The 72,089-nt window shown below is 34.0% G+C and overlaps 1 pseudogene across 1 annotated transcript; it reads right to left on the minus strand.

The window, feature by feature from the left end:
• Positions 1-21,099: 21,099 nt before the first annotated feature.
• Positions 21,100-22,165, minus strand: LOC149547297 ((R)-mandelonitrile lyase-like; annotated as a pseudogene). The gene is made up of 2 exons (XR_016354394.1): positions 21,919-22,165; positions 21,100-21,789 (listed from the first exon to the last, which is right to left on the minus strand). The product of XR_016354394.1 is annotated as a (R)-mandelonitrile lyase-like (transcript).
• Positions 22,166-72,089: the final 49,924 nt, after the last annotated feature.

Raw genomic sequence — 72,089 nt, forward strand, 5'->3', positions numbered from 1 at the left:
TGAAGTGTCATTTTCAAACTATGGGAGTTGTTATCATATGATCAATTTGAATAGTTACAATCCTCTTATAGCTCGAAGCAAATGGATGATGGATGTTTTCCACAATCCATATAACCACACTGGACAATCCAAATTGTAGAAAGGTTTTTCTTGTCCAAATCTTCGCCAACCCATTGAACATGCTACAATTTTGAACTGGAAGTGGGCAGCGGGTGGTGGATAATTTTGCATTTTTTATCCAATGAAAATCAGTTAATGGAGAAGGATCTTGTTCATTGCCAATAATTGTTTGTGGACAAATTGTTTGTTTACAAAATAGCAAGGTGACTGTCACGTGCTTATGTTAGACAGTAATTTATTCAACACTGTTCTAATAAACTTTTACAATATATTTGTCTCCAATGTAAAAGAGACTTTTAACAAATCGTTGATATTCTTCAATCAACCTTAAATCTTACAAAACACCAACTTTACATGCCAAGAAACTTGTAAATACTTTGAAATCAAACAATAATGGACAACACTGTTATGACAGTCAAAAAAAAATACTGAAATGACAGAGATTTTATTTATTCTTTCTTTCAAACTACTTCCTCCTTGACCACCATTGTCTCTTACATTCAAAATGCATTCTTTTTAAAGACCTCTTGCCCTCTAACTACCCTAAAACTGACTCCTATCGACCAAACTCCCATATAACTGTCACATGACAATAAACAAGCATTTTTGATAACTTTTAAATGACAGTCATTACTTATTTGGTTTCCCTTTGCCACTTTCTTTTCTTAAGATCTTGGGAACATTTATTATTGTGCCTAAATCACTTTATGACACCTAAGTCGCCTAAAGACTCCACCTTTATCCTTAATTTCCTCTAAGGTGCCGCATTTGGCTTACATTGTCAATGTTAACAATTTTACCACATCTTGCACTTTGAGTGCATTTTACATCATTTAGAGGCTTTAATAGCCTATTACATTATTCATGACCTTGGACACATTTAATAACACCTAAATGACCCTTTATGACTCTTGGCTCCTTATTTATGCTAATTTGCCTATTCTTGCCAAGGCATTACATTTTGACAACTTTATTATATTTCTTACATTTAATGGCTTCAATAGCCATGATTCCTCATCAATTGACTTGATATGTCTTCATTAGGAATGGGTTTCCCTTGGTACCTTCATGGTCTCCTTCATTGATCTTGGTGTACCCTATAGTTTCCTGTGTGCTTGTTGGGTGCCTCTGCACCAAACTCCCTGACTTCAAATGTTTCCTAGTCTATGGGAAATTGTGTACCTACAAAATAAACATTAGAAAACATATCTTGATGTCTTTGCAATGTGTTCCTCTTCTTCATGCACTTGCATGTGTCCTCTTGTGTCCTAAAACTCTTCAAGACTGTCATTTCATTCTTCATATGCTGATTCATCTACTCCCACATCCCTTTGTGAGCTGTAACATGCCCATTCTTCTTGCCCCTTCTCTTCTTCTTTTTGGGCTTAGTAGTCATCAACCCAATAAGTAGAAACAAGAAGCAATAACAAGCTCCTTCTAGAACATAACTCTTACCAATTATTGCTATCTTCCCCACACTAGGAATATCCATCATATTCTCATATGCCTGCAACAAAATCAGAATAACAAACCAAAAATAACTCATATTTTCATACTTCTCCATGCTTGGAATATAATCACCTTGTTTAGCCTTCCCTTGGCTCTTCATCTCCATTGTCTTCTCATCCTTAGTCTTTTTGCACCTTGAGACCTCTACTGCTATCTGCAACATGTCTTCACACCCTTACCATTTGCCTTGGTATACCAACTCCTTGTTGGTGGCTGTTCTATCATATTCAGTCATCATTGTCTTTGTGAATTTTCTTTGTCCAACTTTCAATGGACACCATATAGAACCAATCAATATCATATTTGCTTCTCCAAGCCTTGTTTCTTTTCTATTTACGTCAGCATTTGCACTTTTCATCTTTGTTCCAATCATCTCCTTTAGCCCTTCAAGACCTAATCTTTTTCTGTCTTCATTAGCATCCCTTCTCTTTACCTCTACTACAACCTTTTGAACCTTTTTGGTGTTAGGTTCTCCTTTCTCTTCAACACTTGACTACTGCTCATTTGTTATTTGTCCTCCAAATGGACAACTTGTCTTCATATCATCCTTTTCTAGGTTCTTTTCCTCAACCTCATTCTCATTAGTTGTTTGCTTCAAAGCATCATCCTTCTTCATCAAAACATCTTCCATTGCTTCACCATGTTCATCTTTTCTTAGGAACATTTCCCTCTCAAAGATGTCAATGCTCGCTAACACCTTCCAAGTTGTCTTGTGCTCCTCCAATGGTGTTAATACCATCTTCTCTCCATGATATTAGTATCTTTAGTTCTACCATTTCGAGCATCAATGTCCCTTTTCTTTAGATTTCTACTAGCTTAGGTTCAGAAGGAGCTTTTCTAATCAGTGATCCTAGTTCTAGCTCATTATTGAATTTCATTAAGTTCCAAAGTCAGGAGCCAAATGAATCCAATACAAAAATTTCAGAAGATGAACTCCAAAGTTCAAGCACTTCTATATCTAATAGCACAAAAGAAATGTCTCCTCAAACTGTTGTTTGTTCCTCTCAAAATAAAAAAAGGGCTTCAGGTTGTACCGTTTCTAATAAATATGATTCCAACATTGATGATGACTCAATTATTATGCATAATCAGGATCCCACTGCCAATGGTCTGAATATAACTGAAAAGAAATCTGCATGGAAAATACTCCAAAAAGAACACGTGATTTTTTAGTAGAACATGCCAAGGTAACTCAGATTCTGCTTGAAGTTTTCATTGTTATAATTTTTGAATAAGTATAGTTGGCAAATTACAAAAATATCAAAGTAGAACCATTTTGTTCTGAAACAATGTCCTTCATTGTCATGGATTTTATCTTCGATTGTAATGTTTTTTCATTTTGTTTAAATCATTGTTTTCTAAATCAGGAGCTAGATGAGTATAATGCTACAATTCCAGAAGATGAACTTCAGGGTCATAGCACTTCCATGTCTAATGGTGAAATGGAAATGTCTCCTCAAACTGCGATTAGTTCTTCTCAAAATAAGGAAAGGGCTTCAAGTTGCACATTTCTAACAAAGATGATTCTGACATTAATGATGACTCAATTTCCATGCATAAATCAGATCCCACTACCAATTTTTTGAATAGAATTGAAGAGAAATCTTCATGGCACTCTAGATCTCCAAAACCTGCAACAGCAAACACTGCAAAAAGAACACATGAATTTCTACTAGAACCTCACAAGGTAATCCAGACTCTGGTTGGAGTTTTCACTTTTAAAAGTTGCGAATAAATATACTCGTCAAATTAAGAAAAGATCAAAGTAGACCCAATTTGTGTTTTCAAAAAAAGTCCTCCATTATCATGAATTTTATCTACAATCATAATGTTTTTATTTTATTTTAATCACTGCTTCTCTTAATAAGTATATCATTTTATCAGTTACTCTTCTCATATGAATATTTTACCAAGTTTTTGTTTATGTCTGAAATCCTTGAAGTGGCATGCTACAGAATATGCCAGATGCTAAATGTTATTTTACAATAGTGCTAAATTCTAATTGATAATGGTTCAAATAGAGCAGTTCAAATAATAAATTATTGTCATGTAATTCTTTCTCTCCTAGTTTTCATTTCTTTTTCTCAATTGTTTCTAGAGTAAATGTACAATAATATTGTTTGCCAAACTGGTAATGTCATTAATTTTATTCAAGGTGATTATCAGGAGTATTATTTGTTCAAAATATTCATGTCTTTGAATAGAGACAAGTGACTGTGATGATCTGGTGTACATCTTACCTGGACATTAGTCAAAAGTCACACTGGTGTATAAAGACTCATTTTGCTATTAGCCATTTAGATGTGAACAAAATTTGAGTAAGTAGACTTGACTTATTTTCCTTCTAGCTTGTGTGATCATGATATGCAAAAGTTTCTTCTGAGTTTATGTAACGAAGTATTTTTTTCATTATGGCATGTGGGAGAATGTGTAAGTTACTAAGACACTTATGATTTTGAAGTTTGGTTCAGTTTTCCTTTTCTCTAGCATTAATTGCTGAGTTTATTTTCCTTATTTCAAGATAGTTTATTTCTATTAGGCTCGTAGGCAGGATTAAAAAATTGAACCCAGCCACTCCATATCTTCCATCTCCTTGTCTACGTGTGCCCAAATTCTATGCTATTAAGCTTGAAAGCATTTTGAATAGAGGCAAGTTGAGTTCATTGTTTGTTGACAGATCCTCTGAGATCATCAATGAAAAGTGATAGTGGCATCCTGATAAGGCATGATGTTGCCCTTTCTCCTTCTTTCTAGCTGTTTGATCAGTACCAATATCTGTTTGGCATGAGGTTTTTGAATCTTAACATATGGTTGTTCAAATTCTGTATCTCCTAAATGATTTCCTTTTAGCGTATAACTTGTTGTGCATAGTTGCCAAGTTTTCTTATTATATCAGGCATATTAATGAAGAAGCATATTAGTTACTATTGGTGTTTACGACAGTTTGATTAGTTACTGTCGATCTTTTTCAAGCATTTTATAAAATAGTTCACATGCCTTGCATATGATATGACATTTTGCATGCATCCTGCACTCTCTCATCCTGCTGATGATGGATTACGGAGAGTGATCTGAAACGATGATGCTAAAAAACACACGCAATCAAATCCAAAACGAACTTGCATTACAAATGGATTGTGGAAATTTGATATTGTTAATTTTGCATGCATGTAGACATGCATGCAATTTCTACCTTTATTGGTCGAAATTTTCTACCTTCATTGGTCAAAATTTCGACCAATTCTTGGCAAAACTTGCACCAAGGCTATCGGAGTTTTTCGACCAACGTATTGGTCAAAATTTTGACCAACCTTTTGGTTGGTCGAAATTTCGACCGAAAATTTTTTGACCAATGGGTTGGTCAATTTTGGTCGAAGTTTGGTCGAAAATTGGGTCAAAATTTCAACCAATAATGGTCGAAAAATGGTCTCAAATGTACTAGTGTAGTCTTCATCAATGCAACTATCACAAAAACATGAGTATTCTCTTGTCTTCAATGTCCAATTGCAATTATCTGTACTCATGATTGAATGTAAGGAACATGTAAAATTGCATGCATGTTAATTTTGTTAAGTTGTGATTGTCCTGGTAGACATGCATGCAAAATTAACAATATCAAATTTCCACAATCCATTTGTAATGCAAGTTCGTTTTGGATTTGATTGCATGTGTTTTTTAGCATCATCATTTCAGATCACTCTCCGTAATCAATCATCAGCCAGATGAGAGAGTGTAGGATCCATGCAAAATGTCATATCATACGCAAGGCATGTGAACTATTTTATAGAATGCCTGAAAAAAAATTTACCCCAAGGCGTTGGTAGAAATTTCTACCTTCATTGGTCAAAATTTCTACCTTTATTGGTCAAATTTTTTGACCTTCATTGGTCAAAATTTCTACCTTCATTGGTCGAAATTTCTACCTTTATTGGTCAAAATCTTTGACCTTCATTGGTCAAAATTTCCACCTTCATTGGTCAAAATTTTCTACCTTCATTGGTCGAAATTTCTACCTTTATTGGTCAAATTTTTCTACATTCATTGGTCAAAATTTCTACCTTTATTGGTCGAAATTTTCTACCTTCATTGGTCAAAATTTCGACCAATTCTTGGCAAAACTTGCACCAAGGCTATCAGAGTTTTTCGACCAACGTATTGGTCAAAATTTTGACCAACCTTCTGGTTGGTCGAAATTTTGACCAAAAAAATTCTGACCAATGGGTTGGTCAATTTTGGTCGAAGTTTGGTCGAAAACTGGGTCAAATTTTTGACCAATAATGGTCGAAAAATGGTCTCAAATGTACTAGTGTAGTCTTCATCAATGCAACTATCACAAAAACATGAGTATTCTCTTGTCTTCAATGTCCAATTGCAATTATTTGTACTCATGATTGAATGTAAGGAACATGTCTTTTCTATCCTCTTGCAACTATGCATGTTTTTTCTATTAACACCTAAAATTTTGAATTAAATTGAAAATATAGACAAATTGAATTTAAACTCCAATGAATTGAAAAATAAAAATTAACAATAAAATTTTATAACTTAATTGCATAAAAGTTAAACAGACATACACATCCATACCTGTTATCTCCCAGAAGACTCTATATGGTACCTGTCGACTCATGGTTGATGATGTCCCAACCCCATCTAATGCAAAATGAGTCTTACACCATTCAACAACATCATGTGCATCATTTACACAAACTCCCTGATAATTCATTTGATACTTTCACAAAGTGCATTTGATGCAAGGTCCAGCACCATCATGTTCACCTTTTCCATGGCCACTCTCTAAGAAATTTCATATGTGTTTTATATTCTCATTGTGATGATATCTACACAATGCATAAAATGGTCTAGATGATTTAAACTGTGTGGCACATCCATCAGACCAAACATAATGTTTATCAACATTTATATTTCTTTCTTTCAAATAAGAAAAGAACATATTGAAGCAATGTTCTACATAGTGAATGTCATGTTCTTTATCATCACTTATATAAAAATGATATTCTTTTATAATTACTCGTGCTTGAACTATACTCTGAACACCATCCAAATCTAACTGTGCATGTCTATAACAAACATGTACCATAATAGTGACCTACTTATTAAAGTGATAATCTGATTGAATTTCTTTCTGATGAACAAAGGAATAGTTCTCTGCAAAATCAACAACTGATACAATTGTTCCAAGTGGGAAATTATCTCTCAAAGTTTGAAACTGTTGTGCTTGCAAATTTGCAAAAAATGCATGACAAATATAAGGTTGAATCAATTTCTTAAATATGTCCATAAATGTTAGAACAGGCAACTCCTCTTCAACATATTCCAACCTTTTTGTTTCTTTCCCCAACTTTGTTTCATTCTTGACATACTTGTAACTTTTGCAATTCAATATTTTTGTTACATCAATATTTTCAATTTTCAAAGGAAATAGAGCCAATTCACCACATGTTTCACATAATCCTTTGATGTAATTTATTTGACCAGCTGGATCATCTATGTTGTCACACAAAATGGATGATATAAACTCACTTCTCCTCCTAGGAGGAGCAGCATGAAAACCATATGTGTCTTCTACAAACTTTCGAAATACCTGATAGTGGAGATCAAACTCAATATGACGACGACAACAACATGTTTCAAACACTTTGTTTGACCTCACAAAGTATGGCTTCAATTTTTCAAACAATGTTTGCCCAACTTTTACATTAGGATGTTCACTGCAAAATGACACATATAACTCATGTTGTGTTGTGTCCAACCAATGTTTTGTATGATGTTCATATTGACCAAGTGAAATCCTATGTCTGATAACATCTCTACTATTTGATGAAGGACGAGTGTTATCAATCCAAAATGATATGACTAAATTTCTTAATAACTCTTCAATCCTATCAGAATGAAGTGCTCTACACATGATTGCCCAATTGCCCTCCATAGTACTGTTATCCACAATTAATCTTCTCTTAACATATTCTCTCATTGTTTTCCTACTAAAACCCATTTTAGATGAAATTGAAGATATTTGTCTATTTTGGGTCATATTCTTACTTACAACAAACATCAACATCACTTTTCTTGCCACAGACTTATCTTTAGTTCGAGAGTGTTTTCCTATGTTTCTCAAACGTTGGTTAACATTTTCAATCAGATCGGTTTGCATGTTAGAAAATCTTCTTTTTTGATGTTGTGTCTACACCTAACAATTTCAATGCCTCTTGAAACTTCTTTTGTGTAAGAAAATGTGAAAGTAACTGAGCTTGTTCAAGTGTTTTAGTGTTATCAAATTGAGTCATAATTTCTCTTATCTTCTTATTCATTGACCTTTTCTTAGACAAACTTAATGATTGAACACTAGCTGCAAGTTTTCTCAATTTATCCACATCCATTTTAAGTAAATGATCTAAATTCTTATGAGAAATACTATTCTTTATAGATTGGGCAGTTCCTACACCTGATGTCGACCCTTCTCTGACTTTTGTTACTAGAATTTCTACAGGGACTGATCTTGAGCCTTCTCCAACATTCATTATTTGAGATTCTGTAGGGAAAGATTCTAACCCTTCTCTGACGTTTGTTATTTGAACCTCTATAGGGAGTGATCTTGAGCCTTCTTCAACATTCATTGTTTGAGATTCTATAGGGAGTGTTCTTGACCTCTCTCCCATATGCACTGCTTCTACTTCCGTTGAGCCTTCTTCAACATTTCCTTCACCTTGTTTAATTTGATAATAATGTACCACAGTCTTCTAAATATTTCTTTGTTCTGCTTCATCAGATCTTTTCCTTGCATATTTTTTTTTCCTTCCTTTCTTGTTTCCCATTATAAAATCAAAAAAAACAAATTATCCCTTGCCTCAAGATAAATTTCCCACAATAACCAAATTAAAAAATCACTATACAGATTTGTTTGTTGTTGTCAGTACTTTTAAATTGTTTGACAGAAATCAATAGAGTGCAGTCGTCTGCAACAAGGCATAAATATTCTTCATTATATGACTAAAATCTATGAGTCACATTCTTTACAAGTGGCAAAGCACCAAATCCTTTTTAAGCCATCATTGAATCACAAACAAATAACATGACCTATGAATACTAGAATGTTTCTCCTAAAAAATAATTTTTTCTTTCTTATAAAATATATAATTGTTTTTTCTCTTTAATTTTTTTGTTCTTATTGTAGGACTAGAAAAATGGGTTAAATGCATAACATACTATGAGAAATCATAAAACTCAATCAACATACATTAGCACCCACTAGTCTACCATGAAAGCCAAACTAATCAAAAGAAGCAAACACAAGGTTAGAAACCCCCTCTTTCATTTGTAGCACCCATGTCCTTCTTTCTTCTCCAAATGATGTAGCTCCAAAGTTGCCTAAAATGCAAATTTTGAGTGTTTTGAGTGATTTAGAGTGTTTCCTAAGGTCTTGGGATGCAATGCAAGGTGTGGAAGTGCAGATTAGGGTTCTAGAACCTAGAATGAAACACCTAATTACCAAGTGCACCCTAAAACTACCAGTGCACCCTGAAACTACCAATTGCGCCCATGAAGTGTGCAGTTGGCAAAATAGGGTTACAGTTGGTAAAAGAGGTCAAAACTTGATAATTAAGATGTGGGTATGCAAGATATGAGTGTTTTTGGGATTTTTGAGTGTTTAGGGATGTTATGAAATTTGAGGAAATGCTAAATGACCTAGGGTTTTGATATGCAAAGTGAAAATGTCCTAGGGATGTTATGCAAGTGCAAATCCAAGGTGTCATTTTGAAGGTATGCAATATGAAGATTATGATATGTAAAACGAAGGTTAGGGTTATGTTTGGGAGTTGGTAAGGATGCTAAAGGTAGGTGTATGCAAAGTAGACTATGCAAGGGATGGTTTCTTAGGGTTGATAATGACGTTTAGGCTATGCAAAATGAGGATAGGTGATCAAGAAGACAAGTTGGTTGATGGACAATTTGATAGGGTTTGATAGTGAAAATGATGCTAGGGTTTGAACAATGCAATATGAGGGGGATATACCACTAGGGTAAGTCAAAAATGACATTTAGGAATATGATTATGCTAATGATAGCTCAGTATACATAAGGTTTTTTGAACTTAGGTGAAATCTTTACAAGGTATTAACCTAAGAGTTTAACGTTATGACAATAGACTTTGGATCTTGACCAAAAAAATGACAAAAAAAGATAAGATCAAAATGACAAAGCCAAATCTACCTTGATATAGGTAGCATTTGACCAAATAAAATCATAAAATGACCATGATCAAGATCCATCATCCGTTGACACAATGTAATACTCTAGATTTCATACTTTTGTTTAGATTTTTGACTAAGTTCAAAGGTTTCGGGGTTCAAAATGATGTTCAGGAAACTCAAAATGGTGATGATGCTAAGTAGATATGTGATATGCAAAGGTCCTAAGGTGAAAAATGATATTTTGGGTGCAAGATGTGGTTTTGGGTCAAGTGCAAAATGAGGAGGTGTAGAGGCTTCTAGATGCAGTTTTGGGGTCCTAAAGTGCAGTTTGGAGGCCCAAAATGGTAATGCAGGTGCCTAAATGTATTTTAGAAGTACCAAGTGCACTCCAATAGTACCAACTGTGCCCATGGTGCAATTGGGGCTCAGAAGGGCACAGTTGGTAGTTTTTGGGCGCAGTTGGGAAGCTAGGATGAACGTATGTTGATTCAAAATGGTATGGTTGCCAAGTTGATATGCCAGGAAACTAAGATGTTGGGGTTGATGTTATGATGGGTTGGGAGATGCAGAATAGAGCTTATGACCTAAGGAATGATTTCCTAAGTGAAGACAATGAAGACTAGGAGGTGCAGAATGCATATCAGGGCATGCTGATGCAAGGGGACCTATCTAGGTACCTAAGGACACTTTTGAAGCCTCAAAATGTTGTCTAGAAGCCCAAAATGGGTTCTCAAATTACCAAGTGCACTCAGATAGTACCAACTATGGCCATGGTGTAGTTAGGGCTCAGAAGGCCACAGTTGGTAGTTTCAGAGCGCAGTTGGGCTGAAACTAAGGCAATTCTAAGAGCTATGTTTTCCAGATTGATGCCACAGTGAGGTAAATAGTAGAGGACAATGCTGAGACCAGAATGAATGCTCAAAATGATGTGTAGGACATCCATAATGATGGTAAAAGTGGTCAAGATGAGGGTTGGGTATGCAAAGATGTAAGATGGAAGATGCAAAGTGATGATTTTGGAGGTGAAATACAAAGGATGCAAGCTTAAATGCTAATGATTGCAATGTGAATATGAGGGATACTAAAAAGGTGCAATATGAAGTCTATATGATGCAAGTATGGGGTTCAAACTATGGAGAATGCAATTGGATGCTATGCAAGAGTGAAATCTATGTTTTACCAAGCACGTTTAGGAGCACAAGTTGCCATGTTTTCCAAGGTCTGAATGTATTGAACCAAAGTTTGTGATGTTTTGACAAGGTTTTGACAATGTTTGATGTTTTGACAAGGTTTTGCAAGTTTTCAAGGTGTAAATTTCAATGTTGGCTTTTATCTTGATTATGTTTTACACACAAACAAGACACATTAAGACAAGGATAGTTGTTGTTAAAAGTGAACAATCACACCACAACCTAGGCTTTAGGACTGTATCCAATGAATTCCTACTTGAACCAAAGTTCAGCCGCGCTTATCCAGAGTAGACAACTTAGGACCTTGGCACCACAGGTTCCCCCTTACAATGCACTCACTTCTCGGGGCTACCAAGATCCGCTTCCCAAGGGGCATGACTTCCCAAGGGACTGTTGTCTCTACTAAGGACTGCGAGAATGTAGGATGTCTTCACGGGCATGGGTGACCCCTTGAGCCAGTGGATAGAAAGGATTTTGGCCACTAAAACATGGTTTTTAGTAAGGGCATTCCGTTCAGCAAGAGAGAGATAAAATTCCTCAAAAGGTCTCCCGGCCCCGAGAACCGGGGTTTGATGCACCATAAGGGTACTGGAGGAGAGCTATCACTCAGCAATACCACCAACACGACTTTCATCATAATCAAGTTTTATATAGCGGCTGGAACATTGACCTGGCTTTTGGCCTGTTATTGCTCTGAGGTCGTCCCCTACCATATCCAATATCAAGTATCTTGGTCCAAGGCAGGCCTCCTATAAAAGTTACATGGATTTCTCTTACACCTAATATCCACGAATGGCGAGGGGAGAGGATACGTCCAATGCAACTCCTAGGGATTTAAACACTGTAGACATGCCAGGTAGAAAATAAAAAGTTCATTTTAAGCACCAAAAAAAGTGTTATTTAATCTAATAAATCCACACACATGGTTTTGACAAACACACAATGGTCTTCGACAACGTCCTGCAAAGCAAGCATTAGTAGTTTGTTATGATCATGTCTTCATCCCATGATTGCGACATGCTGCAAGGAGACCATTAGTAACACAAAATCATCTAATCTATGTTCTAGAAGGAAATGAAAACCTTAGATGCAGATTATGTATTATGTATGTGCTCACTGTGAACCAGGTGTGCTCTGATAGAGCAGATTACACCCTAGAAGGCCAAAATGGCTCAGAACACCCCCAAGTGCGCCTAGACAATGTAGACTACATCAATGACATAGTTGGGGCCTAGTTGGGCGCAGTTGGTAATGTGAGATGCTAAGTTATTTAATATTCAAATAAAAGAAATGTACTTATAAAAAATCAATTAAAATGAAATATAGTTTTAGATTTGATGTTCCTCCAAAGAAAACTTATATTACAAAATTTGAAACATTAAATTAATTTAAGTTCATTATTATTTTTTAAATATATATATATTTTTTTTAAATGAACCTTCTAAAATATAACACCACATATAAATACATACGTAGCATTTTTTCCTAGAAGAAACCTTACAAAATTTAATTGAAAAATAGTTATCTCTTATAAATATGTTACTTTTCATTTCTCCCTTATAAACACATAATTGAGTAAGGATTGTGTTTACATCCTTTAAATTCTCTCTTTTTAAAAAAATTATATGTTTATCTATATCAAGATTTTTTCTTTATAGAAATTGAGAATTCATAAAGAGATATGGCACATTTATTTTTATTGAATGAATTTGATTTGAAAATAAAATTAAATACTATTCATTAATTCAAGTTGTAAATTAAAAAATTCAGTTGAATGTAACTGTCGAGATAATTAAAGTGAGATAAGTAAAACTAACATGTAACCACACTTTAAAAGTATCTAGTTTGAATCTATTTAACTTCAATGTATCCTTTAAACAACTTCACTAATGAAAGAAAAAAAGAAAAAATTTAGATGTTCAATTTTTTTTTAACAAATTCAATATTTAAAAAAATGAAAAAACCAATAAGAATATACATTTCTTAACACCATGAATGTGTTACTAATTTTTAATTTAACTTCAATGCATCCATTAAACAACTTCACTAATGAAAGAAATAAATAAATAATTTAGATGTACAATTTTTTTACCAAATTGTGAACGAAGATAAGAAATATTGATGGAAGCATGAACGAAGATAGGAAGAACATTAATTTGTAGATATTGAGAAATCTCTCAGCTACCTTCGATTTGACTTCTGCAAATGAAATTCATGGCAAAGACAAGCAATGCACTACTTGGTTGATGGCAAATAGCTTTATAAATTGATCTTTTAAAGATTTTTTTGACTACTCGCACGAACACAATGGATCTAGGCATGTTTGCCTGAACTAACCCTTTAAATTTTATGGCGACCATAAAATTTTAATGGGCATGTTTTCTCAAACATATGTTCGCACAAACATGCCTATTATGTTCGTGTGAATGCATTATTCGAGCGAACGGAAAAATTTAACCATTTTTCATTTTTTTATTTTATTTTTGTTCTTTTGACTCCCATAATTGTAGGAGAATGATCTCCTACTATAAAATAAAAAATGTCAAAATGTGCTGCTCAGAGCAAGCTTTCCAATGACTATAATTGTAATACATATTTTAGTCATTAAGATCTTCAAATATGAGTTTAACTCATTATAGGTTCATTACCGGTTCATTACCGATTGAACATCAACCGACTTCGACACCTCAGGAAAATTAGTAAATTAGGTCAAAAAAATTTTGGAAAATATGTAGGAACTAGCTTATTGAGATATCTTTCTATTCAAAAAAAAAAAATTAGGTTTATGATAATTTGACTTCATATTATCTTTGTCAAATAGAACATATGTCTAAATTATGATTCGTGTCACTTCAAAACTTCATAAACTATACAATATTCAACCAAAATAAATCAAACCAAATGCATCCTCTAGATATTGATGTTACAAATCTAACGTCGAAATAATTACTTCATTATCATTTCTAAAAAAAAAGTTATGTGTGTCAAACGGACTGTCACTCTTTAAAAATATTGAATTTTATTATGTACCACTTTTTGGAGGAGATAAAAAAATTGACATAATTTTTTTTTTTTTTTTGGATTAAAAAATATGGTTACAAAGTAGGAACAAAGTAATCAAAATCACTAGTTTATGTCATCTTGAAATTATTTATAGTTTTGGAGATATAGTCACTTGAACGTGACGTTTGTTGCAAAAATATTCATTTCAGTATCAAAATTGGTCAAAAAGTGGAACCCATTATTGTGGGATCACTCGAAGTTAAGATTCCTACAAAAAAAAAAAAAAAAAACTAATATTAAAATTTTATTATAAATAAAATTGGTATTATAAATAAATATTTTCCAATTTTATATAAAGATAATTAGTAAAGTCTCCACTTTTATCTTGGCTTTCATGTTATCAATCTTTGCATTGGATAAAACCAACTATAAACTAGTTTATGAAAACAAAACACTATTGAATAAAAACTATTACATTTGAATCATGAAACGCCATCATCCCATATAATTTTGTATGGTATTCCATAGCTGTAGTTGATCTAGAAATTCAATAGCTATAAAAAAAAAAGTTTATGTATTCAAAAATTTTAGAAAATATTTTTGAACTGTGTGATTTGGAATTTTTTTTGTTCTAAGAAATGATGGTTTTGAACTCTAACATTTGGTATTGATGATTCTTAAAATGATAATCTAACTAGAAGATATCAAACAAAAATTAAAGTGAATGTCTATCACCTTACATAAATGTTGTATAGTAGAAGCATCAATCTAGCAATGATGTTTTCAATCAATTTGATGAAATTTTGACAATCCATTTTATTCAATTATAGCTTTTAGTTTTGATTGTGTGTGAATTTTGACCTATCAACATTTTAGATACACTTTGTGATCCATCATCACGATGTAAGATAGTAGAGGAGGTGAAGATTTGCAAGGTTTCATCTCTTGCACTCTCTCACACCCTAATGATGGATCAAAGAGAGTGATCTAATATGTTGATGCAAAAAATTCACACACAATCAAATCCAGGAGCTAAGTATATTGAAATATCTGTTCCCTAAATTACCATATGATTGAGGCATATTCTTTCTCAAGTAAGGTAAAGTGTATGTAACTTATCTTGCATTGAGTTTACACATACCATAACCAACTTTTTTATTTCCATTTTACAAATAATTAAAGTGTTAGCTTGAAAAATGTTTATTGTAACATCCAATACTTGTAAGATCAATTGTTGATAATAAATGATAAAATATAAAAAACTAATGAGAGAAGTCCCATAAATTATACATACATGCATACACACATACACATACACATACACACACAAATACACACACACACACACACACACACACACACACACACACACACACACACACATACAAATATGTACACATACATGCATACACACATACACATATACATACAAATACAGACACACACATACACACACACACACATATACATACATACACACATACACATAGGCATACACACACACACACACACACACACACATACGTACATATGTATGTATGTACCCTTAGAATTATTACAAATAATAAAATTACAGTGTATGACAATATCACTCTCACATATTTTTTATTCAATGAAGCATGGAAATTACAATATTATAAAAATCTTCTTACAATATTGTTGCCGAGGAAAAAAATCAATATATTCAACCAATTCCTATTCAACATAGCATTAATAGATGTTGTAGATTACACAAAGGTGAATATTTTAGACAATTCTCATATCTTCTTTGAGTAAAATACTAAGCATTAGCATTGTTATAGATTACAAAGAAGTGTATCTTGTAACCAGTCTTCCTTTAGAAGTCCTTATTGATTCACTATCATAGCCAATAGTTGGAAAAATTAAGCTCCTTCCATTTCCAATTTTGCAAGATCTCCATCAAATTTAGATGGATTTGAATGCATTTCTATTTTTTTTAGTTGAGTAGAAATATATTATTCCAATACCTTTTTTTCCTTATTTCAATCCTTCAAAGAGATAAGAATACAAGAAATTTGAGTTAAGAGGTTATAAAATATGGTCTAGGATTCAATCTCTAAAGGATGACAAAATGAGAAAGGGAAGACAAGCATCTAAATTTCCAAATGCACTTAATAATGATGAAGCAATGGGAATAGGATAAAATATTGTGAGCACTTGAGGATCCAAGAATATAAGATTTCCAAAACCATGGAAAGTGGAAAAGGGAAAGGAAAAAAGAGAAAAATTTATTACATAATAGTTTAGCATGGGAAAAAGACAAAAGTAATATTTGAGGGATTCTGGCTTGTCTGAGGGATTCTAGCCTACCATGGAGGGGGAAAGGAGGGGGTAGGACCATGGAAAGTGGAAAAGGGAAAGAAAGAAAGAGAACTATTCATTATAATAATTTAACACAAGGGGAAACCAAAGCAATGTTTGAGGGATTATGGCCACCTATTGAGGGGAAAAAGAGGGGGTGGAATGAGGAATTCAATATGGATTTTTGCATGAAGAAGCTTCCCAATTTTGAGTTGGTCTTGGGAGACAACTTTTGATTTATAGATTAGGAGGATGAGTTTATTCGATTAGAAACATTTAAACTTGGATCTCCAAATAGAGTTAAGTTTTCTATAAATAGGCAAGTTAGGAACACCTTATTTATAAGGAGGTCTAAGAGAAAATGATTTAAGGATGCAACCTTTTGGCCACCTCTAATATTTGAAATAAAAAGAGTGAGAACAAGAAGAGATAAGAACAAATAGATTGTGACGCACAATCTTTTGAACTTCTAATACCAAAGCCTTGTGTCTATAATTTAAGTTAAAGAATGTTTTTTTTTTGCTGTTGATAATTCCATGAGAATAGATTAGGGTCCCAAAGATCTTTGAAAGTTTTAATTTCACTCTTAAAAGGATGTTTATCTTTGAATCTTGGAGTCAAGCAAGATGTTATTTTCTTAGATTAGATTGTTCCACCAAATTGAAGAAGATTCAAAGTTGAGATCGTGACTAAATTATTGATATATTTAGGACAACTTATGGGAAACCATTTTCCAAGCCTTCCATATGCAATATGAGTGGGGCTAGTCCATGGAGTTTAAAATATAGGGCTAGAAGATTCTTGTCACTCCAATGAACAAAATGCAAAGACTTACCAATTGAAGTTTTTTGAATGTCATATTGAACCAAAATATTACAAGATGTGTTTTCTTCTAAAGCCCTTCCAACCCATTTGGTTGAAAGGAACCCCTTGTGTGTAAGGATTGATGATGCCTAGTCTTCTCTTTTCCTTTGGGAGAATATAGCGAGACCATGAATTGGTTGACATACTCTTTTTATTTCACCACTTGGACTAGATAAAACTTTTAATGAGCCGTGTAAGACAATAATATCACATTTTGGAGGAAAGTCAAGTGGAATATTCATAAACATCATTAGGCAAGAGTGTTTTATTGACCACTTTTAATCATCCATCATAATATTTATAAATATGAAATGAATTGTCCAAGATAGTATTTTGAATTTAAATTTGTTTAGCAGCTAGTTTCATAGATCTTTTAATGTAGCTACAAGTTGAAAAGGGATCCCAAGGAATCTGATTATGCTTCCATGTTTGATTTCATGTCACTCTTTTGAAATCCAAGGAGATTGAGAGCTAGGAAGTGTCATCCAAAATTCAATTTTGTGCATGGAAATTTGATAACATGAAACTATACAATAAAAGCCGAGAATATATAATTAAGGTTAAAATTATCAACAATATTGATGGGCCTCTTGTTATCTTTTTGAGGGGATTCGATACTATTATGATATATTGATTCCACTAATCCTTAGTTGTTCTAGATGTTGCAGTTTTAGTTTTTATAGTGTTTTGAGTTATAGGAAGATCTCTATTCTATTTGCCATTTTGGCTCTTCTAGTTGGGTGCTAGGTGGATGATGTAAGTTCTCAAAGGCCTTCCTTGGTTCATCTTTTTTTTGGTTATGGGAAAGGTTTTATCAGGGAGGATCTCCCTTTTTCAAAGTTTGGCTCGTTTTCTTAGTTATCATTTGGAGGACTCCAAATTTGTCTCTATTTCTTCCCTTAGGGGTTTCTACTGAGGTAAAGCTCATTCTTAGGCCTTTCTATCCCCTTCAAGAGGATCTTAAATTGGAGGGTTGGTTGATGCTATTGTTTCTCCAGTGCTTAGTCCTTATTGAGGAGGAGGAATCATCTATTGAGGTGGTGAATTTTTATGCCAGTGAAGTTGTTAGTGGTTGGACAAATTCTATCCTTGATCCTCACTAGAACATTGGGAAGATTCATAAGTATGTTATCTATTGATTCTCTTCCTCACCATCATCTTTTTGAGTTTGAATCTCATGCTTTTGTGGTGGAAGGGTATCATTTTCAAAGGTAAGGTGTGGAGAAATTCTCTCTCCCTAATGGGTTCAATTATTTTTAGAACTTAGATGATTGTGGAGAAATGTTTTCTCCCTTGAGGTATCAATTGGTCCGAATATGTGTACCATTTGGAGGTTAGTCACTTTGTGATTAATGATTATATTGTCGGATTAGGGGGTAGTCCCCTCATTTTCCCTTGATCTTGTGGATCTTGAGGGGTCCTTGCTGTCTCTTTTAGGTAATTTTTGGTAGCTCATGCTTCTCACTTCCCATCTTCTAGTTGTTGTCTCTTGTGGCCCTTGGCTAACCTTTTCCTATTGTTCTTTTGTTGAAGATCCCTAAAAAATCTGGTTGTAAAGGGTTTCAGGGCCACTTCAAAACCTATTTTCCTAATCAAAAACATCATCAACAATATTTTGAATGAAGATCATGCCATAATCTAAAAAGTGGGAGTTCAGGGAAATCATATTTCCTGGTAGAAAAATAACATGGAAAATGTTGTTTGATTAGGGATGATGCAAAAGACATCCCAAAGCATCATTTGTGAGAACATAAAGGAATTTTTCTAAAGGAATGTCTTGACAGATGGACTTGTGTAGAGGGGATTGTGGGGAGAGAAAACCATTAATGGCTAATCTCGTGTTGGCATCCATAAACAACATTCAAACATAGGCACAAAAATTAGGTCCAAATCCCAACCACTGAAGCATTTTGAGAATATAATGACCATCTTATGTACTTATAAGCCTTATCAACATTAAGTTTAAGATTCAAAGTATATTGTGGTTTTGTTCTACCCAATTTGATGATTCCCATGCTAACACTAGACAATCCAAAATAAATCTATCCCATAGGAAACTAGTTTCCTCTGGCCGAACAATCTCTTAGGTTATAGATTTGATCCTTCTGGCTAAATATTTTTCTATAATCTTATATTATGTGTTTATAGTATTTATGTGGCACCATCCATTCACATTGTACTCTCACATATAATGTTAATTTTTTTACAATTAAACTACAAAATAAAGTAATATTTATGTTAGGAGCACTACAAATAAATTTACCTAGATGCAAGAAAAAGCTTAATCAACAATAAGTGGATTAGTCTAGAAGTCGCATGGAATTCATGCACATAAAAAAATTTGTATCTTCTACATCTGTGATTTTTTTTCAATTGATTAAATCTTGGTATCTATATTTTTCTATTAGTAAAGAATTTGCTCCTTCATTGTAGTCTCTTATTCTAATAGATTTAAATTTGAATTATTTATGTTAGGAGCATTGTAAATAATTTTTTCTAGATGCAAGAAAAATCTCAATTAGCAATAGGTGGAACATTCTAAAACTCACATGGAACTCACATCTTTTATATCTTCTCCATATATGATTTTTTTTCAATTGCTTAAAATTTAGTATCTATATTTCTCTATTAATAAAGATCTTGCTCCTACAATATAGTCTCTAATTCTAATATATTTGAATTTGAATTAAAACATTTTATATATATATATATATATATATATATATATATATATATATTCACAAAATCAGTTGTGAAATACTTATCCAAGCAATGAAAATTCATAAATAAGAATTCTTTGAAAAATAAAATGATATAATTTTCAAAGGAAATGTGGAATTGAACTTTTAAAAGAAAAGTTAAAATTTTAACTATAAATATTAATCTGGATGCTTTAATTATTTATGTAGTTGAGCTTATATTAGAAAGACATTTTTATTATTATTTAACATATACTTAATTTAAAGCAAGTGAACAATTGTATAATTTGAATAAAGACAATTAAACTGTGATCAATTTAGGATAACATAAAAAATAATTTATAGATTTTACAGAATTTTTTTTACGATTAATAAAAAATATGTTTGTTGATAAGTAGGAGATATTTTCCACATCAAGTCAAAATGTAATATTGTTATCAAGATTCAATTATGTAATTTTCAAGTCAAGATCAATATTGTTCATGATTATTGGTTCACAAGATGTCATCTATCATTTGAATGAATTGAACACTCAACACTCATTGTATCTAGGTAATATTGATATGGTGAAACATTTGACCTTCCTAAGAGTTCAGTCATCCCAATACTACTCAAAATTAAACACATTTAATCATAAATTTCCCTAAGAATAAATTCATTTACCTTCCGCCTCATTTATAAAACCTTTATCAAGTGTTGTATCTTACAAACTATTAATAAAGAACATATTTAAATCATCAATTTAATTTAAATTAGTGCTCTTCAATAAAACTCATTGTCAAAAGCATAATTCATTATTATAAAAGAAAATTAAAAATTTCAAATAATCAAATTTCACTTCAACTTTTTATATTAAACATTTAACTAACCAAAAAAATGAACTCATAAAAAGGGTTTTTTTATTCAAAATAAAATAAAATATCGATTTCTAGAAAGGGACATAAAGTTATTAGAAACCAAAAGATGCCGTGTTCAACCCATTAAACTAGAAAACTTCTTCAATGAACAATTCACAAGAGGTGAAAACAGACGGAATGATGTGTTCCTTATTTTAAACTCAGACAAACGTTGTGGAAATTGGGCCAGTTAGGGGCAGATGGTCGATTGTTCAATTAAGAAAAACCAGAGGCTCATTTTGATCTCATAACACTTTTAAAGGAATTAAAAAAATCACGCATTGGAAGATTTTAACAAGATAATACAAAGCCTCTAAATTAATCTACTAACTCAAATTTCTCAAATTCTGCTTGCTGTGGCATTCAGAAGAACCACAATATTATCTGGATTTACATATTGCAGAAGATCTGCAGATGTGTTTCTCCTTCCCTGGCTGTCAATGATTGAAGCACTAATCTTGGTGCCCTCCAAATGATCCAGAGTATACCCATTATCAGGACCCACGCCAGCCTCCAAAAGTGCATCCTTGAATGCAGAATTCCAAACGAGAAAGCTTCTCTGGCTTGAAGACATTCACTTTCTCAAACCATTCATACGATTCATTCACAAGTTTCTCATCCCATTCCATCTCTCTGATGAATTCCGAGCTTGCCCTGCTGTAGAAGGCGCCATTAATGGCGGTTCCACCTCCAAGAACTCTTCCCCTTACCAACTGGACTCCCTCTTCTGAGACAAATACTTCGGCAACAGAAGGGAACTCACTGGCATCCCCAAGAACCTTGAAAAATCCATTAATGTCTTCAGTGTCAGGATTTCCATAGGGAGAATCTCCCCTTTCGAGAAGCAAAACAGAGTAATGCTGTGAGAGAGTTGCAGCCAGAGGACACCCTGCTGTGCCGCCTCCAACAACAATGTAATCATATGATCTTGCAGCCGCCTTTTCAACATCAAATGTCATAAATGGAAATGGGTACTCTGGAAAAATCAACCACAGAACATCCCACATAAATGCAATACACCAAATGTAAGAGATTGAACTTTGATTTTTTCTCTGTAATGAAAAATACTGAATCGGAAAACAACAGATGGAAAGATTTCAATTACCCAATTTCTTCGTTGCCTCTGCCAAACTGGAGAGCAGCCGGGTGATTTGAACAAAATAGGAGGCATGAAATGAGAAAGAAGGGAATCACCATAGTCGCTACTCGATCGACTCAGTCGAATAGACTTGAAATTGAAACCAGTACAAATCTTGATCTCACATCGTTTACTTTCCAAGTCGTGGTTAAATTTAACTCGAGTTATGGATGACTTCAAATGATGGGGTACATATATGTGGAATGATGTGCAAGACGCTTCTAGTGGAAATTGCTGGAATCGGTTTATTTTGTTAATATGAGAAAATATTTAATTCTTTCTTGGAGAAGACGCCCGCTTCAAATGTTTAATGTTAATTGTCAAGATCGGTCAATAAGATGAAAGCAACTCAAGGTTTTTTTTTATTAGAAATAAGGAGATCAAAAATACAAGAGGTCGCAGTATCAGCATTTAGAGGTCAAGCTTCACACCATAAAAAATGAAGTATATACAACGAAATAGCCGAACAAAATCATAAACCATGACACCAAGTAAAGCATAACAACCTAGGTTTCCACCCAAGCCACCCAGCGCAAGGAGCCATCCATCCACACCATGCTTTTCGGATCTTGAATTTGTTTCTGCATATAAACCATCTCACTAGTAGCATTGTGAGGTCTTCTTTTAATCTCTTTGCTAAATCTGCTGAAGGTTTGATTGAAAGCATGTATATTATCTAGGTGCAGCATCCTGAAATATCCATTATTAACCTCATTCGCAAAAAAAAGTAGCATGACCGTCATTGACCAGCATTTTGTATTTAGCCTTGTTGATTTTCATGGTCATCTAAATCTGCGAATTTTTTTTACAATATGTGAGACTTCGAAAAACCTCAATAAGCATTCTGGGAATATTTTAAAACCTTTCTTCATTTCTACACTTTCAAATTTGCCATAAAATGTTAGATGAGGTAATATCCCAAAACATATTAACATCTTTTCTAGCATTAGAGATAAAACCAGTAATAACTTTAAAAATATTGAAATTAGAAGGGATAGAAATACCAAACATTAACCAGACCTCTTTGGCAAAACTGCACTCAAAGAAAATATGCTTTCCCGTTTTCAGAGAATTCTGCAAATGCTGCAATAGTTAATATCAGAGAAAGAGTTCCTAATAGGCAACTTATTGAGAATAAGTAACCATTTAAAACATTTAATATTAGGATCGATAAATTTTTTCCAAAGATAATCAAAAACCTTCATCCAAGAAGAAATATCCAAATCAGTATACCAAATATTGTTAATATGATTGATGATGTCAACATTATAATTTAAAACAGAATAAATATTCTTCGTTTTAAGTTTGGAGATGATGATACCATCAGACCATTTTACCTTCAAATAACTATTAGAGTCCACATGACACAGGGTAGGAATATCTTTACTAGCTTTAACAATCATACTATAAGTCTTTTTATGAGAGGCAGGAAGTTTAAATTTATTCTTTAAATCATCCCAAAGGATAAGTCTATCCATTTCAAAGATATCAATGAATTGCTTGATTCCAAGGTTAGTCCAATACTTAGCCGAGCACCCTTGGGTAAGAGCAAGGGGTTTATTACCAAGCTTAAGGTTCCACCAAATGGATCTTTCACCATGGAGGGTTTTATTATCATAGAAGTCTTTGTTAGTGATGAATTGCCTAACATGGTTCCAAGCTTTCCAAATGGATTTAAAAATTGTCGAGCCTTGAACTATAATAGGAAATTCACCACAAATGAGATCACTGAGAGGAAGATTTTTCCAGAATTTAGCATTTTTAGGATATCCCCTCTCAATATTATTACGAATCAAAACTTTCCAAGGATCATCTCCCTCTAAGGCATGAAAGATCCATTTGGAGGCTAAAGCAAGACCACAAAGTCTTAGATCTTTCAACCCCAAGCCCCCAAGGAGCTTATCAACATGACACCAATTCCAATTGACAGAATACAACCTTTTATTTCCCTTCCCATCAGACCAGAGATAATTTCTAATAGCTTCCTGGATTTCCAAAACTTGGTAGTCATTAAACATCCAAGTAGAGGCATAATATATATTGTAAGAAGACAATTTTTTTTGGCAAACTTGGATTCTTCCAGCAAGAGATAGAGACCTATTATGCCACTTGTTCAGCTTATTATGGATCTTATCCTTGACCCAACCCCACATCTCTTTTAAAGAGGGATCAACAGAGAAGGGGATGCCCAAATATCTGATAATTTTAGAGGGACCACCCCCATTGGAAATCAAATTTACTAAACCAATCAGGGGGTTGATCATCCTAACCAAGACAAATAGATTTGGCATGAGATAATCTAGCTCCAGAAATTTTACAAAAGAAGTTAAGTTTATTGATCATAGCAACAAAGTTCTCTTCAGAGGCTTCATGAAACAAAGAAGTATCATTAGCAAAATGACAGTTTATAATTTCCTTATTATTAGGAAGGATGATGCCTTTAATAGTAGGGGATAAAGTGTTGTCCCTAAGAATATAAACACAAAGCTTTAGAGGCAATAACAAAAAGAGCAGGGGCAAGAGGGCACCCTTGTCTAATTGATCTTCCCAAAGGGAAAGGGGTAGAAAGGGATCCGTTAACATCAATTTGAGCATGAGTATCCATGAGAAGAGTTTTAACAATACCACAAAAGAAAGACGAGAAACCAAAAGCCTCAAGCATCATGTTAATAAAATTCCATTCAATTCTATCATAAGCCTTTTCAAAATCCATCAAAAATATAGAAACATTTTGCTTAGTATGCCTAGCCCAATTAAGAGCTTCCCAGCTAGTAGAAGATTCTCTAATATATATCTACCCTTCACAAAACTAGTTTGGGTAGGGCAAACAAATTTGGGGAGAATGGCTTCAAGCCTAGTTGACATAATCTTAGCCAAAATTTTATAAGAAACATTTAAAAGAGTTATAGGCCTCCAATTCTTAATAAGGGATTTATCACCCTCCTTAGGGATGAGTTTAATAAATCCAGAATTAATATCCCTACTCGGGGTTCCAGTATCGATGGCTTCATTATAAATATTAATTAAGACTTTGCTAATCCATTTATTGTTAGACTTGTAGAATTTCGCAGGTAGCCCATTAGGCCCAGGAGCCCTATCATTATTAAGGGAATTGATGGAATTCTCAATTTCCTCAAGAGACAAGGGCTGCTCAAGAATAGAAGCATCCTTAGCTGAGATCCTTTTAGGAATAAGATTCTTACAGTGATCTCTAAGGGCCCTAGCCTCCTGAGTATCCTCCGAAGTAAAAAGATTTTTATAAAATTCAGCAAATTCATTCTTGATAATATCAATATCAGTAATCAATTGATTATTAATAAGAAGTTTATCAATAGATTCCTTAGCTTGCTTATGTTTAATAAGATTAAAGAAAAATTTACTACCTCTATCTCCATAATGTAACCAATGGGCTCTTGAACAAATTCTTGCCCCTAGAGCTTTCTAATGTTGATGTTTTCTAAGAGCATTCTTAGCACGGGCAAGCTAGTGATAGAGATAAGGATCATCCGAGTTATTTTGGATATCCATTTTAGCGTTATAAAGATTATTATTAAGCCAGGATTCCTTAAATCTATAATTTTTGGCCTTCTTTTGACCAATAGTTCTTAAAAAATTCTGCCAGGCAAAGACATCTAGACTCCACCTACAAATATAGGATAAAGAGGGAAAATGAGACTCACTGATGAGTCTTATAATGGCAATGGCAGCAAGAATGTCATTATCCTCCAGAAGGATAGCATTGAGAATGAATTTATGGTTAGAATGATTGCTATAACTAGGTGAGCAGCTGAGATTAACAGATATAGAGATAGGGTGGTGATTTGAAAGAGTCGTAGGGGAGACAAGCACCAAGTTATTATTCTTATCCAGAATTACAAAAAAGAAATTGCTATTAAGATAGAATCTATCAAGTTTAGAATAGATTCTATACTGACCCTTCTAAAAATTACGCCAAGTAAACCAGAGGCCAGGGTTATTATTCTTGCTTCCCCTTAAAGGATCAAAAAGGGATTTAGCCCTTTTAAAGTTGTTCCAGGTAAGTCTTTCCCACTCTTTCCAAGAGAAAGGGAGACCTCCCAGTTTATCTTCTATATTGAAATCACCTCCAAACATCCATGGAATGTCAGGAAGCAAGCTGAGCCAAGACAAAAACATACTCCTTTTCGTATAATCATTGACAACATAAATAGAACAAATACCAAAATCCATATCATTATGATTAAAGATCAACCAAATAGCTCTATTACAAGGTGAAAAACTGAAGCTTTTAATTTTAGGTCCCCATTTGGCGCTGAGTAAAATGGCCACTCCCCCTCTACGTTGAGGGTGATTAGTGGAGAATTTGATAACATCTCTCCAGATAAAATTAAGATTGGATTCGAGATTGAATCCAATAGACTTAATTTCTTGCAACATAATCATATCAATATTGTTTCGAGAATTGATAAAATTCTTAATAACAAACTTTCTATCAGGACATTCCAGTCCTCTAATATTCCAAGAAACACAATTCATTGAGACATAATTAGAGAATTAGACGTCTCAACACCCACAATGTCCTCCATAGGAGAAACATCCTCAGAGTTAGTTTGATGTTCTTGTTTTTGTTCTTGGATCCTGGAGGTCTTCCTTTCCTTCTAGTAGTGAGGATATCCTCATAATTAGACAGAGAAGGAGAAGAAGCCTCCAACTCTGGAGACTGATTATTAACAATAGTAGGGGTCGCCAGAATGACTTCAACTATGTAATCATCCAAGATCTCTTGAAAAACTTTCACAGGGGGGTTCTGTTTTGAGGAAATATGATTGGTGGTAGCCTTAGGAGCAAATGGAGGGGGAATAGAGGGTTTAGCATTGTCTTTAGTAGTCATATTAGCCGCTAAAGGAGGGGATACAAATGGCATATTTGGAGCCAAGTCTTTTTTACTCGACCGATTTTTCCTTTTTTTTTGTAACAGTTTGAAAACCATATGTATCCATTATACTGGTAAACAACACACTTTGAGAGAACGGTGTTTGAAGTGAAGAGGGGAAATATAGTGGGGGGGCAAGAGGGGAAGGCAAAGGATTAGTATTAGCAGAGGAAGGGGGAATCAGCTGGGTAGAAATGGGGAGGTTAAAAAGATTAGTATTCTTTTGGGTTTTATTTTTGATAATCGAGCAATCTTTCCTAAGATGCCCCTCTTTTCTACATAAAAAACATTCGTTCAAACCTCCTAGGGTTTCCACAGGGCAAGAAACTTGCTCATTAACTATAGAGATGCTAATTTCTTTGGGTAAATCTTGACCAGGCTTCAAAGCAATGAGAACCCTAGCATCTAAATGAGGGACTAAACGAGCAGAGTCATCCATTCGCACGAATTTTCCTAGGGGTTCAACCAAATGAGGAATAAAATGCCACAAAAAAGGGGGAATTTGTTTAATGAGAACCCATCTTGGAGCTGAAAGAGCAACCACCTCATCAAGGTTAGCCTCCGCATTCCAAGGGAGAGCCCTAAATGTGGTGTTGCCGACTATCCAATACTCTTTTTTAGCACAGCCTGTTGAGATTCATTATTGATAAAAAAAAAACAACAAACAATCCTTTCTGAATCTGCCTACAAAAAGAAATTTGATAGCCAAGCTTTAAGTTCCAATAATTATAAAACCAGTCGTCTAAGAATTTCCTGGCAGGCACTTTATCAATTTCAACTGCAAAGAAGAAGCTGGCGGTATTTCTTAATCTTTCTTTTTCCTTAATAATCTCATTTAACATTTTAGGGTTAGGAGTAACATGAAATGTAGAAGGATCCCCAAAATGTTTACTGATTGTTGTGATTTCATCTTATGCAAGTATGGCGAAGCGAGCACTAGAGGCAATTGCAGGAGATGAATTTGCAACTGCCTCCAGAAAAGATCTCAGTTTGTTGCCAGGGTTTGAACTAGGTTTAGGCACATTGTTAGCAGAGTTATCAATTGATTTCGAAGCAGACACATTAATGCTACGCGGTACTGAAGCAATCAAAAAATTAAAAGGCATATTAGATTTAGGGTTTGGGATTAAGGGCAAATCACACCTGATTTCTTGTCCATTTGCCACGTCAACACAGTTACCAACTGCCACCTAACCAATAGCAAAATTCCCATTGCTTCCGACGCTAGCAGTATCCCCAGTTTGAGAGTTGCCTTGGGGTGAGCGCACATCCTAAGAGATCGCCATAGTAGCAATAGGAGCCATCTTGGCACTGTTCGTGGGGGCGGAGCAAACAACAGTCGAATTCTATCCTTCATTCGTGCGAGCCACCAAATTGGAGGAATTTGCTAGATTTGCTGCGTTGGATTGCCTTGTGTCGCTAATTTTGGAGCTGCCCTTCATTGCGCTAATATGATTTAGCCAATTCGCATTCACAACCCTAGTTTGCAATTTTTTCGCAGTGTTTAACTATTATCTGCAACTCAAGGTTTGGGTTTGGGATAAGTGGATGGATACTCATCTTTAAGACTAGCAAAAATGATAAGATTTTATATTTGGACAATATATACATGGGTGGAGATTTTTGTGAAGAGTAATTTTATTCTAGTATAAGACGTATTTATTAGCCGATTAGGCTATTTACTACGGGATCCTCGAGCGGAAATTGTCCCGTCTAAGTCGGAATCCCTTTCTCAGGTGCCAGCAGGGCATGCTCGGGCTCGGAACAGTGCTCGCTTGGGGATTTCGATGGCGAGACGTATTTGTAGCAGTTTGCTGCTTCCTCTGTGCAGCGTTCGCCACGGACCTGCTATGGCCTTTGCTCTCGTGGTCGACTACCGCTAAAGTTGATCTGCGACCTGTTGTGGGCCTTTCGATTCGTGGCGGACTGGCATTTGTTATGTGCATCGAGCGACTGCCTTATTCTGCATATTTGTAGGGCGTTGGCTTGCTTCGTACCACATTATGCATTGGAGGATTTCTTGGCAACAAGGTATTTTGCGCTCATATTTTTATTTTGCATTCTTTCTCGTTTGTTTGCTGAATATGCTTCTAAGTTGTTGTAGTCCTGTTATGCACACGTTTCCTTTCTCGTTGTATTTTTCCCCTCTAGTTTTGGGTTTCAACAACATGGAACGTTTTATTTATTTTGTATTTTCTGTGCGTTTATTTAAAAACTGAATTGGGTATGCTTTGATCTTCCTTGTTATCGTTGTTCCTAGTTTTTTTAATAGTGATATCCAGATTTTCGACATTGCGGTTTTGGTTTTTCTCACCCATAACGAAGCCTTCGTCGCTCTTGTGACTTTCTGAGTGATAATTCTGAACAATGTCACTCTCCTTGGTATCAGATGCATCAATAAAATCTTCTTCATAGCATGAAAATATGTGGACAATTAGGGCACATGCTTGTGGTCGATTCAATATGCCCAATATGAATTTTTTTGCCCTGAAAGTGTGGCCAGACCGATGTCGCATGGAGACCGTATTCCGCTATGAAGTAGACCGAGATTTTTGTTTTGTTGCGGGAAGCTTTAATGCCCACATCATAAAGGTCAACCTTCGGGTAGTCATTCTTTCTGATCTTTGCCTTTCCTCTACTATTTTTCTGAATTTCCGGATAAAAGGGGATAAATTTATGAGGGCTTTCTTGGTCATTTATACGAACCCTCATTTGTTCTTCCTCGTAGCTTCACATTGGAAATCACACTTCCTGTCTTCTGCTCCTCTGGTTGCACAATCCTCTGTTAGGTGCTAGAGCGAACATGGATTTAGTGTCAGCCATGGAGAAAAAACCTTCAAATTATGACAACATGTCTATTTCCACTACTTCTATTTGAATCGAGCGCTGTGTTTTTAATTAGTTCAAAGAACTAATATGAACTTTAACTTTCATGCTGTCGATTTTAGTGTTAACATGGAGCTCATTGTCACCATAAATATTCACTAACAAACTCAAAAATATTTGAGATTTACATAAAATTTCAGGAATTTATTATTCATTTTGGTTCCCATTCTTTCCTTACTGTTACAAATTATGCTTATTGCTAAAGCAGGGGAATTGCGTGCATGATATTTAGTATTTAGTAATAAACGTAAAGCTGTTTGAGATTTAAGTAAATATTCATCAAATATTTTGCTTTGATTTCTTTAGTCTTCCTATTCTGTTCTGAATTTTCTATCTAGCACCATTGTTGAATTTTCATGGTATTTTTGCCATGATATCTTTAGTCTTGTTATACTAAATATTTTCATGACTTTTTTGTTCGGATTTCTTCAGTCCTATTTTACTCTTACAAATAGTGTTCATTGTTAAAGCAAAGGTAATGCGTGCAACACATTCACTGATAAAGTTAAAACACATTTGAGATTTGCATAAATTGAGTCTTGCTATATTGATACGTTTTCATCACTGCGAAAACTTTTTAGAGCTAAAGAGATCCTAATTAACAATCGTCAATCTCTTGGCCACTACGATGACTTCCCACTGCTGAACAATGTATATCCTCTGTTTTTAAATGTTAATATATAAAGCATTCTGCCCTTCCTAAAGGAATCCCCGGAAAGTTAATTTAAAATCCTTCCATTCACCTATTTGGCAAACTTTAGGAATTTTCTGCCATGACAAGAATTGAGAGTAAAATCCAGATATCCGTGGATTGAAAATTTCATACTTTCACAGAAAGAACTGTCAAATCTCAAGTAGCATTCCATTTAGAGGGAGTTCACTGTGGATGTTGCCCAATGGGAAGTTCATGTATGAATCGCACCATGGATAGGTTGGTTGTTTTGCAAGTCATTCAACTGTTACATATTCTGATTGTTCTCCAGAAATGAAATATTCATTTTTGATCTAGCATGCCTAGCTAAACAAATATTTCTAAATTCAACATCAGTATTAGACAACTGTAGAAGTTCCCAGTTTTTGTCTTAGGTAAAGAACCATACTTTATAGTGATTCGTTAAATCTGTCTACTCTTGTCTTTCTTGTCAAAGCAACATTTGAAATTATTGTCAAGCAAAGGTTTCCCCCCAAAAAAAAAGTTACTAATTAAGAAGTTTTAATCAACTCAGAAACTAATCCTAATTCCTTACATTGGTATCATCTTGATTCTGTCACTCATGAGCTGAATATTAGTGACATTATTTCATAAGAAATAAATCATTATCATGATTAAAGAGTACTATAGAGCATACAAATCACAGGTAGAGCAGTTGGACCTTGATTTTACTATGTTCATCTGAAAAGATCAGAAGTTAGATATTTCCATTGAGCTAGTTGAATGGTATTGTTTTGATCATCCTTCTCTGCGTTAGTTGGACAATAGCTATATCCAATGATGCTAAATTTACTCATTAACAACATTTTTATATGGGTGTCTCATTTTTTTTTTCTATCAATATATGGTTTTAGTTTCTTCGCTCTGCCAACCAAACACTAAACATATTCGGAGTTGATAAAGCTTTGAGCTACTAAAATAATAATCTTCCTTTTGTAAATCATTCTCATTTTGGTTAAACTCTATGGTCTGCAATAGAATACTTAATGCAATAGTATACTTAATGTGCCATATTTCTGGAGCTGGTTTTTTGCAAGATCCATGGTACATTATTTAACTTATCTTTAACCACTTCTTGATAGTAGGAACAACTAATGTATAGTCCTAAATGATCAATGATCGCTTTACATCTTGGTATCTTTCAAATTTCATATTGTATAGATGTTTGCCAGGAATATTTTTGTTTTCAATCCCATGCATTGACAACTGAACCAACTATTGAATACGCGCTATAATAAATTGGCATGGAATATTGTTATTCCAACAATTTCAATCAGTTCCAGGCTTTATCTTTGAGACTTTAATTATTTAATTGTGTCTTAAATGATGAAATATATATATATATATATATATATATAAAAGCATTTCTATAGTAAGGTTTTAGAGTTTAAAATGCCAACAAATTTCAACAGAATCCATATTTTGTGAGCTTTAGGTGAAAGCATAATTTAGTGACAGAAAATCCAAGACTCTTATTTGTTACATGTATAGTTATATGCCCCTGAATGACAAAATTAGAGAGACACGTTTTGTAAACATTATTGTACTTCCCTTTAATTACACGTACTCTTATATTTGAAATTTATCTATGCATTATACTATTATTAAATTTGTGTAAATCTGCACAAATTCTTAAAAATGGCCTTTTGTTTTCAAGTTACGTTTATGCATATGGATTGTATAAGTGGGGTGTCAGGTCTCTATTTGCAATCAAGTACATTTTCATGCAGCACAAAGTACTTATGCAATTTGTTCTTCTCATGTTATTGTTGAGTATACTCTACATCTTATACTATGTTTAGGATTAGCCTTATAATTAAGACTTGGGTTTGAAAGAGGTTTCCATCTAACATTATACATTTTAGAATTATCTTAATATTACTCAATATAGAAAGACATGCATAAAATCCCAAGCGCCATACTATGCTCTTGTGGGTTCTCGGAACATCAAATATATTCCTCTCGTTTGAAGGCATGTAGAGCCTTGTGCTTATGCTTCCTACAATGTTTGGAGTACATTTGAGAATGGTTTTACAACTTTGTCTGAAACTATCCATATGTATCTTCAAATATGTTTGCCTGAGTGTATGTTATATACATGTTAATCAAATATATTTTCACATTCAGGGGAGCATGCCCATGAACGTGATTGTACATTTCTAAACTTACTTTCTTGCTGACACCAAATCCAGTGCTTGTGGATCCGTTATATCATATGCTCTACCAATTTTAGACACTCTCCACTCTAATCATGTTGAATGTGCCATGGTATAACTTTTGCATGATCCTTTTCTATAATTAAATTTCTATGGAATCGTTTAAATCAGCTTGAAAGAAAATACTTTTCAACTTTTATAATGATCCTTAGATTAAGGTCATTGGGTTTAAGAGAGAGAAGCAACAAGAGAACTTTGATGTTCCCAATCCAACACAGAAATCGGATTGCTACAGGTATGTTGAGTATTTTTTAATTTTCGTATTTGAAGGTTTCTATCTTTCTGTTCATGAACTCTTTGATACAATGCCTTAAAGAAATGTAGTCTCTTGGACCGTAATGATCACCGGATAACTAATGTTCTGTAACCAACCATTTTCTGCATGAATGTGTATACTTTCCTCTGTAGTTGTTATTTTGAGTGCTATTTCACAATTCATTTGTATTATAATATGGCCTCTAACCTCTCCAATGGCAATATATCAAGAGCAAGGCATTTTCTTCATTGGATTTTGTTAACTTTCTAATATTAGTGTCTATGTTGAGATGATTTCTATCAATCATCTTTCCCATCTTATGTATCTCACTTGTGGATCGTGCCTATCCCAATGGCCACTCATTAGATATTGGCCATTTTCACTTGGTTGAAATCTGGAACATAGCTAATTATTTTGGAGTTCAGCTATCAATACATGGTTCAATTCTCGTTATTCAATCAAACAATAGCAAAATGATGGGAGCACAAAAGGTTCTCATGTTCAGATTTAATAAAACCTCAAATATGTTTTTATTTCAATGAATATTGTATCAACCCACTCTTTACTGTTTACATTTCTGTAAATTTGTATTTCTATTTATTTCAATGAATATTGTATCAACCCACACTTTACTATTTACATTTATGTAAATTTGTATTGCCTATTTCAATGAATATTGTATCGACCATGCTGTATAACTTTAACAATGGGTGCATGCAGGCTACCCAACATGGCTACTGGAGATGCACCCAGGAATACCACTGCCATTTGAAGCAGCATTTCAGAGTCAGCTCCCCCCCACTCAATTGCACTTCAGCAAGAGGCCTGCAGAGCAAGCTCCACTTCCACAAACTAGATGCAATTAGATGAAAAACAAATCAAACAGCTCATCAGAAATATCACTACTGATAGCTAGGAAATATTAAAGCGACTCAACCAGGCAAATGCCTGTACACAGAGCCTGCTGGATGATGAAATAGAGCAAATTGAAACAGCTATGTGATGACTTGACATAGCATATTGGGCACTAGAAAAATATTGTCTTCTCAAACGGGAAATAAGATATGACAAACAGTTCACCATGGGAGATTCTGGTGCACACTGACAAGCATTCCAGACATTTCTGGAACTTGCATGACACAAAATCTTTGCATAGATTAAGAAAATAATTATATAAATCTAAAAACTAGAAAATCTTCTTTGGCCTCAACTCTTGTAAAAAAACCTTGTTCAAATGTTGTATTAAATAGCCAGCTTCAAATATATGTTATACTAAAACAATTTCTTCGATGCTTTTGTAAATATTTTTTATTAAATAAAGCTTACTATGTTTCCATTATTTTGTCTTTGCTATGAATAAATAAAAATGTTCTTGGAATGTTTTTATGTCTTTGTTAAAGTTACCGCCTATAAAGAATGTGAATTTATGAAAATAAATTATTTGCTTAAGCTTGTAAGTTGTAAATTAATAACGCATTTAATTATAAGATTAGAATTGAGATTGTGGCCTCGTGAATCGGCGTAACTCTTGAACCTCCAGGGTACAAGTGCTAGTTTGTAACAAAAGACACTTTAGTGTCAAAGTTCTTGTGTATTGTTTAAAGGAATTAGATATGGTGGAATGAACGTGAGTATGTGAGAGTATAGATATTGGTTTACAACTAATTTGTGCATGTGATATATAGTTATATTAAATAAGAAATATTAATCTGAAATTTAATTATGTGTCTAGATTTAAATAAATAATTTAATTTGCATAATGAGTGAAACTTCTTGCTACCAGTATGAAATGGCTGAATGCAACGTTGAACATTAATTATTATAAAGAGGTGATTATAAATGAAATCTTCTGAATTAAGTAGCTTATAGAGAACCAAATTTACTAAAATTCAGAGATCTTTATTCTTTTAGAGCAAAAACAATTGTCTGATTTAATATAGTGGAAAATTGCAACCATATGCAAATGTAAGAAGAGTGAGTGGTGAAACTAATAACTTCTGTTGGGTAAAAATTGATCTCATGTAGAGTAATGCAAAGGCATATATTATTACTTTTAGAAAGTGAGATTAAATGAATATCAACACTCTTTTCTAATTAGCGATTGCATGTGTACTTTCTCCAAGATATCTAACTTTGAAACTAATTATTTTAACACTAGTGAGAAGAAGATGTGAAGTTAGATAGTTGTGAAAACACATTATTGTAAATGAACAATGGGAATGTGTTAACAATTTGGAAGGGCTTATTTGAAGGAAATCGAAACCTGATTAATAGGCAATATGTTACCTCATGACTTGATACTTGTCAATGTTGATCATAATCCATTCAAATTTGGAGTTTTCATGTTAAATTTTCAATACCATTACAAATAGAATATCAAATTATAAAAGAAATTTTAGATAGGAATTGTGTAACAGTTCAATTTTTGCAAATCAGAAACAAAACCAAAGTCTAATTTATATTGAAAAAAACTATTATTAGACTACAAACTAAATACTTGGACAACTATGCCAATGTACAAATTTTAAGTACTTTTCATGTCTAATTGTGTCCACTCAAGATAATTAGAATTTTAGAAAAAAATCTAAAGATTTTAAATTTTAAAAAAGTAGTTTAATTTGAGATATTTATAATCAAATCAAAATGAGGGAAAAAATAAACATTATGACATTCATAAATAAAAAATTGCAAAGATTACACAATACTATATTTCATTTTTATTTTTCAAAATAGGGAGAAAACAATAAATAAACTTTATTTAGAAATTAGTTTAATCCTTGAATGAAATGTTGGACATTGTGCGTGTGGCAATACAATCAACATGCATTTGAGTGTGCTTGAGTATGCTTGGTCAACTTCCATTTAGCACGCTTTTCTTTCCTTCTTTTCTAGATGCATGCATAAGCTTTGCAATGTAGTTTAAAGAAGACATCTGGCCAAAAATATTTGCATTGAGGAAATAAGGCTAATTAATTAGGTTGAAGTATTATTGAGAATTCCATGAGTGGTTCTAGAAATAGGAGAAGGTGCATCTTAGAATAGAAGAGTGGCATCTATTCTCTTCATTGAAATAAGGGACGTGGCAATAATATCTCGGGATTTCTTACTCTTTTGCATGTTGCATACATAATCAATTTGGATGAAATGGCTTGTGCAGGTGTGAGTGAGCTCATGGATCCAATGGAGTAAAGCATGGTATGTGGGGGTGACGTAGAACTTTCTTTGTTGGGTTATGATCTAATAAGGGTCTATTTGGTAGCGAGAATATGAGTGGAATGAGCATATTTAAATTCTTAAAATTTTGAACTTTTTGTTTGGGTGCACCAAATCCAAATTGTAAATTGGATGAAAATAGGAATACATAATCCAATTGCAGCCTAAAAATGAACATTTGTAATTCTACCTAAATAGGTGGAATTGGGATACGTATTCCTATTCCAATTTTATTTATTTTAGAAAACATAATTTTTTTAGTTCATGAATTCCCCATCAAATTCTAGGTGAACCAAACAGAGAATAGGAATATGTATCCCTATTTTCTATTCGAGAATAACTATTCCAAAATAACAATTCTTAATCCCATATTTGTATTCCCACAGCCAAATAGACTAAGAGTTTACTATAAAGACATGATTTTTTCCTTTTGTGAGCTTATATTTCATTTCCATATCTATTTTGGATTACATTGTTGTGTTGACTTTTGAGGTTTTTGGATGGACTATAAAAATTAATAAAAAACACTATGATAGTGTTGCAAAAATTTAATGACATAAATTTTGCCAAGGCTAGATAGTGATTTATCAACATAAGGATTAGAACTTTAATTGATTAAATTGAGAAACATGCAAATTGTTGAAACTTGACATTTTTTGATTTCTCAACCATGTCTCTTATCTCTCACAAGACACCAAGTAAAGAGATATCAGACTTGGCAAGTGTAAACATGTCTGCCTTTCCTCGATTTTTCTATGAATATGTATTGGTTGTTACAATTAAAAAAAATAGAATAGCAAGATTACAAAGCATAAAACAGAGCAAATGAAGAGCTCACTTATTTGTCTATTGAAAACAACATAAGCAATACATATTTATACAGAAACTACAACCAACTACTCTCCTATAAAACCAAAAATAAACTCTACATCTAGTTGTGACTAATTGACAACAATCTAAGCCTTATTGACAACAAACTAGAATTGTTGACAACAAACTAGAACTATGAACATATCACTAGTTCTTTGCAAACTCCTATTAGAACTCAAAGTATGACTATCTCTTTGTTGATTTATTCCAACAGTCCCCTTTAATCAACAAGAGAATTAAAATGCATTCCTAACATATCTCTACATTTTACAAACTTTATTTTTCCCAATGACTTAGTGAATACATTAGCCATATTATCATTTGTGTTGCAGTATTGCAACTTTATTTTTTGAGAGTGAACTTTCGCTCTTACAAAATGATGTTGAATTTCAATGTGATTTGATCTTGCATGGTAAACTAGATTATTGGCCATCTTGATTGTACTTTTATTGTCACATTTGATTGGAGTAGGTCCATCTTGCTTTTGTCCTATATCTTCAAGAATTCTCCTTAGCCAAATTGCTTCACAGGTAGCATTGCACAATGCTTTGTACCCAACTTCAGTAGATGAAAGAGAAATAGTTGGTTGCTTCTTGCTAGACCAAGAAACAACACCTAATCCTATGTTGAATGCATAACCAGTTGTTGATTTACAATCATTTGGATCTCTTGCCCAATTAGAATTAGAGTAACCTGCCAACTCAACATTCAAATAGTTAGTATATTCAATGCCAAAAGATACGGTGCCTTGTAGGTATCAAAGAACTCTTTTTGTTGCATTTCAATGGACCTTGAGAGGATTAGTCATGAATTGGCTAAGTATGTTGACAGAATATGAAATATTAGGTCTTGTAGAGGTCAAGTAGTTGAGACTTTCCACCATTTGCCTATATAATGTTCCATTGACTTCTGAAGTGTCATTGCCACAAGAGAACTTGAAATTTTGTTCCAATGGAGTACATGTTGTTTTACAATCTTGCATATTAAACTTTTGGATTAACTTCTTTGCATACTTACTTTGAGCAATCGAAGTCTTACCATTTTGTTTCCACACCTCAATTCCTAAGTAATAATGTATTTCTCCAAGATCCTTCATTTCAAATGTCTACGATAGAGCTGCCTTGATTGCATCAATCAAATCTATAGAACTTTCTATTATGATTAAGTCATCAACATACAAAGAAATCAAAACAACATTCCCATCTTCATCATTCTTTATGTATAAATTTGGATCATTTTTACTCTTGATATATCCTTGTTGAAAGAAGAATTTATCAATTTTCTCATACCATGACCTTGGTGCTTGTTTGAGACCATATAATGGCTTTTTAACTTGCATACCAAATGCTCTTTTCCCTATTTTACAAAACCTTGAAGTTGAACAAGATAAATTTCCTCTCTTCAATCACCATTTAAAAATGCTGATTTAACATCCATTTGATGAAGAACCCAATCAAATTTAGTAGCAAGTGAAATCATTAGTCTAATAGTATTCATTTTAGCTACTAGTGCAAAAGTATCTTCATAATCAATTCCTTCCTTTTGTGAGTAGCTTTTTGCAACTAATCTAGCTTTGTATTTATCAACAATACCATTAGCATTAAACTTTTTTTTGAACAACCATTTACAACCAATAGGAATTTTATTTGCTGGTAGTTCAGTTAGTTCCCAAGTTTCATTATTCAGAATTGAAACACATTCTTCATTCATTGCATTCATCCATTCTTTGTGATTCTTAGCTTCTTCAAAATTTTGAGGTTCATCTACACTCATTATTTGAGTCATTAAGCCATAATCATAATACTTGATTGGTGCCTTAATTTTCCTTATAGATCTTCTTAGTGCTTCATTATTGGATTGAGTGGCCTCAACTTGACTTGTCTCATGCCCACTTTGATCATGAGTTTGCTGATTTACAATATCTGAACTTTCATTGTCTGCTTCAAGTAGCTTAAATGAAATGGTTTTGTCCACCTTTTCTTCATCTTGAACATTATTTGCAAATTCATGAAATATAACATCTCTACTAGCAAATACCTTATGAGTAGTAGGATTATACATCTTGTAGGCCTTGAGATCAATACAATAACCAACAAATATACATTTGAATGACTTTGCATCAAGTTTCCTTCTATTGTCTTTTGGAATATGACAATATGCCTTACTTCCCAAAATTCTCAAATGACTAACAATTGGCTTAATTCCAAGAAAAGCTTCATAAGGAGTTTTTTTTGCAAGATACTTGGTAGGTCTTCTATTTAGCAAATACACAACTCTATTAACTACTTCAGCCCACATATTATTAGAGATATTCTTTTCTTTTAGCATACTCCTAGCACATTCGACAATTGTTCTATTTTTCCTTTCAGCTACACCATTTTGTTCAGGACTATGGACCAACATATTGCTTAAGAATGTCATTATCTTTACAATATTTCATGAAATTTTCTAACATATATTCTCTCCCTTGATCTGATCTATGAATTTTAACATTTTGAGCTATTTGTTTTTCTACCATAGTTTTGAATTCTTTGAAATATCGAAAAACTTCACTCTTATTTCTTTCTTAAGAAATTCACCCAAGTGTATCTAGTGCAATCGTCAACAAATATAAGAAAATAAGATGCTTCCCTAAGTGATTGAGTGATGGAGACACAACCAAAGACTAGAATGAATACACAAGAAAAGAGAAATATTATTATCAATGAAAAATGCCCTATGGGCTTACAATAGTATGATTCTGGAGAAAGAAATTCTCGGCATAGTACATTCTCACTAACTCCACTGAGAATTACCTTTACAATGCCATAAGTGTTCTTAAATAAGCCCCAAACGGTTCAAGGTTAGGAATACATTCTAGAATATGCTAGTTCACATCCACTGCCAAAATAGAAGGTTCTAGAAGTCATGTTAGAAGTCGGTGTAAAATTAGAAGATTCCAAAAATGGTAGTCCAACTTCTGGGAGGCATAACTTTTGAACTGGGACTCCGATTGACGAACTGATTACATTTTCGTAAAGCTCTCAAAGTGCTCTATAGCCCCATGGAAAATATTTTCTCGTCTCCCATTTTTTGGCTCTATATGAGGCCATTTTAGTGCCTCAAATCTAACTTTGAAGCACTCTTAGGAGGTCTCCAGGAAATTTAAAACTATGATAACTTTCTAACCGTAAAGCCTTTTGACCTAATTTTTTTTTGAAGTGTTTTAAATTACAAGTATAATGAACCCTCAAAATTACACATTCTAATTCATCATAATTTTGGCTCAATTACAAAATAACTCATTTTCTACATTTATACGTATCCCAAGGTGCTTAAAAAATCTAACCTAGAAACTAATAGTGGAACTGTGAGAGTTGGAACCTTTATTTGACCCAAATGGGTATCTAAAAATGAAAACATATTAAACATAAACTATCTCTAAGCATATTTTTAGGTGATACAAGATTGCCCTTACACCACTGGATGCTCCTGCATCAGACACCCAGGGTAGATTGAAAAGTGACCTTGTCACTTGATGGTGGGTAGAGGAAAACCCAAATGGGAAACCTCCACTGCTAATATCCGAGTTGAGTCTTCTAATGGTCATCCTTTCCACTTCACTAGGTACTCCTCATATTGCCTATTTTTGATACTCTTGCCCATGCAACTATCTAGAATCTCTTCATCTCCTCCTTCTTAAAAGTAGGAATCAGACATGGCTTCAGCATCAACCCCTCATTTGCACCATCATCATGATATTCTATTAAGTCTGCAATGTTGAAGATAGAAGAAATGTGAATCCCATCTAGCAACTCCACCTCATATGCATTTCCCGAGTCATGTTTCTTCAAAATTTTGTAGGGGCCAAATTTCTTCATCTTCAGCTTGTTGTAAGTACCCACCAGAAACCATTCCTTTCATAAGTGTACCATAACTAGATCCCCTACTTGGAATTCCTTATGTATCATCCTTTGATCTACCCTACTTTATATAGTTGATTCATCTTGGTAATGTGTGCATGGACCTCCTCATGTAGGCTCTTGACATGTTCAGAAAATTCTTCTGCCTTGACACTTGTCCTCTCCCCTTGGTCCATCTTCCTTAATTCTGGTGCTATCATTGGGCTACTTCCATACACAATTTGAAATGGGGATCTACCAGTATTCTTATTTATATAATTATTGTCAGCAAATTCCACTTGTGGTAGAATCAAATCCCATCCCTTGGGCTTATCTCCCACTAAACACCTCAGCAAATTGCCTAGATTTCTATTTACCACTTCTGTCTGTCCATCAGTCTATGGATGATGTGTAGAACTGAACTTCAATTCCATCCTCAACTTCTTCCACAAAGTCCTCCATAAATATCCCATAAATTTAGTATCTCTGTCAGAAACAATACTCTTTGGGAGACCATGTAGTGTCACCACCTCTTTGAAAAACAAATCTGCAATATATACAACATCATGTGTCTTGTGACATGGAGTGAAATGTGCCATCTTGGAAAACTTATCAGCCACCACAAATACTGAGTCATTACCCCTTTGTGTTCTCGACAATCCAAGAACAAAATCCATACTTATGTCCTCCCATGGCTTCAATGGAATATGCAATGGTTGATAGAGTCCAATATTGTGACTAAATCCCTTGGCTGCTTGACATACTTGATAAATCTGCATAAAATTCTTCACATCTTGTGACATTTGAGGCCAAAAATAATGTTCTCTAAGAATGGTAGTGGTCTTGTCTTGACCAAAGTGTCCTGCCATCCCCCCACTATGCTTCTCTTTGATCAAGTTTTTCTGCATGGAACTCCTTGGAATGTACAATTGACTGCCCTTGAATAACATACCATCTTGAATCAAATGATCTAGCCACATGGTTCTGTCTATAGTATCAAGTTCTTTACAAGCCTTCCAAGCTTCAAAAAAATCAGGATCCTCAGGGTATAGATTCTTGAGTTCATCAAACCCAACCACTTCAGCTTGCAGTACTACCAACAACAACTATCTCTGACTCAATGCATCTACAAACCTATTAGACCATCCACTTCTATGTTTTAACACAAATGTATAGCTCTACATGAACTCTACCCACTTCAAATGTCTCTGGTTCAATTTACCTTGGCTATTTAGGTACTGCAATGCCTGGTGATTGGTATACAAGATAAATTCTTTTGGAAACAAATAATGCCTTCATTTTTTAAAGGCATGAATAATTACATAGAACTCCTGGTCATAAACATAATAGTTCTTCTTTGCATCATTCAATTTTTCACTAAAATATGCAATAGGCTTACCCTCTTGGCTCAATACAGTCCCAATAGCACTACCACTAGAATCACAATCTACTTGGAACACTTTACTGAAATCAAAAAGTGCCAACATAGGTTGTTCTGTCACCTACTTCTTCACCAATTCAAAAATCCTTGCGGCTGCTATAGTCCACTTGAACTCTTTCCTATCCCCCCTTATTGTTTCAGTCGGGGGTGCACATATGCCACTAAAATTCTTAATGAACTTCCTGTAAAAACTAACTAGACCATGAAATGATCTCATCTTAGTAGCAGACCTTGGAGTAGACCATTCTAAGATGGATTTTACCTTATCTGGATCTATTTTGAGACCCTTAGATGATACAACAAACCCCAAGTAGACTAACTCTTTTTTTTACAAAGATACACTTCTTCAAATTAATCAACATTTTCTCTTCCCTCAATCTTTCAAGGACTCTATGAATGTGCAATAATTGTTCATCTAAAGTCTTGCTGAAAATTAAAATATCATCCAAATAGACGATAACAAATTTTCCCAAGAATTTCTTTAGTACCTCATTCATAAGCTGCATGAAGGTGCTTGGCGCGTTGGTCAGTCCAAAGGGCATGACTAACCACTCATATAGACCCTCCTTGCACTTGAATGCAGTCTTCCACTCATCTCCCTCTTGTATCCATGTTTGGTGATAGCCACTCTTGAGATCTATCTTTGTGAAGTACTGAGCTCCACTCAAGTAGTCCATAAGATCATCCATTCTTGGCAAAGGGAACCAATACTTGATGGTTATTCTGTTTATAGCTCAAGAGTTTGTGCACATTCTCCAGTCTCCATCCTTCTTTGGTGCTAGTATTGCAGGTACTGCACATGGACTTAGGCTCTCTCAAATCAATCCCTTCCTCAATAGCTCTTTAACTTGTCTATTTAACTCCTCAGTTTCAGTAGGAGTCATCCTATGAGTAGCCTTGTTAGGAAAACTAGCTCCAGGGATTAAATCTATCTGATGACTGATTTGCCTTACTGGTGGCAACCCTGCTAGAACATTATCAAAGATGAGATCTCCATACTCACTTAATAGGCCTAAAAGTTCAGGTGGAATTTCACTACTACCTTCCTTATCTTTTCTAGGACTCAAAGCATAACACATACGTTGATGTTTCATACCATCGAAAAATTTTCTTCCATCGACAAGACATATCATAGCAATACCACATACCTTTTCACTTTCCTTTATCAAGGGCTTCAATTTGTGGTGAAATCCATCCTTTGTTAGAGAGTATGTATTTGCATGATCATCATGTACAACATGTCCATCAAATTTCCACAATCTTCCCAAAAATGAATGGCAGACATCCATTGGAATAATGTCACAGAGAACTTCATCGTGGTACCTGCCAATCTTGAACTTCACCAAACATTGTTCACTGACTAGGACTTTATGATCATCCTTCACCCAAGAAATCTGATAGGGTTGGGGATGTTTCTCCCTCTTGAGCTTTAGCTTAGAGACCATCTCCTTAGACACCAAGTTGTTAGTGCTTCCACCATCAACAATCACATCACAACATTTATCCTCGCACTTACATCTAGTACGAAACAAACTCCTCCTTTTTCTAGGTTTAGTTTCATCTCTTAGTAAGAACCTTTCATTCACTAGAACCTCTCCTCTTTTTGCATCCTCTAAATGTGATGACTGTGCATCCTCATCTACATGAGCAACCCTTGCCTGATCATCAGCTCTCCTATCTATCCTTCCTTGTTGTTGAGGGCATTCAACAATATGATGACCTTTTTCATTGCAATGAAAACATGTACCACGAAAGCCTCCTCTTCCTAATACTTTTCAACATCCTCTACTTCTTCCTCTCTGATCTCCAAAGTTTTGATCATGGGAGTTGTTGAAACCCTTGTTCCTCTAGTTCCTACTAGTACCCACATATTCATTTTTCTTTTAGGTCTCATTTCGGCCTCCAAATGACCTATTGCTGTCACTTCCTCCTTGACCACACCCTCTTTGCCTTCCTTCAAACCTTTTATTTAGCTTCTCTTTGACTCATAGGGAAAAGTGGTATGCCTCTTCAATGCTAGTCATTCTAACCAGACTTAAATCCTCATGAATGCTAGGTCGTAACCCACTGAGGTAATGGGCAACCTTCTCCTTATTTTCTTTTGCACACCTTGCCCTAATAAGAAGTTGATAAAATTCCTTTGTATATTCCTAGACAAATTTTCCTACTTACTTTAATCCTTGCATTTTCTTGAATAAATCAAGCTCGTAATCAACATGAATGAACTGCTTCTTTAATTTGTCCACCATGCAATCCCATCTTGTGATTTTCTCCTTTCCTCTTCTATTTCTTTCCATCTGAATCTCTTACCACTAGATTTTGGCATTGCCTTTCATTTTGGCCTTCACAAACTTAACCCTATCTGGGTCCCTATTATCCTCATACTCAAAATACTCCTCTAGTTCATTGATCTAGTTGACCAACTCATCTGGCTTTAGATTTCCTAAAAACATATCCACATCAATTTTAGTTATTTTTCCAAGCTTAGAAATGGCCCTAAAAATCCTCTCCTCTACTTGATTTAGGACTTCCTCATCGCCTTCCCCTTTGTGTCCTATATTTTCTTCTTCTTCATTTTCTTCCTCACTTTCATCGCCTATGACAACATCCATTCCTCTATGGATCTCCTCCTATAATGCTTGAACTTGTCTCTAGAGGGCTTTAACCTTAGGAGTAACAACTCCATCCCTTCCACCATGTTCTCTTCATGAGGCATCATCTTGTCATAAACCCACGACCACACAGTCTTGGTGCAAACTGCCTTACAGTCGGCACTCTGTCTACAGACTTAGGAAATCCTGCTCTGATACCACTTGATGGAGACACAACCAAAGACTAGAATGAACACACAGGAAAAGGGAAATATTATTATCAATGAAAAATTCCCTATGGGCTTACATTAGTATGATTCTAGAGAAAGAAATCCTCCACATAGTACCTTCTCTCTAACTCCATTGAGAATTGCCTTTACAATGCTAGAAGTGTTCTTAAATAAGCCCCAAATGGTTCAAGGTTAGGAATACATTCTAGAATATGCCAGTTGGAATCCACCTCCAAAATAGAAGGTTTTAGAAGTCATGTTAGAAGTTGGTGTAAAATTAGAAGAATCTAGAAACGGTAGTCCAACTTTCGGGAGGCATAACTTTTGAACCGGGACTCCGATTGACAAACTGTTTACATTTTTAGAAAGCTCTTGAAGTACTATATAGCCCTTTGGACAAGAATCACTCATCTTCCATTTTTTGGTCCCGTATAGTTCCTCAAATATAACTTTCAAGTGATCTTAGGAAGTCTAAAAGAAATTTAAAACTACAATAACTTTCTAACCGTAAAGCCTTTCGAGCAGATTCTTTTTCTAGAGTTTTTAAAATTACAAGAATAATCATCCCTCCAACTTACACCCTCTAAATCATCATAATTTTGGCTCAATTACAAAATATCTCATTTTCTACATTTACACGTATCCCAAGGTGCTTAAAAACTGTAACCCAGAAACTAATAGCGAAACTATGAGAGTCAAAACCTTTATTTGACCCAAATGGGTATGTAGAAATGAGAACACATTAAATAGAAACTATCTCTAAGAATAGTTTTGGGTGATACAGGATTGCCCTTACACCACTGGGTGCTCCTACATCATTGAGTTTGCATAGGACAACACACATCTGAATGCACTAGTTCAAGAATAGTTCTTTCCTTTACATTGTTTCTTATTGGAAATTCATTTCTATGTTGTTTGCCTAATGTATATCTGTCACAACTGATTTTTTCATCTTTAAATGTTGGTAGACCTTGCACCATCTCTTTTCTTTGTAGATAAATCAAATCTTTTAAATTTAGACGACCATACCTCTTATGCCATAGCTCTTCAGCAGACACACTTGTAGAAGTCACTGCATGATGATTTTCCATATTGATATTAAGTTTATACAAACCTCCTCTCTTGATTCCTTCAACAAGCACATTATTTTAATTTTTCATATCTTTAACTTGGCAACCTCCCTTCAAGAACTCAACTTTTAGACCTTGGTCAATAATAGCCAAAACTGAAATCAAATTCTTTATAATTCCTTGGACATACATAATATTAGAAAGTTTCTTTACATGGCCATTAGGTAATTGTACACTTATATCACCACATCCTTTTACATCATGTGACCTATTATCTCCTAAATAGATCTTCCTACCATCATCGTTCTCTTGGAAATTTTTAAAACAATTTTTATTGCATGACATGTGAATTGATGCTCCTAAATCTCTAAAAAAATCATTACAATCACTTGATTTAGCTGAAAGAGTAAAATCAGACATAAACAATTTTAAATCATGAAGGTTGTCACTTATTGTATTCGAATCACCATTAACCAAATTACCTTCATATTTGTTATTTTTGGACTCATTATACTTCTTTTTTCTACATTCATAAGCATAATGTCCAAACTTTCCATAGTAATTACAATTACCATTTTTCCTCATATTTGGATTTGATGATACCCCTTCATGATACCTCTTTTCATTGCTATACCCTTGATTGTGAAATTTTTTACCTTTGTTATTCTTTGGCCATTTTTTTCCTTTGAATGGATTCTAGTCTAAATTGGCATCAGAGCTGAATCCATACTTTGAAATCTATTGTCCACATGCTTCTTCCTTTCTTCTTCTTGTAGAAGGATACCTACCAAATTCTCAAAAGAAGGAGCATTTTCTCTTGTAGCCAAACCAATAATAAATACTTGATAATCATGCACCATTCCATTCAAAGTAACACTAACTAAATGACTACTTGAAACTAATTCACCAATGTTAGCTAATTTATCCCTTAAATCCTTGATTCTAGATAAATAACTACTAACATTTTCATTTTCTTACATGTTAATTTAAAGTAACTTGCTCTTTAAAAAATAAATTACGTTTGAATTTGTAATCTCATACAAACCTTTTAAGGAATTCCAAGTACTAGTAGAAGTAGTGATATCCCTTATATGAGGGATGATAGAGTCTTTTATAAACATTCATAAAAGAATCTTGGCTTTGGTTTCTCTTTTCTCCCAATCTTGAATAACATTTGGAGGTGTAGTAGGCTTAGCTTTAGTACCATTTACAATGCTCCACACATTATATCCCTCCATTAGAGTATGCATCTTAAACTTATAATTGACATAATTGGAACCATCTAACTTATTTGACTCAGTTAGATAAGAATCAAATAGACTTGTCATTTTTGAAGTAACCAAAGAGCAAAAAAATGAAAATTTATCAGTTCTTGAACTCAAATCAGATTGTTGTACATATGCCAATTGCAATTTAAGCAAATCAACTCAAACATGGCATCTTCACAACTGCTCCATTTCTAGAAGGCTAGATTAGACCTCTTTCTTCATGAACTACTTTTACAACACTATCAAAAAAGGTTGTACTAAGTAGGAAACAACACATTAGGGCATTACAACATTCCTTTACTTTGGTACCAAATTAAAAAAAAATAGAACAACAAGATTACAAAGCTTAAAATAGAGCAAATGAAGATCTCACTTATTTGTCTATTGAAAATAACATAAGCAATACATATTTATACACAAACTACAACCAACTACTCTCCTATAAAACTGAAAACAAACTCTACATCTAGTTGTGACTAATTGAGAACAAACTAAGCCTTATTGACAACAAACTAGAACTATGAATAGATCACTAGTTCTTTACAGACTCCTATTAGAACTCAAACTCCAACTCTCTCTTTGTTGATTTATTCCAATAGTTACTACTAATAAGAATCTATTTTTAATCTCCTTCATCATTGTCATGGAGGGTCTTGTGAAGCATAGAGAGTTGCCAACTTTGGTTGGAGTTTGACAATTGTGAATTAAGATTAATTTAATTTGAGAACATCTATTGTTTCTATTATTTTTTTCTTCATTCTTTGGAAGAATGGTATTGTTCCCATGTCTACAATACCAAGCCTTGGTTAACACATGAAAATGTATGATTTTAATGAATAATCAAACTAAAATAAAAGATGTACCCAGGGTAATAGGATTTACTACTACTAATAATGTCTAGAGAAACCTTTCCATAGCTGTACAAATCATCTTTAACAGTTGACTACTGACTTCATATTCTAGATCAATATAACCCATGCAACACAAGTGAAAGAGAAAATTAAAACAATTAAAGTTTTATTAGATCACTATAAAAATAAAAGTAACACAAAAAATTGGAACTTCTAAAATTTATTGAAGCAATAAAAACTTTTGTACAAATAAAAAAGAGTGATTAATTTTTATTAACGTTTTATTGGACCTAACGCTGTAAAGAAACCAATTACCTTGATTCTTGTAGTGTTGCCAAGATCCTACCGTGCGATAGATTTTGTCACGAGGGAAAAATATTTTCATTCTAAATTTTGTAATTTTATATTGGAATTTGTACATCCTGATCTAATTAACCATAGAGAATTCAAGTATTGTAAGTAGATTCTGATAGATACATTACTGAGATTTTAGTGGCTCTATTAGATTCACTTGGAAACTACCTTTTCACAACTCTATTCAATTCTATTGGAAACAAATTTTCACAAGAATTTCTCTCCCATTTTGCAACCTTGCCTGTCGTTAAATTTGAGTTGAGGTTTTGTGTTAGGGTTTCATTATGAATAAAAGAAAAAGAGGAGGGTTATTGTGTATTTTGAAGACTTGGGTAAATCCCCCTTCATCAATCTTCTTCTATACATCAAAATTAACAATTCTTCTTCTTTTCTTAAAATGAAGGCTCCCACTCCCGCTCACATGAAGACTCTAGCTCTTGTGCCTATTTTTGACCTCGTTACTCTCATTGGAGCTCATTAGGCTATCTCCTCCACCCTTTTTCCTTTGGCTGCTACCGAGGATTCTTTTCCTTTTGCTCTAGCTACTCATGTTGCAGATTCTCTCCATTCTCCTAAATCATCTAGGGTTGCTGTGGGGAGATCTACAATTTCCTATGTGGATGTGGCTTCTTTTGAGGTGATTATTGCTGCTCCTATTCTGAAGAATGGGCTTTGTTTGGTTGTACCCTCTATTAGTCATTCGACTGCATGCCTTTTTTATAAGTAATCTGATTGTGCTTCATCTAGATTCAAATATTTTTTATGAGGTTTTTACATATGTGGAAGATTACTCTTCCATCATTCTTGTTTTTAGTTTTAGGGGTTTTTGGCCCTCTTTTTTAGATTTGCATGTTGGATCTCCAAATTTTGGGAACCAATCATTTTGGATTTATTTCATATTTATCTTGTGGCAAGGGGATTTTTTATTGTGAAACTTGCTAATGGTAATGATAGAAATTCCATCCAAGGCTGCAGTTTCTCTTGAGAGAAAAGGTTCCCCTTGATGAATAAGCCTTTCTATCTAACTTTTGATCCAAATATTAAATCCTTTAATAAGTTTCCTCTTTGGGTACCACTTCCTAATCATCCGCTTCACTTTTGGCTAGATTCAGTTTTGGAGGTTATGGGGATACCCTTGGGGATTTCTTGTTGGTTGATTGAGTTTCTCCCAATACATATAAGATGACATATGTCCACATCCTTGTGGAGATTGATGTCTCCAAGGGGCTTCTTGAAAAGATAAAGTTGGCTTCTTTAAAGGGTCTTTGGATTTAGCTTCTTAATTATGAAGGTACTCCCTTCAGATGTAGGAAATGTCATAAGATTGGCCATCTTGTTGCGTAATGCTCCTCTAATAAGGTTCGATCAAAAAAATCACCTTCTTGGTGGTTGCGAGTTTTAGATGATCACTATATAGTTTAGAAGGTATCCACGGAGGTGGATGGGTTGGGTAGCTCTTCAAATGTTGATCTCTCTTTGGCTGAGGATTTTGTTGTTGTCTCTGGTGATTTGGATGTTGTCCCTTTGAAAATTTTGACTCAAAATGTTGCAATAGACACTTCTCCTATTACTAACTCTATTGATTTGATTGATGTCCCTTTGGCAACTTTGAGTTAGAATGTGGATGTTGTCCCTTTTTTTTGCTGTTAACTTTGTCTAGAATTCTATTGCTAGTGTTTCTCCAATAGTAAGGGTTTTGGGGGTTAGTGAGGATTGGTAGAAGATTGTTGGGAAGATGGAGGATGGTTGAATATTAGTTAATAGAAAAAAGGAAAATCCTCCCAACCATCATTTGATATGTCTTTATGTTCTCAAAAGTTTTGACCAAAATGTAAATCTTGATGGTGTTAGAATTCTTTAGAATAACTAAGAGAGGGGGGGGGGTGAATCAGTTATTCAAGGTCCAAATGCCCTAATAATACTTTTTCTCAAATTATAGTGAATCCATAAAATTTTCATCCATCCAAGCTTAAATCAACCATCTTAGCAAATTACAGTAAATCAATATGCAGGGATAAAACAAGCAAGATCAACACATGACACAATGATTTACATGGAAACCCAATTTGGGAAAAACCACCAGTAACATGCTACTTGATTTTCACTCTTCTAAAGTGATGCCCTATTAAAAGCCTGCCTTGTTAAAGGCTTACAACACACTATTCAATGTGACCTTGTTAGAGGATTTCACCATACTGTTAGGAATGGGCCTGATCAAAGGACTTTAGAACATTCACTTGGAATGTCATCCTGTTAAAAGATTTACAACATGGCTATTAAACCAACCTAAGTCCATAGGATTTAAACTAACTGTTACAATTGCTAGAAAGTAACAATAATGGCTTTTTGATCTGATACAACTTACAACATATCTTATAGATTTCAGATCACTCTTCAACTCAATCCTTTTCTTGGCTTTAATCACTTCAGCTCTGATAGCTTGTCATCTCAAGCTTCATCTCCTTGAGTCTTCTTACTTATCATACCAATGAAATCATATCTATGGTCATCTATTGAAGCAGAGTAATTGTGCTTTCTTACTCCTTAGCACCTCCTTCAGTACTTTATACTTTCATGCTTGAACTCTCCTCTCTCTTTGCTTCGTGACCTTGTTATTCCTTAAATAGAAATCTAGATTGCCTTTGCCACTCGATTCTTCCTCTCCAACTTTAGGGTTTCATATGGATTAGGTAGGATACAATGTATCTACCCCATATCTTGCTCTTATCTAGAAACTTCGTCTAGAGTCCAGTTGTATTCTCCAAAAAAATGTTCTACATGGTGTTCTGTGCCACCAGCTCATCACTTTTATCTCCTATTTAATTCACAAAATTCAAGATAACAACCTTGTCAATTCAGATCTGATGAATCTTTGATCTTTGAAATAATGCAACAATTTGGCACTATTGGTTTATTGATGCTTGGCATCTTTGTGTTACTAGGCAGTTGTATTTGTTCGACACTTGTTTTTGCTTGACACTTGTATCTGCTCGGTACTTGTATCTGCTCGGCACTTGTATCTACTCGGTACTTGTTTCTACTCGACACTTGTATCTGCTCGGTACTTGTTTCTGCTCAACACTTGTATCTGCTCAGCATCTGAAGTTCACTTGGCACTTACTGAAGTTGAACTTGCTCAACTTCAAGTAAGAATATGTTCAGTATTTACTAGCTTGCTCGACTCTCTCTCTCTCTCTAATGAACTTAGTTAGGCTTTACAAATGACTTAGCTAAAACCTTGCATCTTTGATATGTTTCAGTGTACCTATTTTCTATGTCTTAGAGTATGTCATCAATACACTTTTTCATCAATGGCTTAGCTGATCCTTGTACTTCATTACAACATCATAACTTCAACCTTTCTTTAGGTGTTCTGGTTACATCTTATTGATTGCCTCCTCCTTGTCAATCAACCATTTGATAGTGTTTGGATCACTAAAGAAATTGTCATTCCTACAACTAGCAAGTTTGACATCAATGACAAAACAATGATTGAGAACATTCTTTACCAGTTCCATTACTTCCATTACTTTTTATATATGATCATTTCCAACAATCTCCCTCATGATCTTTTCAATCATTTCCAACAATCTCCCTCTTTAGCATTGATGGAAAACCAAACTTTTCAATTGATCAACTTAGTTACCACCAAGATTGTATGCGTTATCTTGACTGATGCATCCTTACTACTGATCTCATATATCTCTCTCTTTCATATATATCTCCCTCTTGCTTTGTATTGATCAGTTTTCTGCATCTTTCTCCCTTTTTGACATAAATGCCAAAGATGTAGCATCTTTAACATGTGGAGTATAAGCTTTGCATTTCATGTTTTCTCCCTTTGTCACTATGCTTGTGACTGATTTGGAGTTTTTGCTCTTGCTGTCATCCTCTGCATCAATCTTCTGATATTTCAATGATTTGTTCCTGTTGATGTAGGGTAGCTTCCTTGTTGTTTTATACTGCTTGAGTTAGGAGCATTACCCCCAACTTTCCTCTAAGATATTCATAATCATCCTTGGGCAATGATTTGGTGAAGATATCTGTAGTTTGTTCCTTTGTATGAATGCACTCCAACTTCACTTGTTTGTCTTCTACCAATTCTCTGACATAGTGATACTTGATTACAATATGCTTGGTTTTTGCATGCATTACTGGATTTTTGGATATGTTTATAGCAATTGTATTATCACAATACAATATCACAGGTTTAGTTACTTCTTCTTTCATTCCTTTCAATATATGTGTGAGCCACACAATGTTTGTGCAATTGAATGCTGCTGCCACATATTTTGATTCTGTAGTGGACTGGGATGTGCATGTTTGTTTCTTGCTAGTCCAAGTAACTAGCCTTTTACCTAAAAATAATGCACCTCCACTTGTGCTTTTTCTGCATCAATGTTGCCTCCCCAATCTGCATCTATATATGCATTGAGTTCAAACTTCTCATTATTTTTGTAATATAGACCAAAGTTATTAGTTCCTTTGAGATACCTCATTATTCTTTTTACTTCTATGAGATGATTTTCTTTGGGATTAGTAGAGAATCTAGGCACTATTCCAAATACTAATGCTATGTCTTGTCTACTATGTACAACATATTGTAGTTTTCCAATCATGGATCTGTACATTGTTTGATTGAGTTCAGCTGATACATCATTTTTGGATAGCTTATTTCCTGTTGCCATTGGTGTGCTGACTGGTTTGGACTCCTCCATTCCAAACGTTTTAAGTATCTCTTTGATGTATTTTGATTGTGTCACAAATATACCATGTTTTAGTTGATGTACTTGCAATCCAATAAAGAATTTGATCTCTCCAAACATAGACATCTCAAACTCATGTTTCATTTTGTCAGAAAAGCCTCTGCAAAACACTTCCTTTCCTCCAAAAACTATGTCAGCCACAAAGATCTCAGATACAATAATATTCTTACCTTCTTATGATTTGATGTACATGTTGCTGTTATCATCAGTTCTTTCAAATCCTATTTGCACTAGATACTTGTGAAGTCTCTCATACCATGCTCTGAGTGCTTGTTTCAGACCATAGAGTGCTTTATGTAATTTACAAACCATATCCCTGTTGTTCTTATCAAAAAATCCCTCTAGTTGTTCAATATAGACTTCTTCTTTTAGTATACCATTTAAAAAAGCAGACTTTAAATCCATCTGATAGACTTTAAAACCTTTATATGCAGCATATGCAAGTAAAGTTCTTACTCCTTCCATTCTAGCAATAGGAGTGAATGCTTCCCCATAGTCTAATCCTTCTTCTTGAGCATAACCCTTGCATACTAGTCTAGCTTTATTTCTAGTAATCTCAACATTCTCATCTAGCTTGTTTCTGAATACCCACTTGGTGCCAATCACATTCTTGTCAACTGGTTTGGGAACCAAGCTCTAGGTTTTGTTCTTCTTTATTTGATGAATCTCTTCTTCCATAGCTTTATACCAGTCATCATCTTGTAATGCACCATATATTGTCTTAGGTTCAAGTTTGCTGATCAGACATGATTCATGTCTTAGTCTATTCCTTTTCATTGGTCTTGCATCTTTTTCACCAATTATCTGTTTAGTAGGGTGATGTCTTTTTACATATATGGATAATCTTGGTTTTGTCCTTGTTTGCATGTTTGATCTTTCAGATTTAGGGTCACTATGCACTTCATTGTTAGGTTGTTCTTCATCTATTTCATGTGTACTAATTTCAGAATCAAATTATGCATTTTCTTCATTCTATAACTCGGCATTCACTAGTTGTGACTCAGCTGAAACTGAAATTTGCTGTTGAATTTCAATTTGATTGACAACATCCTCATCAATAAGCATTCCTTCATAAGAATACACAAAGGTTCTGTATTCATTCATTCTCTTTGGTTCTTTAGCTTGGACTTCTGTATGCTCATCAAAGGTTGCATTTGCACTTTCCAAAATTTTGTTAGTGTTAGTATTCAAACACTTGTATGCTTTACTTCTAGTGGAGTAACCAAGGAATATACCTTCATCACTTTTTGAATCAAATTTCCCATTTCTAGCATCTTTAAGGATAAAGCATTTGCAACCAAATACTTTGAAATGTTTTACATTGGGTGAGTGACCATACCATAATTCAAAAGGTGTTGCACTAGTACCTTTCTTGACTTGTACTCGGTTCAGTGTATGAACAACTACACTTACAACTTCTCTTCAGTATTTTAGAGCAATAGTGTTGTCCATCATTAATGTTCTGGCATAGTCAATCACTGATCTATTTCTTCTCTCAACAATTTCATTCTATGTGGGAGTTCTAGGAGCTGACATTTGTCTTTTGATTCCTTTGTCATTACAAAATATCTCAAATTCGTTTGATGTGAATTCACCACCTCTGTCGGATCTCAAGCATTTCAAACTTTTTCCTGTTTCCTTTTCAACTCTAGCCACATACCACTTAAACATTTGAAAAGCATCAAATTTTTTCTTTAAGAACATAACAATCATCATCTTGGAATAGTCATCAACAAACAACATTATGTATTTATCTTCTTTGTAGCTTTGTACTTCCATAGGACCACATAAGTCAGTATGAACTAACTCAAGTACTTCTATAGATGTATAGTTTTTGCTTTTGAAACTTGACTTTGTCATCTTTCCTAGCTGACATTGTTTGCACATGATATTGTCAGGTTTTTTCAATTTAGGTAAGCCTCTGACTTTTTTAATTTTACTGATATTGACTAGATTGTCAAAGTTGACATGACATAGCCTTCTATGCCATAACCACTCATCATCAAATTTTGCAACAAAACAAGAAACATCATCCATATCAAGGTAAAACAGATTAATTCTTGTTTGATCTCCTTTTCCTATCAATTTGCCATCAGTATCATATATTTTTGCAGTTTTGTTTCCAAATTCTATTTTGCATCCTACATTGCCTAACCATGAGACACTCAACAAATTGTAGTTTAATCCTTCAACATAGTATGCATTATCACTTGAAATTTGTTCTGTAAGCTTAATGGAGCCTTTTCCTTTTATTTGACATGGAGCATCATTACCAAATCTAACAGTATTTCCATCATACTGAGTAAATTTAACAAACATACTTTTGTCTCCTATCATGTGATGTGAGCATCCACTGTCTATGATCCATCTGTCATTTTTATTCATACATGTTACCAGTGCTGTAGGTTCTTCTTCATCAGACTAATCCTTCATGGTTAGATAAAACTTCATCATCATTATCATCAGAATTCTCTTCAACAATATAACACTTCTTGCCTTTGTCTTTTTAATCTTTCTTGTCATCTTCTCTTCTATATTTGTATTTGTTTCCTTCCTTGTAATATTTTTTCTGTGTACACCTTGTAGCAATATGTCCTACTTCATTGCAATTGAAACAAATGATAGGCATCTTACCTTTGAATTTTCCTTTGCCTCTGTGAAATCTTCTAGCTAGCAATGCTTCCAATTATTCCACATCTTCCTCATTAGTGCTACTATCACTGGATACATATTTCATTTTTCTTCCTTTATTTTTTTTTACCTATTCAACATCTTTTTGTGATAGCTTGGCCTTGAAAGCAGATTCAACATTCTTAGGTTTGTAGTTATCAAAGTTAGATAACTCAAATGCAGTCAGTCTACCCACTATTCCTTCAAAACTTAGATTTTTTCCTGGTACACATCTTAGTTCTTGTATTACTGATACTCTAATAGCATAGATAGGGAGCAAGGTTCTTAAGAACTTACTATTAATAGTATCTTCATCCAATTGACCACTCAAACATCTTATTGCACTTACCACTTCCTTTATTCTTGTGCCATATTGAGCAACATTCTCACTTTCCTCCATTTTCATATCATCAAACTTTCCTCTGAGGCTTTCTCTTTTTGCTCTTTGGACATTCTGATCTCCTCCATAGATGTCTGATAGGGCTTTCCACATTTTGAATGCAGTGTCACATCCTTTGATATCATCAAATTCAACATAGTTGAGTGCAGAAGAAATCTCTAGCATTGTCTGATTGTGTTCTTGTTTATTTTTTAAATCTTCTACAGTAAGAGTACCAGTTGGATCAACATGTTTAGTAACAATTGAATTTTGGGCATAATCTCCTATGGATCCAAGATGTAGCTTCATCAAACTTTATCATGCAACAAAGTTGTCTTTGTTGAGCTTGGGGACTTCTCTCTTAGTCAATCTGATCTTTTCTACTTCTAGTCCCTTTAAACTGAATCAACAGTTTGGCTCTAATACCAATTGTTAGAATTCTTTAGAATAACTGAGGGAGCGGGGGGGGGGGTGAATCAGTTATTCAAGGTCCAAATGCCCTAATAATACTTTTTCTCAAATTATAGTGAATCTATAAACTTTTCATCCATCCAAGCTTAAATCAATCATCTTAGCAAATTACAGTAAATCAATATGACACAATGATTTACATGGAAACCCAATTTGAGAAAAACCACCAGTAACATGCTACTTGATTTTCACTCTTCTAAAGTGATGCCCTGTTAAAAGCCTACCCTTTTAAAGGCTTACAACACACTGTTAAATGTGACCTTGTTAGAGGATTTCACCATACTGTTAGGAATGGGCCCGATCAAAGGACTTTAGATTATTCACTTGGAATATCACCCTGTTAAAGGATTTACAACATGGCTATTAAAGCAACCTAAGTCCATAGGATTTAAACTAACTATTACAATTTTTAGAAAGTAACAATAATGGCTTTTTGATCTGATACAACTTACAACATATCTTGCAGATTTTAGATCACTCTTCAGCTCAATCCTTTGCTTGGCTTTAATCACTTTAGCTCTGACAGCTTTTCATCTCAAGCTTCATCTCCTTGAGTCTTCTTACTCATCATACCAATGCAATCATATCTATGGTCATCTGTTGAAGCAGAGTAACTATGCTTTCTTACTCCTTAGCACCTCCTTTAGCACTTTATACTTTTATGCTTGACCTCTCCTCTCTCTTTGCTTCATGACCTTGTTATTCCTTAAATAAAAATTTGGATTGCCTTTTCCACTCGATTCTCCCTCTCCAACTTTAGGGTTTCATATGGATTAGGTAGGATACAATTTATCTACCCCATATCTTGCTCTTATCTAGAAACTTCGTCTAGAGTCTAGTTGTATTCTCCAAAAAAATGTTCTACATGGTGTTCTGTGCCACTAGCTCATCACTCTTATCTTCTATTTAATTCACAAAATTCAAGATAACAACCTTGTCGGCTCAGATCTAAAAAATCTTCGATCTTTGAAATAATGCTGCAACTCAGCACTATTGGTTTACTGATGCTCGGCATCTCTGTGTTACTTGACACTTGTATTTTCTCAACACTTGTTTCTGTTCAGCACTTGTTTTTGCTCGACACTTGTATCTGCTCAGTACTTGTATCTACTCGGTACTTGTTTTTGCTCGGCACTTGTATCTAGTCGATACTTGTTTCTGTGCGACACTTGTATCTGCTCGGCATCTGAAGTTCACTTGACACTTACTGAAGTTGAACTTGCTTAGCTTCAACTAGGAATCTGTTTGGCACTTACTAGCTTGCTCGACTCTCTCTGTCTCTCTAATGAACTTAGTTAGGCTTTACAAATGACTTAGCTAAAACCTTGCATCTTTGATATGTTTCAGTGTGCCCATTTTTTGTGTCTTAGAGTATGTCATCAATACACTTTTTCATCAATGGCTTAGCTGATCCTTGTACTTCATTACAACATCATAACTTCAACCTTTCTCTAGGTGTTCTGGTTACATCTTATTGATTGCCTCCTCCTTGTCAATCAACCATTTGATAGTTTTTGGATCACTAAAGCAATTGTCATTCCTGCAAGTAGCAAGTTTGACATCAATGACAAAATAATGATTGGGAACATTCTTTACCAGTTCCATTACTTCCATTACTTTTTATATATGATCATTTCCAACAATCTCCCTCATGATCTTTTCAATCATTTCCAACAGACGGTCTATGATTTCTTGGGCTATTTGCCCTCTTGTTGGTAACTTGGTTGTGTCCATCTAGTTTTTCAGGTGGTTTTCCATAGTTGTTTTATGATCCTCATTGTTATATCTTTCTTTTCTCTTTGTACAAGGTTTCAGGTCCTTTCAAAACTTGTTTTTACTTAATCAAAAGAATTGTCTCTATAAGATCTTCATAATGAAAAACAATGCTGTCTTTCCCCTACTTCTAATTCTCCTTTTGTACAAAGCTTTATCATCATAGAAAAGTAACAGGAAAATCAATCCACTATAATTTTTTTAATGAAAGATCATCCAACTTATCAGTAAGTAATTCATAATAAAACACCTGGCTCTTTATGCTACTTCCAATTCTCCATTTTTACAAAGCTTTATTAGTCAAGGAACTAATGTAGTAGACCCCTGAATTAATTAACATAGAAAATAATATTCACATTTCTAAGGTTTTTAATTGTTATATTTTTAAAATCAATTCTTAGAACATAATTATCTTTTATTGGGTGAATTTATTTTCCTAGGGGTTATTTAAATTTTTTCATTCAAAAAATATCTGAAAAAGTAGAATGATAATAATGAATTTATTGCATTGTCCCATCACTATTGCAACTATGAGGCATGCGATACAATTAAAAAAAAAGCACAAATTATCGAAAGTGTACATAATAGCAATGCATGTATTAGACGAAATGACATTACAAAACGATTAGATTTTTTACCATTGTTTTTCTACTTTTCTTTTTGAATTATTGTTTTTAATTTTGATCTATAATGAGTATTTTTAATTTTCATGTGCAATAAATATTTTTAAACTATGTAAGATGTACTTATCAATAGTTCAATTATTTATTTATGTGCTCTTGTTCATTTTCACTTGTTTTTGAGCCATTAGTTAGTATAATATGTAGAAAATTACTAAAATAGAAAAAAAGTATTATTTATTATTTATTATATTTTAAGATTAAAAAATATTTTGAAGACTTTTGAATAAGTGAATTCAAAATTGATTAGAATTTAAAATATTAATAATTTTGTTAGTTTTAATTATGTTAATTTTTTTTTATATGTATAATAATTAGTCATTTTATTCAAAGAAACTATGCAATTACTTCTTAATCAAATTATACATTTTATAAAATGATTCTATATTTAAATACTTTTACATTATCATTTTCAAATAATATTCAGTAACTAATTTTTAATAATATTATATAAATATTGAACTCAAGTTATAAGAAATTATAAAAAATATTAGTAATGTAAGTATATTTATATTCATGTACATACTATTATTATATATTTAATTTAAATTCACATATTATTATTGATATTTCAAACTTCAATAAAAATATTTTTTTAAAAAAAAATTTGATATGTTTATGAAATTTATAAATTTATTTTTTGTCATTAGATGTTTAAAACAAAAGCACATGTAATATATATAATACACAAATTCAAACAAAAATTTAAAGTAATAATTTCATAAAAATTAAGTCTTATATGTTTTAATCTAAATTTAATTTCAATAATATTTTTGATTAAAAAAAAAAAAAGAATTATGTATTTCCCTTTAATGATTGCTTCTAATTTAATTTAATATTGAATTTATGCTTATAAAAAAAAAACCACAATTCAAAATATTATAAAAATGATTAAAAAAATTATATGATTAATATGAATAAATATACAGTTTGATTTTAATTTTTTTTTGATCAGTAAATGGCCTAAACCTTGATTATATTGATTAATAAAATAAATGAACTACATAAGAGTACCTCCTTTCAAATGGGCACTAGTAGGAAAGAATGGAGAAAAAAACCTCTAGTTTAGCTCAGGACCAAGGTCCTTTATTATTACGCTATAAAAGGAGCATACCCCAGTTAAATTACTACAAATATTGTTATTACATTGAAGTGGATTGAAGTCCAATGAGTGCAAATGATCAATTGACTCTTATATGAATCAGAGGCCTATTACTGGAGAACCGTTGTAGCCACTAAACTTTACATCCATCCATTGTTGAACAATAAGCTCATCCTACCTTACTATCTTGACAATCATATTGGTTAGAAATAGCAAAGTCACTATCTACTTGAACATATAACCTGGAGAGATTGAAATATATACCTCTCCTTTTGACTTTTTGATACTGCATCTACAATACTTTAAAAAAGGTCTACTGGCTCATTAAGACAATTATCTTCCCATTCTTTATTAACTAACTCCATGAGGTTATCAACAGAATGTTAGTAGGTGATGCCTTCTAGAAAAAAATACATTTTGGCTGTAGTTGAAATACAATACAATCTTAAACCTTACCTGGTATACTGAGAAGTGTTAAAATACCATAACCACATTTCAATTCTTATTTTCTCCATAGACTAAAACTAAACCCCAACTTCCTTTAAAGAACCAAATAAACTAATCTCAATCTGCCAAAAAAAAAAAAAAAAAAAAAACAAAACTAACTCCTCAAGCTTCATTGAAAGAAAAAAGAAATCAAGAAGCCAAATAGAGCTAGCTAAATTAACCTCAGCTCTACATAATCGGTACCTCAAATACCTATCTCCACAGACTAATACACCAAACTCTAACATCAATCAATTGAAAATGAATGAATCAAAAATTTTGATTTTAAATAATTACCATATTAGTTACTTTGCAAAAATATTTGTGGTGCAATTTTAAAAACTTATATTTATTAAAAAATGTTCTTATTATTTATACTAGAATTTTTTTTCATTATATTTATAATTTCTATTTATTAATTTCATATTTTTCACTTAATATAGATTTAGTTTCCTGATATATATCAAGAGAATTTATTCTTACTATTTATCCTTTAATCTTATAAAATTTAATATTCTATATTAGTAATCAAGCACATCATTTTTTTACAATTTTAAAACTACTTAGTTTTCGTGGAATGTGTTGTTAAATTTAACTATCACATACATTTCATACCTTCTAACCCTTCAAGCTCTCCCTGAGCTCTTGTTAGCTTAGAAAACTATGAAAATCAAATTATCAAACTAGCATAAAATTTATTATGAAAATCATCTAATTTTTCTTCCAAAATTTGTTAGGAAATGGAAAATCACATGTTGTTTCCTTATAAATGCTGAAAATCAAAGGAAACACTATAGAACTTCCGCAGAAAGTCTCAATGAAAATTTTGAAAAGATGAAAAAAGCCACTAGAACTTCCATGGAAAGTTTCCATAATAGAGCTTTCAAGTTTCTAGAATGGAGCTTTCAAATTTTTAATTTTCGCTTTAAGATAAGTTTTATATTTTCTTTAAAAGAAAATGATTTTTCTCCTTATTCCAACCAATGAAAATTCAAAAAAGTCATGTTTCAAAATTATTAATAATAAATATTAATATGCCACAATAGTGATTTGCTCTAATAAAATTTGATATTTGATTCTTGTTAGTTGACTGACTTGCTCAAATAAAAAAATTGCATAAAAGAAATCCATAAATATGGTGCCTTAGGTTGGAACTAAAAATTGAAAAAAGATATTTTTGTATTTTTAAGTCAACTTCAAGTGTTGTTGTTTATGAATATGCATGTCAGATTCTTAAAATTAATTTATTTTAGTTGATTCTTTGGTGTTGAGTAAGTTCTGCAAAAGAAAAAAATGTAACAAAGGCATGGACTAACAATAATACACACACACACACACATGCACACATGTATATATATATATATATATATATATATATATATATATATATATATATATATATATATATATATATATATATATATATATATATATATATATATATATATATATATATGTATATATATGTATATGCATATGTATATGTATATCCATATATGTATATGTAGATATCTACATATACATATACATATCTACATATACATATACAAATATATATACATACACACATATACATATACATACATACATACATACATACATATATATAGTTGTAACTTAACAAAATTCATATTTAGTGGACTTAGGACATTCAAGTATAGCTTTGAAAGAAAGTATGGTTGGAATAATAATACATGAGTGAATGAAGTAATCATTTAACAAGAAAAATTGTGGTAACCTTTTCAATTATTACAATTCTATAGAAATATTTCTATTTTTACATGTATAACCAAATTGTAATTGTAAATATAAGGATCATGTGCACAAGATATATAAAATAGTAAGTGATTTACTCTTCATATGACCAAGATAAGCTGATCATATGGAACAAGAGGACCAAACATTATCGAAGTATTAATTATATTATTACAAATTTTTCTTTTGCACAAACTTAGTCGACATGAAAGAATAAATTTTAAGAATTGAACATGTATATGGATCAAAAACATCACTTCAAGATGAATTAACAATGTAAAGATGTGTGTGTGTGTGTGTGTGTGTACGTATACATATACATATATACATATACACATATACATATACATATACATATACATATACATATACATATACATATACATATACATATACATATACATATACATGTACGTATACATGTACGTATACATACATACATACATACATACATACATACATACATACATACATATATATATCTTTACATTGTGAAGTCATCTTGAAGTGATGTTTTTGATCCATATGCATGTTCGATTCTTAAAATTGATTTATTCTAGTTGTGTAAATCCTAACTAAGCACAAACGGATAGCTATGAAACAAAGAAAAATAAACACAACCATTTTATTATTATTATATCAACTTAATACAAAAACAAATACATAGATTGAAATACTCTCAATCTAAAAACCTCAAAATGAAAGATGATATCATCCAAGTACATGTCCATTATAATGCGAATAAATATAGAGTTCAATACAATAATGAAGTACAAGATCCTTCTTAATCACTAAAGTCCAACATATGGCCCCTACAAATAATAAAAAATAAATAAACTGATTCCAAAAGAAAATTCAACAATCATCCTTAGCTACTTGTTAATCAACTTGAAGCACCTGTAAAACATACAGAAATACAACACAACACAAAAAGGGGCTCAGTACACACTGAGTTGAAAAGCGTAATCTACCTACATACATGTTAGAATAAACATATACATAACCATAATGTAGATATTCGATCCACTTAACATAGTGCAGTTCCAAAATAAATATGCAGGAAGTAAACATTTACTTAACAATGCCAAATTAAACCTGCACTAAGAATAATCCGTAAATGAATCATATATATACTAAGGTGTCATCATTACGGCACTAAGATTCTACATCCATGTACGGCATGCCCATAGTCAACACATAACGGTAATTCTCTATTATACTTGTCAATGACAGAATAGAGATAGACCCTGTTCTCCGTACTAACCATATAGGTTTAAGTCATAGGTAAGGCCAATTATCTTTTATATGTAATTAACCCACCCAATTTATTTTAAAGTTATCACTAAATTAATTTATCGAATAGGATAAACCAAATTCAGCCACCTCGATATATGTTCATCACAACTATTCTTAAAATACACATGAAACAGATATACTAAGAATGTACATGCAATAGATATAAAATCAGTATACAACATGATACTACATCTTCCCATCTATTTGTAACTTATCTTATTCTACCAGTTTCAAAGGTAAATATAGATAATTATAACAACAGAAACAAAAACCTATAAAATCAAGATCACACAAATACAATTAAACTGTTATCTCAGTTTAATGGTACGTACATAACCTTAATACTATACAATTATCTTTCTGCTAACATAATCATCTATATCTAACTTCAAAATGACCAAGATAATAAATCAGAATGCGCATGATAATCTTGCTTTAATGACGTATCATAAAACATATTTCATAGAATTTGTCTCATTACTTGTAACAACTTCCATTTTAATTATGAACTGAAATACATCTTTGTAATAAAAGATTTCTAATTTCCAAATTTTAACTTCATAACATCATATGAATGTTCATCGGAATGCTTCATAACATAATCAAACTAATTTAATCATGACTGGCAGATTTCTCCAAATAATTAATTTAAAAAAAAAAAAACATCAATAAAGATACCATGTATTCAACATGAATACCAATATCCAAATGCAAATTCTACTTATGGACAATTCATAAGCTAACACCAATTTTTTTCTTTTTACTAGCTCAACCAGATATCATGACTGGTGTTGATAACAACAATATTACCAATTTTCCAATTGTCATAAGACACCTATTGCCGATGATAAGTAATTCTAACACAACAATTCTCCATGGCATCGACTGCCAATAGCACACAATACCTTATGCTGACAAATGCTATTACAACATTTTACAAATTTTGAGCCAATCATTTGACCAAATGCCCTCCCACAGTGGGTTGGATTGATATTTAAATACAATCACTATGGGTCGGATTGAGTCTCCACCCATTTATCTCTATATCATTCATAAGACAGGCTCGATTTTTTTAAACCCCAATTCTTACTGTGAAACAGTGAAACATTCACTCTAACTTTCATAAAGCTGACTAAGAATGGCGAATGCAAAAACATTCCAAACTAAACTTATACCTTAACTTCCTGCAAACTTTATGACAAAATGCCTCGGCTATAAATATACAGTTCTACATTATTTAGTTTCAAACTAACAGTCAAGAGCAATTACATCAAACACAATATGACTCGATGGAAAACATTAGTAGGTTAATATCTACACAGTTGTTTACCCAGAACCTATGCCAACTAAAACCCCAAACAAAAAAAAACACTTGCTCAGCATTCTATAATTAATTTTGCCTCAAGCATATGTAATTGTTTACAAAATACCAAATAACGATATGCATCAAAACTCAAAACACACAGTGCTCACCTCAAAGGAACCTGAAACATCACAATATAACTCATATCCATAACATATAACAAAATGCTTCAGCATGCTATGTTACCAAGGAAAATTTCACCATACCCACATCCAAATTTGGAAATATACAGAGTTCAATAGGTTTATTGCCGACCCTGCATACTCCCACCCTTGGGTGTCGATATGCGAAACCCTAAATAAATCATCTTTTAACAATCTGGTTTACAATATCAAATGAAACTCACATGACAAAAGAGTATATGGTTTAAGAAAGGCCCCGTACCTCAAAATCTCAGTAGAAGAACAAAATGCCCAACTCAAAGCTTTGAAATACAACTCGTATCCAAAGCCCCAAATGCCAAATCGGTAAACTTGAAAGCAACCTTGACAAAAGAATAACAAAAGCTATGTGCAATACAACATACTTAGCCTCATAAAACAAAGCTTCTTCTCAACCATGTTACCTATTCAACAACAACACCTCACAGGTGTTCCACTTCACAAAGCAAGCGGCCCAAATCTTGGCCAAATCTTGGCAAACTCAAAACCAAAATGAAATGGCCAACCCATTCCTTAAGTGCCATTATTTCCCACAATCATGCATTAAATTCAACTGCAGGAACTAGTATAATGACAGTCCAAATCCACTGCCATATTTTGGCTTACAAAACCATTAACATACTACCATTTCATCGCATTCGAAACCCACTAGGGTTTTAGAAAATGAATCTTCATTTACATATAATGTATAAAAAATAGAATGACCTCCAATGAATAACAACCGCGGCAATATCTTAGAATAACAAGGTTCAACTTAAAAATTTCACACTTAAATTTATATAAATATATGTGTGATTATTTCACACCTATATTCATATGAATTTTGTGTGGGAAACATCAAGATATCAACTTAATATAAATACATATATATATTTATGAATTAATATTCACACACATATATATGTATATATTTACATAAGTCAAGCACAAATTAGGTATGAAATGAATTTCTCATAAATTAACATAACAACAATATAATGAGAAATTATCAATCTTAGGATTACCAAATTGTATATGTCATACACACATTAAATGTGTTTAATTTCCAAAACTCTATAAAACATCCAAGCTCATCTTAAAAGAATATAGTTAATTCTTAACATAATTTGAATTAGAAATACTATGCTAAATAACATACTAATTCAATGAAAGGAAGGTAAGGAATGGGGAGTAGAGCGTGCGGAGCGAGCGGGTATGGGTTTTTGAATCATTGGCAAGGCGGGAATGGGATTTTGAATCACCAGCTAGGCGAGAATTGGGAGAACACGGGCGTTGGGGGGCAATCCACAACTATAGGGCAAGAATTAGAGGTGAATGATGCAAACACCTCAAAGGATGGGGACCCATGAGAGTTGCTGCCTCACCCAGGTGAGAAGATTCCTCCCCTTCACTCGGGTAGTGGGCCACCTGGGGCCTAGGGGCACTGGTCAAACCTTTTCAGAGTCAAACCATCAGGTAAGTTGACATTCCCAAAAGTCATTGATAAATCAGACAAGGAGAAGGGTATCTTTGCTCTGGAAGTTCCTCGAGAAATTATAAACCACAATATCCTCAGTATGTCGAATACTCTGGTGGGAAAATTTATAGGGCCAAGGCTTAACATTGATGTTGTGAGGGTTTTTTCCAGAAACAAATGAGATTTAAAGGGGCATGTAGAGGTGACAACAATGGCTAAAGGTTTCATGAATTTTGAGTTTTCTTGCTCGGAAGACTTTTCCAAAATCCTGTGCGCAGGGAACTGGTCTCTGGGGAGATCTACTTTAATCTTGCAGAAATTGTCTTCTAATCTGGACTTGAATAACAATTTCCTATCCCAAGCTCTAGTTTGGATTAGACTCCCAGAATTGCCCATGGAATACTGGCATGAGGACATCTTTGATGGCATTGCCAGGTCTTTTGGAGAGCTTCTTTCCATTGATCCTATAACAGCACCTAAGAAGAGACTTACCTATGTAAGGATATGTGTAGGAGTGACCGAAGGATAGGATATGCCTCAAGTTATAGAATTTCAATCTTGATTGGGAAGCAGAATCCAAAAGATTGACTATGAAAGTGTGCCTTTTGTGTGCTTCCATTGTAAGAAGGCAGACCACAAGGCTAGATTCTGCCCACTATTCAAAGGAAAGGGAATGGGGGGAAAGGCCCACCCTCTAGGTGGGAAGAAAGCTACTCATGTTCCCAAAAATATTTGGAAGAAGAAAGAAATACAAGTCAAAAAAAATGGAGAGGTTAAAGGAATAGCTAATGATTCTGTTCCTGATCACCAAGCTGAACCTCGGGACCTCCAGGTTGTAGTGGATGCACTGGAAGGAGAAGGGAATGAGACAACTGAGGACAAAACCAAACCTTCCCATGTGAAGGAAACCAAGGATAATCTCGAAGAGGCAAGTATTATGGAGTCTCAAATCCCTGACAGTTCTAAGGAGGTTGATCCGAACCTTTCCTCTATCCCGAACTCTATGGAGGAACAAAAGGAAGGGGAACCAATGTCTCAAAACTCTACAAACCCGGTTAGTAGGGAACCCCCTGTGATAGTGAATAGAATCTTAGAACGGCTGGCTGCTTCAATATTGGAACAATTGGCCAGGCTAGATGCTTTGTTTGATCTATGTAAAGAAGAAGAAGAGCCACCCTGGATAGAACTTAGAAGGAGAAAGAAGAAGAATAGCTGGGACCCCTCTCCTACCTCTCCTGCTTCAACTAGAAGCAAGGCCAAGGTAGATCTTGGTCATAAAACCAACCTAGTGGGAAGGAAAAATAAGAACGAAATCAGGTTGGAGGAATCAAGAAGAAACATCATGGATGGAATGCAGCGCACCATCCAAGAAGCCTGCTCATCAATTAAAGCATGAAGATCCTCACATGGAATATTCGTGGACTCAATGGAATCCACAAGCAAGAAGTTTTAAGGAATATGATAAGGGATCAAAGGCCTGATATATTTCTTATTCAAGAAACGAAAATGAAGAAAGAAAATCTGTAAAATATTAGATTCAACAGCAACATGAATGGAATTGCCTCAAACTCAGAAGGAGCATCTAGAGGGCTCCTTCTATTATTCAATAACAAACATTTCAATATTGTGCCCAAGTATGATGAGGATAACATCCTCTTCTGTAGAGTTCAACATTTGCAAACTAATGATTACTGGTTTTTAGTGAACATATATGCTCCCAACAACAAGAGAGATAGAAAAAATTACTAGGTCAAAGTTAGAAAGTTGGTGCATACCAGTGACATTAAGAAAGGCATAATCCTGGGAGACTTCAAGTCTCCACTGGAGGACAAGGAGAAGATGGGAGGATTGCCCCCGGATTGGGAAAGTAAGCAGAATCTTTCTAATTTCATCAATGACCTAGCCCTAATGGATTTAGAGCTCTCGGGGGGTACCTATACTTGGTCTAACAAGAGAGCTGGTCAGGATTGCATTCAGGTCAGATTGGATAGAGCTTTAATCTCCTCAGATTGGTTGCACTCTTTTAGCTATAGATTATCTCTGCTTCCTAGAGTTGGTTCTGACCACTCCCCCATTTCTCTTGTGGTGTCCCCTCTTGAGCCCAAGAGAAATTGCCCTTTTAGGTTCGAGAAAATGTGGACTACTCACCCTAACTTATTCGATAATGTCAAAAAATGGTGGGTGATTGGTGTTGATGGCTCAACCATGTTCAGAGTCACCAGAAAGCTCAGCAATGTGAAGAGGATGGTAAAAATTTGGAACAAGTCTAATTTTGGCCATATTTTCCATGAGAAGGAGGAGTTGTCAGACAATCTATCTGTTATCCAAGATAGTATACAGAAGGAAGGATATAATGAGAGTAATAGGGAGGCTGAGCTATTGATCCTGTCAGATCTTCATAACATAATCAATAGGGAGGAAAAGTTTTAGAGGCAAAATTTTTGAATCACATGGCTTAAGGATGGAGATCAGAACACGAAGTTATTTCATCTCTCCACCCTAAAAAATAGGGCTAACAACAAGCTCTCTGGAATCAGGAAGGGGTAGGTGTTGTTGTCTGAAGATCCAGATATCTCTACTGAAGCGGTCTCCTTCTTCTCTTATCTTCTCTCCAAGGACCCCCTGCTTTCCAAGGAGGACCAAGAGGATATCATCTCTTGTATTCCTTAGATTATTCAACCTCATCAAAATAAACTTCTCTATGCTATTCCTAATGCTTTAGAAGTTAGAGAGGCCCTTTTCTCCCTACCTGGTAACAAATCTCCTGGTCCGAATAGGTTTCCCACCTTTTTCTTCCAAATGTACTGGCCAGTGGTCATGGGGGATGTGGTTAAGGTAGTTCAGGAGTTCTTCGAAGCTAGAAGTATTTTTAAGGAGATAAATTCTACCTTCTTGGTTCTCACCCCTAAATCCCCAGGGGCTGACTCTTTCGACAAGTTCAGGCCTATCAGTTTATGCAACTCTTTCTACAAGATCATCTCTAAAGTTCTCACTTCTAGACTGCTTAAAATCTTGCATCTGATCATATCATAGCAACAATTCTGCTTTGTTCCTAAGAGACAAATCTTGGACTCGGTGCTGATGGTTCATGAGGTTATTCATTCTTTAGAAGCTTCCAAGCGGGAAGGTATGTTGCTCAAACTGGATCTTGCAAAAGCCTATGATCGGGTGGACTGGTCCTTTCTTGGGAAGGTTCTTCAGGCCTTTGGTTTTGACAATAAAGTGTGTAAACTCATTTCTCAATTGGTGTCTACCTCCTCTCTTGCTGTTCTGATTAATGGAGCCCCCGATGATTTCTTTAAACCTTCTAGAGGTCTCAGGCAGGGAGACCCCCCCTCTCCTATCCTCTTCATTATTTTAGCTGAATGCATTGGGAGGCTTATTAAATGTAAAAAGTTTGAAGGAAGTCTTAAAGGGATTAAGCCTTCTTTGAGAAATTCCCCCTTCACTCATCAACAATTTGTGGATGACACTATAATGGGGGGGGGGGGAAGCTTCTGTGAAAGAAGCTAAGACTTTGAAAGAGGTTCTTGATACTTACTCCAGAGGGACTAGACAGCTAATTAACTGGAACAAAAGCTTGACCTTCTTTGTTAACACCCTTGTTGTCAGACAAAGGAAAATTGCCAAAATCCTTGGTTGTGGGGTGGGCTCTCTCCCCTCATCCTATCTAGGGCTCCCCTTGGGCTCCTCTCCCCCTGACTCTTTCTAGAATGACATTCTGGACAGATTCAACAAGAAGATGGTTGGATGGAAAGGTGCCTCTCTTAGCCAAGCTGGGAAACGTTTACTGGTCAAATCCACTCTTCAGAACCTTCCCATTTATGCTCTAAGCCTCTTTGGAATTCCTATGAAATTTGCAGAGAAAATGGAGAAAATCCAAAGAGACTTTCTATGGACTAGACTTGAAGGAAAGAAAAGGTACCCTCTTGTTGCCTGGGAGAAGGTCTACCTCCCCAAGAGGTATGGTGGTCTAGGCATCAGAAAGCTTACCCATCTCAATAAGGCACTTCTTGCAAAACAAATCTGGAGAATCTTCAATAACACTGGTGAATGGAGAGACATTCTAGAAAATAAATACCTTAGAAGACCTTCTCTTCATTTTACTTTATTCAATGAGGACATCCCTAAAGGGTCAACTATTTGGAATGGTATCCTGAAGGCCAGGGACCTAGCTAAGGTGAGGGTCTCTTGGAAACCAGGCAATGGAGAGGATATTCAATTTTGGTCTGACAGGTGGTTATGTCAAGGCCCTCTTTCTAACAACCCAGTATTCTAGAGATGGGTACAAGAATGCATGAAGCTATATGGGTTTAAAGTAAGCAATTACAGGGTTGGTCAGGAATGGAGAGACCTTTCCCTCATTTTCGAGGATTTGAAACCAATAATGACTATGCTTAACTCTTCGATACCTAGTAATAATAAGGATGAGTTGGTTTGGAGGGATAATCCCGATGGAAGTTATTCTGTTGCTTCTGGCTACAACTCTCTCTGGGGTTTAAAGGAGAAACCCCCTTGGGCAGATGCCTGGCTCATGGGCCTCACTCCAAAGATCAACATATTTTATTGGTTGGCCCTTCAGAACAAAATCCTAACGCAAGATAATCTCATGAAGAGATTCCATGTTATGCCCAGCAGATGCCCGCTCTGTAAAAACTAGTCTGAGTCGGGAAATCATATCTTCATTCAATGTGACTTTTATAGGGAGGTGTGGAGTTCTCTTAATTAGGATATGGAGATTCTCTGGTGCTAGCCGGATAACCTTATCGACTTTTTCAGTCATTGGAAAAGCCTTTGTAAAATTGCTGGCCGACAGGATAATTATGCCTGGTTTTTGCCTCACTTCTGCTGGAGCATCTGGAAGGAAAGGAACAACAGAATTTTCAGGCCTCACTTCTGCTGGAGCATTTGGAAGGAAAGGAACAACAGAATTTTCAGGGACACAGAGGAGCCAACAATAATTCTAGGAAGGAAGATTTTGAAAAACATAAAAGAAAACCTTCAAGTGGTGAAGGAGGGGGAAGTTGAT

The sequence above is a fragment of the Cupressus sempervirens genome, chromosome 7 (genome assembly GCF_028749045.1).
Source record: "Cupressus sempervirens isolate cs-2001-9-10 chromosome 7, ASM2874904v1, whole genome shotgun sequence".
Lineage (NCBI taxonomy): Eukaryota > Viridiplantae > Streptophyta > Pinopsida > Cupressales > Cupressaceae > Cupressus > Cupressus sempervirens.